Source organism: Lissotriton helveticus, chromosome 7 (assembly GCF_964261635.1).
Source record: "Lissotriton helveticus chromosome 7, aLisHel1.1, whole genome shotgun sequence".
In the NCBI taxonomy this organism is placed as follows: domain Eukaryota; kingdom Metazoa; phylum Chordata; class Amphibia; order Caudata; family Salamandridae; genus Lissotriton; species Lissotriton helveticus.
Window position 1 is genome coordinate 1424247017 of NC_136068.1, and position 72089 is coordinate 1424319105.

Here is a 72089-nt window from a genome sequence, read left to right on the forward strand (position 1 = left end):
AAAAAAACATTGAAATTCACTGAAAAACCATAGGTTATAGACCATATATAGTTAGGAATTAGCATTTACAAAACCTTGAAAATTCACTGAAAAAACCATAGGTTATAGACCATATATAGTTAGGAATTAGCATTTACAAAACCTTGAAAATTCACTGAAAAAACCATAGGTTATAGACCATATATCGTTAGGAATTAGCATTTAAAAAACCTTATTTTACTCACACAAAACCATTGAAATTCCATATATAGTTAGTTGCACTAACTATATATCGCGCACCCGCAATCCACTGCTGATGATGTCACATATTACATCATTCATGACATGGTCAGTGACATCACTGATGACATCACTGATGACATCTCAAATGATATCACTGATGACATCACTGATGACATCTCATTTGACATCAATGACCACATCACTGATGATATCATTCATGTGACAATACAATGCATCTCCTCACATTTTAATATAACCTCTGTTTCACCCAGTGTTAAATACAGAGTATAATTTTTGAAACCATTGACACACCAATACTAGTTACTACATACACACTCACTGATTCGTACGTCTACACACACATTCACTCATTCACCCATACACTCATTCATACATACAATCACTCATCTTTACAACACTATCATATGCACTCATACACCTATGCAGACACTCACACTCTGCCACTCATCCATGGAGTTACTCACACACCTAGTCAGTCCTGTAAAGAATCAATCACACTTCCATTTTCTAATCTATACAGTTAAACATAGAGCACCTTACGTTTTCAACCATATACTAACACATACTTACTCTCTTATACAATCATTGATAGAAGTACACATTGATCTGCACAGAATCACACACCTCCCAGCCAGCCACACACACACTCAGTCTCCCATGCAAATACTTGGGCAATCAATCAATAACCCATATAGTTACTCATATAGCTACTGATCAACACATGCAGCAGTTTACAGAACAACAGACATAATGATGCACAAATTAAGACAGTTTAGTCACTAACCCATGCACTCAGTGAGACACATTTAATCACTCACTCATACATTCAGTCATGCACCTACTAAATCCTTCGTTCAGACACTTATACATCCACTCATTCTTCAATGTGTAAGACATATTTTAACTTTACAGAAACATACAGTCACTGGATGTTGTCATCAGTGATGTCATCAGTGATGTCATTTGAGATGTCATCAGTGATGTCATCAGTGATGTCACTGACCATGTCATGAATGATGTAATATGTGACATCATCAGCAGTGGATTGCGGGTGCGCGATATATAGTTAGTGCAACTAACTATATATGGAATTTCAATGGTTTTGTGTGAGTAAAATAAGGTTTTTTAAATGCTAATTCCTAACGATATATGGTCTATAACCTATGGTTTTTTCAGTGAATTTTCAAGGTTTTGTAAATGCTAATTCCTAACTATATATGGTCTATAACCTATGGTTTTTTCAGTGAATATATATATATATATATATATATATATATATATACATATATGAGCAAACACATATAACTGTTAAACACAAGTGATCCAATGCAAATTGATTTATTCCATAAATCAGCACAGGCGTTTTTCGGCAAAAGCCTTGATCACATGGGGGAATTCTTTGTGTGGGATTGAATATGAATATTTACTAGTAGCAATTTTTCTAGTAGTAAAGTTACTAGTAGTAACTTACCTTTGTGAAAACCGAAAAATAGTAAAGATAGACTTTTGGTATGAGTTAGACTTTTGGTCTAACTTTACCTTTCTGAATTAGGTTCAACGTTGGCAGATTCGCTTTGAGGTGCTTTTTCCTCCTATATGAATGCAATTTAAAGCAAAGCTGAATTCGAAAGAAACTATACTCCTCATGTTTTGATAAAACTAGCAAGCAAAATACCGAAGCAGATACAAGTCTCCACCCTCCTCATGTGAACCGTGCTCTTATATTTCATAAAGCAGCCCCATATAACCCTGACTTCATAAGGCTTTGGCCTTTTGCTAAGGTATCATGTGGAGGAGGTATTTTTTCTTCACGTTGTGTATGGCCTGAACCCACTTGAGGTTAGGTGCTAGATTATGTTACATCATCAACTTGTTTGCACAATATCAAAGAGTGTGTAAAAATAATATCTGTAAGAATAACTGCTATGTTAAAATAGAATTCGGTTTGAACATAATTCTAATGTATTTCTTAGACTCTTGTGCATTATGTGTAGCTGGCTGCATCCCTTTCTCATATACTAAAGTTGTGTTCTTGTCTAGGAGCACTGTGGAAGAGCCCGGTGTAAGTTGTCACTTCGTGGAGAATAGGAACCAAAGGAATCCACCCCAGCACATAACATGCATGTGTCAGCCAATTATTTCTCACCAAGGCTGGAAAATTATAGCCAATAGAATTTGACATTTGACATTCAGAGTCGCATTAAATGATTACCCTAATATGGCCGCCGACCACGCTGTGTTGGCGTATCCCTGACTATAAAAGCGACCCAGGTCCACCGTTGTCCTTAATCAGTCACTGGCTTACAGACCAGAGGTAAGTGAGGACATGGCGTTGAGACGTACGAGAGATGCGTCCCCTACAATTGCTGTTACATAGAAAGCCTGGCCCGACCCTACACCTATTCCGCTTTTACCCGATGTCATCTATGCATACGGAAATTATTTGTTTCGCTCTCCGTTATGTGGAGAGCTTGTCCAAAGTAAGCAGACACCAGCTGTGCCCTCTGGTGCTGTAAGCGATCCCGGAGGCGCGCTCAGCAGGCCATTCAGACCAGCCGAGCGATGGATGCCAGGATGTTCTGTTTGTTTCCCTTTTATTGCGCACAATGCCGGGGTTTCTTAGCGTCGTGGCGCGCGCACCGAACGCTAACCACGAGCAGCCGGGCCTACAAACACCTCTCTTGTCTTTCAGCCTTCGGGGTGCCCGGTTCTTTCTTCTATTGTTTTTTACATCTGGGAGGCGGCATAGGTAAGTGGTATTTTCAAAATACAGCCTGGTTTGGTGTCTGAATGGGGGCAAATATTGATAATGGGCAAGTGCAATTGTCTCGCTCTCTGTCGAATTAGAATGCAAACGCAAGAGAAAGGGATTACAAGTTGTATAATGGTTTATCCAGGACAACAAAAAGAAAAGAGTATATGATAATAGTTCATTCTGGCATAACCAGCCAGATAACACAGGAGAAGAAAGTAAGCCAGCTAGCCAGCTGTTTGACGCTGCACTAGTTATGGGCTTTGTGTTCATCGCAGAAACCCTTAATATCGGAGTACATACAGGTCTGCTTGGGATTCGAAAACAGGAACACAATAGAAAAACCCAGAATCAGTTTGATAGGTTGGAACTTCTGTGAACTTTGAAATGCTTTCTAAAGGCTTGACAAGGTAGTCTTCCATCCACGGTACAAAAAAGGACATTTATAATTTATAAAATGTGATGTACAGAAGAACCTCGGGGATAAAAATGTTGAAAAGAAGTGCTCGTAATAAACACAATGCTTACTTTTTTAAAGTTTTTAGAAAGTCAATTAAAATGAAGCAGCATTCAGTTTAGGATTTCACCGACACACCGTGGTGGTATGACTAACAACCGTAGGGCGTGATTCGAGCACTCTACCTCCAAGCACAGGTGCTAGGATTAATCGATAATATATTGATCTCTGGCAGCAGGCGAAGGAGTAGCAGAAATGACCTGAAAATAATCTGACTCCCTGTGGTTCATGCACCACTAACTATTGTTACTAGTCCCAAGGTCCTCATATTCGGTTACAGTAACTCTTAGAAGATGCTTCTCACATTGCACGGGTTCCTCAGTGCGCAGTCCCACCTGCATGCATGGCGGGATCACCGAACTAGTAACTTAACTAGTAACTTCATTGGTTGTTCAGTGTGAGAGATTATTTTTAAAGCTCATGGTCCTGGGCAGGAATAGGTTTGAGGGAGAAATATTTGAGAGATCTTCTGGGAAAGACTTTGTTAATATCATCCCATTTCTAATTGTCATTGTGAGATGTCAAGAAGTTGTCACAGTATGTAACCTGTCCGGACCTGAAGTGGTGGACTAAATTAAAGTCCTCTGTTGGCCAGCAGCGTTTGGCAGATCTCTTCAGTTATTTCATGCCTATTACGTTGGCGATGGGTGGTTTATTGCTGTGAACTGATACACCACTGAACGTAAGATCTAACATGGCAGTTTTGTGTCATGAGAATGTGAAAGTGTTAAGCATCATAAGGCAATTGTTATTCCGACTGTATGAACTACTATCCAGTCCAGTGAGTTTTATGGCATTATTTGGGGCAGGGAGGGTTATATATGGTGTTTTATTGTAGTTGAATTTATATTGCACTTACTACCCCTGATGAGGCTTTGAAGAGGTTTACACTGGACAGCATGCTCCTCCGGAATCCAAGGTTATTAGTTAATCTAGTGGTTATTAGGATTAACATTGTGTTTTCAAAGAAAACCCTTCCATGGATTTACTACAGTTTGTTTGTAATCATTTAAATAAACAGGAGTTATGTATGATTATCAGTTGGGAAGAGTATGTGATGTCTTGCAATTGGATGATGGGATTAACGGATAGAAGGGATTTTATAATGTGAGGTTGCAGGCATAACTTTTAAAGTAAAAGAGGATGTGATTTTTGAAATTCTGGAATGAAATGATGGCAATTGACATAAATGTAGCAATATTAAGGCAAACATGCATTTTTTTTTATATTATCTAGTAATAATACTTCACATAATAATCCAAATGTCCCAAAAAAAAAAGTTCCATAAAGAATAATAACAAATATATACTGTCTGCGTCAATAATGGACGGGATCCCAATGTGTCCACCATGTTTTTTTTTGAGGGAAGAAAAAACAAAACCTTGAGAACTATTTCAAAAGTTACAGGGTGTAACGAAACACCTGTCCGCTGCCATCTTACCTAAAAAAAAACCATTGAGGACACATTGGGATTACGTCCACTATTGATGCAGACAATATATATTTGTTACTATGCTCTATGGAACTTGTTTTTTCGGACTTTGTGATTATTATGTGAAGTATTATTACTAGATAATAAAAAGAAAGAAAATTGAATGCTTTGATAAATGACCCTACAAATGACTTATTGATATCTTCAATGTATTGTGGGCAGTGTCAAAGAAAAAGTCTAGACTATTTTTGCTTACCAGCATAGACTGAATTATGGACATTAACCCCTTTGCTGCGGGGGTTATTCCCCCGTTGTTCTGGGGGCTGAGCTTGTCACAGGTGCATTGGCTCCCATGGAACACTCAGCACAGCGGGGGAATTCACCCCGCACCTGAGCGTTCCACGGGCCATGGCGAGCTGAGCTCGTCATGAGCACCGGAGCGCCGTGGCTCATGAAGAGCTCAGCTCGTCATGAGCGTCGAAGAGGTTAAGAGTGCCGAGACACATTGTTTGTTGTTCTATACATGTGACTTAAAGCATGCTGATCTCAAAAAGAGGTGACATGCAGATGATGGAACGTAAGGAGGGGCACTCATTAGAAAGAGAGAGGAGAGTTTTTCATGATGGGTTTTGGGAATACTGAGGAGGCTCTTTAAGACAGCATGCTATCTGATGACGCAGAACTGTAGAAAGAAACAATGTAAGTTCTAAGGACCATGGTACAAATTACATTTTGCACATGTCACAGACCATGAACTCCATGAAGCCTCCTTCCTATATGCAGATCTTGTCTTACCTTTCTTGCTGCACTTAGGAACTTGTGTATAGTATTCTTGCTAAATATTGTAAAGGTTTTGATAGGCATGTGACATGGAAAGGTGGCGGCTAAAAGTATTTGAAGGCAAACACATGCGCCTAACTGCCTAATCTGGTGCAATGAAGCACTCACATTGTTGACTCAGTCATCCCAAGACTGCTTGTGCAACTGTACCTCATACTGTCTTCTATACAGAATGAGGACGTAAAGTAAAGAGATACCGGAAGCGCTAGTGTGAGAGTGCCAAACCGAGCATAGCTATGCAGGGGATGGTCCATCACTGAACATTAACAGATGTTTAAACATTTGGAACCAACTAGGGAATTACTTACACCAAGCCTAAATTATGTGATTCCGACTCCGACTGCAAGACGACAGAAATGTCAGACAGCCAAGAATACCACATGGGAGTTGTCAATCAGTAAAATGAATTCAAATGTGCTCAGAGCTATTTTCAATATGCTAAAACTCCAAGCATTGATTGCTACGTGTGCAGCTACCTTAGGTGGCCCCTGCTTACCGTTCTCCCTCCTGCACTCTGTCTACAAAGTGTTCTAATCATGGAAAGAGTACTTGCAGAACACCAGACCTCACATGTGTAAAAACTTGCATTGTCACACCAGGGGGATCTTTCGGCGCCTGAGAAGAAGACACACACTGAGCAATATAATCTTAAAACAGCCAACTCTTAGGCATTTTCTTAAACTTCGAACCTACATTCCTAATTTCACCTCACTCCTTTAATACCGACAGGGATTCGTCCATTTGATCTGGACCTGGGAAATATCTGGATATCTTTACATGATTAATGAGCTCTGGTCTTATCCATTAACGTCTGATTGATAGATCTAAGGTTAGCTAATAAAATAACATTAAAAATGTATGGTACTGTTGTAACTTAATGCCTCCTCCCCAGCTTTCCGAGTTCCTGCTGCTGAGACAGTTTGTGAGGTCATGTTGAATGTTGGGAATGTTTTGAGTGGGATTGAGGGTCAGTTGAAGATATTGGCTGAGCGACAAGGATGCTGCGCTCCTGGTGGGGCTCAGCAATTTACTTACCTACTTCTAACTAAAATATAATAAATCTTATTCTTATAATCAATAAAAAAATATATATATGTATATATATATATATATATATATATATATATATATATATATATATATATATATATATATACACATATATTTATTTAGATAGACAGAGGAAAGCGTGTGCTTTACATATTTCTTTCTTTCTCTGTTTTCTGTTGTGCCAATATGCTACCTTACAGGTAAATGAAAGTGTTACACTATAACTACCCAGTGTCATATTGGTGGGCATAGATGGGCATGCTAATTTATATATAGCACGTGATGATTAAATCTCAACAGATGTTAATCAAATGTCTCACATAGCAGGTTGGCAACTAAAAGGTGGTCACTTCCCTGGTATAAATTCTCTTTTAGAAAATATGATAGGGTGCATTTCCTACACTTTGCTGACATAGAAAGCTAAAAAAGTAGGTAGAATGATGTATAGCTATATTGGCGTGTAGATAGGCTGATGTACAAAATAAAAGACAGAGAGACAGATGGATATACATTCAGATATGCATATTCTAAGTCACAAGGATAAATAGTTAAATGCATAATGATCTTTTATTGAAAACCATTTCACTTTGACAGGAACTCTGCAACCATGAGTTCAGATGCTGAGATGGCCATCTTTGGGGTGGCTGCCCAGTTTCTCAGGAAGACTGAGAAGGAAAGAATTGAGGACCAGAATCGTCCTTTTGATGCAAAAACATCATATTTTGTGATTGAGCCAAAGGAGATGTACCTGAAGGGTGTCATCCAAAGTAGAGAAAGTGGCAAAGTCACTGTGAAGACACAAAGTGGTCTAGTAAGTAACACTGGACACAGTTGCTGATCCACTAAAGGTATGATTCTCCGCACACAGTCTGGCAAACCTTTAACTGTTTCTTCTTACTCACAGACACTCACAGTGAAGGATGATGAAGTCTTCCCGATGAATCCCCCTAAGTATGATAAAATTGAGGACATGGCTATGATGACTCACCTGAATGAAGCAACCGTATTGTATAACCTCAAAGAGCGCTATGCAGCATGGATGATCTACGTAAGTCTAATGATACTTTGTAGTGTGAAACAAGCTATTCAGCTCCAGACATTTGATCTAAGTTTACTCTTCAATTTGCATTGTCCGTCACTGATCCATCTACAGACACTGATTCTATAGCCAGTGACTTAGATTGGATCCCATGACCTGTTCATTGTTGGAAGTGGTCAACCCATCTCCTTTACAACCGTCTAACAGCACTTAAAGTTTTAAGACACTTACACCAATTCCTTAGGCGATGCTCTGCACTTTTTCTACCGCCATCTGCCCCTACTCATTACCTCAGTAAATGTTTTTCTAACTGCCAGCCCCTCACTGATGTCAGGCCCTTAGTGATCCTTTTAATTTCTGCATTCATGGCTCACAGTAGAGATCACAGCGCAGAACAAACAGGTTTCATGCAATTATTTCTTTTCATTTTGTGGGCATGTTTCAGAGTCTCTACAAGGCTACCTGATTTAAGGGCATCATTCTTACAGCAAACAGACGTATTTATGTTTACACACAATCATACACAAACACACATACTAATTTCTCCTCAAACATGCTTCCAAAATGGTTTTGCCATATTTTGTGCACATGTACTGTCAAATTCTTCTTTAAGTGTCACTCACTACCTTGCCCCAACCAATGTACACCAATGCATTCTTCTCTGTTTTCCCTCAGACCTATTCAGGTCTATTCTGTGTAACTGTCAACCCCTACAAGTGGCTGCCGGTGTACAACCCAGAAGTGGTGAGTGGCTACAGAGGCAAGAAGCGTCAAGAGGCCCCGCCACACATCTTCTCCATCTCTGACAATGCCTATCAGTCCATGTTAACTGGTAGGTAATCTCCCAGACCATAGGCTGAATCTTTGCTTAGATACAGACACTTCCAGGAATTTCATGCAGCAACTAATGCATACAGGCATACAAGAGTATCAAGCATAAGTAAGCTGGGGTAAATACCTGAATAGAGAGTCAGATGACTGCTATGTCTATTTGTCTGCCAAAAAATAACTTTTCTATGAATTCTTCTTTAGAAGAAATATTTTCTGTTGCAAATCTTTGCCTTGTTCTGCATTTTAATTGACTATTCCTAATTGTTTCCAACCATAGACCGAGAAAACCAGTCAATCCTTATCACGTAAGTGTGCTTTCATTAATATAACTAAATAGGCTGCGTTATTGAATTGTATGTTTTTTTCATAGCCTTCTTTGTATTCCACAGCGGAGAATCTGGTGCAGGAAAGACTGTGAACACAAAACGTGTCATCCAGTACTTTGCATCAATTGCAGCCTCTTCTGACAAGAAGAAACAGGAGCCACAACCTGGAAAGATTCAGGTAAAGCAGAGGAACCTTGCTAAATGTCCTTTCATGAGGACATTGAACTAGAATAGTCGTGTCATTCTGCTAATAACTGATATAAAATATTGCATCATTACAACATTCAAGTGAGGTAGATAAATCCATCTTGCTCCTTCAGAAGAAAGTGTGGGCAGCAATAATACCCCATTCTTTGTCCTGCCCCTGGTGTGGCTACTTTGGAAATTTTCAATATGTTTGAGGGAATCACCATATGGGGAACACTTAACTACATCAGAGCTGTTGCAGCTGGGCCTTCTGCAACAGCAGGTTATGCGTGAAACTTTACGCTCACATTTCTGTTTCCTCTCAGGACCAATTTGTGCTCAATTAGTCTCTTTTCAGAGTTTAAAGCCTTTATGTTGGCACATTATAGTTAAAATTGGCTTGAGCATGCTAAGTGAACCAGGGCGGGAATAACTGTAAGCCAGAGGTTAGGTTTCAGTTGGTCATTGTGAGCTCTGTGAACACTCACCATACATAAGAGATATGTAAGGTATACACCTCTACCAATGTCTCCTTTGCTGACTACAGATACGTGAAGAGTTTGGTAGAAAAGTCATGAGCCTTCATAGTAATCTAGTTAAGCCCAGTCTCAGCAGATACCCCTAGGAATTACGTATTCTATTTTAATAAATATATCCCTCAACAATGTTTTTAATGATTAATATATTTAGAATTGATGTATTTAATCATACTCATATTGTCACTGTTATTTGTCCTTCTGCTTACTTGGCTCAACCCAAGTTTTAGTCCTCCTTCTGAGTCCCAAGGAAATCCTGATTTTTGTACAAAAGATAGTTTTGTCCAGAATCTGGATTCTAGGTAGTGTGGTAATTATTACTCACATGATCTATAGAATTTAGGTGGAGGAATCTATATGATCCCAAGTTTCCCACCGAAATATACAGCAGAAACATACAATGATACTGCTTTATTTCCCATTCTGATGTTCTTAACACAGTATAATGCTGTAATACCCACTGGGTAATGAAAATGGACATTATAAACTTGACTTAGTCCATGTTCTCTTCATGGGTCCGCACTCGTTACTGTGGAACTCACATGTTGCAGGGAGAGTCCATATTGAGTGAGTCAGACACAGGTATAGAAGAGACTAAGATCATATACTACAAGACTCAGCAGAGTCATTTTTAGAAATCCATGATCTACAAATGATGTTGAGTTTGCACTCCTTTACCTTCTATGGACCAATATGACAGCCCTTTGATCATTGTTAACATTTTTAGAAGATGAGGATCTAGGATCAGATTTTTACTTTATTGCAAATTACTTTCTACACTGGTCTTCAAAAAATATAGACATAATTACACAGTGGAATATTCAAAATGGCAATTCACAATTTGAAAATGTTTTTCTTGTAGGGCACCCTAGAAGATCAAATCATCTCAGCTAACCCACTGCTGGAAGCCTTCGGTAATGCTAAGACTGTGAGAAATGACAACTCATCACGTTTTGTAAGTTTATGACTGAGCTATTTTCTCTCCATAGCTTATTTCAGTCATTTTCAAGTAACATCAGCAAATGCTTTAGTTAACTCTTCTCTGAGAAAATCATTCAGAGGGATGGAACCCTCAGACTCTGAGTTAGAGAATAAATTATACATAGGAATGGCCCTCACAAAGTGATTTAGCTGTGGAAAGCCCCTCAATTCTTTGAGTCAGAGTATATATTTAAGACTATGGACGTTCATCACATCTTTTAGTTAAAGAAACAGGCCACTCACCTCTTTCTCACACTTAAATTATTTATCTTGTTCACTTTCTCTTCTCCTCCCGATAGCTCTTGAGCTCTCTTTCCCTGTCTATGCATATAATCCTTTTTTACTTTATCCTCTCTCTTCCTTGCCCCATCTACTTTCTCTTGCCTTTATTTTACCTTTACACTCACTTTTTCTCCTTTTCGCTCCATCTATCCCATGTCTATATTTCTAGGATCCACCTTGACTCTTACTGGTACTCCTACTGTTTTTAAGTTTCATTCATATTTAATGAAAGATTTGTCTAAAATGAGAAAGAGCAGTAAAAAGTTTGATAAAATCCTGTTTCACAATACCATTATCTGGCGAGGCGCATACAAACATATGCATATAGATATGTGTGCGCATATATATATATATCAGGAGTTAAATGTGTACCCCATCCTCTTAATCAGGTGTCACATACAATTGATATTTCATTGTCTACTGTTATGTGTATTCTTTAGGTCAAGCTGTTAAATGTAATTAGGAAAAGCAGATATCAAATTATTGCAAGACTGTGTTTTACACAATTGTAATCATCAAAAGGCCCATATCTTTATTTAATATTATGACCTAGATGGGAACTACTGTTCACACCTATATGGAGAATTACGCAAAACTGTGTGGGAAGAGTTAGGCTTACATCTCCCTGCCTTTAGACCATAAGTCTTGCCTGTAGTTCACTACAGCCCCCGAATCACACACATTTCCACATCACAGTGTATGTTGATGCACTGGATAAGGTGAGAAGAGGACATAGAAAGGGACATAGTGAAAAGACAGCATTTACATCAGAATCCCCACTTTAAAGTGGAGGACCCAATTATCTACCTCATGCTCCCTATCCATCAATTGCCCACCTTGAAATAGCTTGAGGGATTTAGGGAAAACCTCCCAACATTGATCGAAAACTACCAGGAATTCTACCCTACGCTGAGCATAGCAGGCATACATCTTCAAACAACACACAATGCTTCATATACAAGAGTGTATCTGGGAATAATCAATGATCTTTTGTAGTGGGGACCTTGGTTACTAGAGCGCAGGCAAAACAGCATGTTTTTTTTAGCAGTTTTGTATTCTAATAAGGGGAAAACCCTGTAAGCAGAAGAACCACACATTATGAATCAAGTATGCAGAGCATTTGCATGATATCGGCTTCACTTGCTGTCAGCACAGGCGTGAGCTGACATGTTTATATTTCATTTTGGCCAGGTTCTGTTGCTGTGCCTTTTGTGAAGGCTAGTGACAGGGGTCTATATTTTCTATTTTTCTTGTTGTGCATTACCTGTCATCACATGAGTCATTTTTTAATACCTTGCTTTGAAATATATTATTATGTGTCGTTCCAAAGCAGATGAAAAAGCACTTGATATCACTGTACCATAGTGGATGTTTCAATGCGACATGTATTTATCATTATTTCACAGGGTAAATTCATCAGGATTCACTTTGGGGCTACAGGAAAACTGGCCTCAGCCGATATTGAAACCTGTAAGCTATAACAAGGTAGTAGAGTGGCAAATTTACAGTTCAATGACAAGGATGAAAACAATAATGCCTTTAATATTTCTTAAATTTGGCAGATCTTCTGGAAAAATCCAGAGTTACATTCCAGCTAAAAGCAGAAAGAAGCTACCACATCTTTTACCAGGTCATGTGTAACAAGAAACCAGAGCTTATTGGTAAGTATGAGTCTGCATGGCTCCATCCATGAAATCTAAAATTAAAAACACTCCTTATTATCCACTTTGATTAATACTAAACATCACCACATCTCTTGTAGATATGCTACTGATTACAACCAATCCGTATGACTTTGGATATGTGAGCCAAGGGGAAATTTCTGTAGCCAGTATCGATGACCAGGAGGAATTAATGGCTACTGATGTAAGTGTTAACGTTGACATACCTTTTCTAAAATGTTTATGAGCCAATGCTTGACCTCTAAGTTCCAGAGGATAGTAAAATTAAATCAGGAGTATCAATGTACATATAACAAGTGACAGTAGAGTTGTTGTAAGTTTTTAGGCCTTTCTGAAAACTCGACTGGAATTCCCCATTCTATGGTTGTCTAAATGCAGACCTAACTAATTAATCCTGCTTTGCTTGGGAAAAACATTCTAAAAAAGGAGGCCAAACTGTGATTAGGTTTCCAAGTCCCAATGATGCAAAACACTGTAAGAGGAAATGTTGAAATTTCACACCAGGCGAGTCTCGCCAGGCCCGTTTCTCAGAAACCCTTTAACAAACCTTACCAGATTCACACTTGCTTATGCAGCATTAACACTGCCTGATCTAATCTTCATCTGTGGCCTTTTGAATTCCTGTGTAGTTCTTTAGTCTGGCATGTAAACATGCTTATTCTTCAATAACACTGCAAACAAACACACAGTTCAAAGTGGACGATCTCATTCATATAAGACAATCACATAATGTTGGGTAATAAACAGTACATGTGCACTGTAGACCCACATGTTTGAAAGAAGCAATCTACTGTAAAGCATTAAATTTAACATCCAAGTGTTCTCTTTCTAAGTTGTGCACTGCATCCTGACCCTCCCGGCATGTTGTTAATGGAACTGTGTTTTACGTACAGAGTGCCATTGACATCCTGGGCTTCAACACAGATGAGAAAGTGGGCATCTACAAACTGACTGGTGCAGTCATGCACCATGGCAACATGAAGTTCAAGCAGAAGCAAAGAGAGGAGCAGGCGGAGCCAGATGGCACTGAAGGTAAATGTTACACTGTTCTGACGTTTTCAGTTCACTTGGTATTGGATTTACACATGTGTTGTCGGAACTCTGGGCACAGAAATGTTAATTTTGCCAAATCAAAAGCTGGCATTAAAATAGAGCACCACACCTATGCAATCAAGATTTTCAATCGCATTCTGTGCTGTCTTCTGCTCAATGGTAACTACTCATAGCGGAATTGACAGGAAAATAGATAACAGAAAAATAGAGTGAATACACACATGTTCAGCTAGAGTACTTGCTTTTAAACAAACAAAAGAAAGATAAATGCCAAGGCTGGCTTTTCAGAAGAAATATGGATTTTATGAATGGTATGGAATGGGACTGTCGTGATAAAAAATATGCAAAACCTTTCATAGCTAAATCCCTATTTTCATCAAAAGGTTACAAGGATAAATGATGTCATACAACTTTTCTTCTTGACTTTCCATTGTCAGAAGAAAAAGCAAGTGGTAGCCCAAGTTTGGAATAAACTCATAAAGTTATGACTGTGAATACCAGAGGCAAGTCTGTTACGCCCTCCTTATTTTGCCGGAAATGTGTATGTAAAAGAGGTACATTGCAGGACACTCATACACCATATGTAAAAGAATCTCTCTCACAGTTCCAGGTTTGGTTTGTGGTTAGCATTATTTAGGGCTGGTAGCATGTTTACGTGTGTTTTTGAATATTATCGATAATTTGTGATAATTCTCGGGTATGTGCAATTATTTTGACTGTTCCAAATATCCTCAATAAGTGTATTTTTATGATTGCAGTCGCTGACAAGATTGCTTACCTGATGGGTCTAAATTCAGCAGATCTGCTTAAGGCTCTCTGCTACCCAAGGGTGAAGGTCGGGAATGAGTATGTGACCAAAGGCCAAACTGTTGCACAGGTACAGTAGTTTTGTCAGTGCTTGTCTGTTGAGCACTAGCAATGAAAAAATGTGAATACTCATTAAAATAATATTTCTGCTAAGGTTTACAACAATGTTGGCGCGTTGGCTAAGTCAGTCTATGAGAAGATGTTCTTGTGGATGGTTGTTCGCATCAACCAGCAGCTGGACACCAAACAATCAAGACAGCACTTCATTGGCGTCTTGGACATTGCTGGGTTTGAGATCTTTGATGTAAGTGGAATAGAAATATTGTGAGACAGATCTGTAATCTAAGGAATTTGAAGATGTGTACTTTTCTTATACTTCTACTCACAAACACGTGTTGCCTCTTGGTTGTTCAGTTCAACACACTGGAACAGCTGTGCATCAACTTCACCAATGAAAAATTGCAACAATTCTTCAACCACCACATGTTTGTCCTGGAACAGGAAGAGTACAAGAAAGAGGGGATTGAGTGGGAGTTCATTGACTTTGGGATGGACTTGGCTGCCTGCATTGAGCTTATTGAGAAGGTAAGGTGATGTTGTTACTCTGCTAGAGCTCTATTGTGTTCTTTGCTAGACATCTAAAGTGATGGATCCTTTAATGTTAATAAGAGACGCTGCCGCCCCTTGCATAGTTGATGCTATTAAGCTTGTACTACATTAACTCCATTGTGTAACAATATGACCATTAAACAAAGAAAAAATGATCAGGACTGTGACTGTTACACCTAACCCAAAATCTAGAAATAAACAAATCTAGAAATGAGTAAACCTTTCATTAATAAAATATACCACAGAAAGAAAATCAAAGTTGTACAATTGTCTATTGATACAATGACACAAACTACCTGTCAAGCATACTATCCAGCACACTCCAATGTTGCCTCATTCAGTCCTGTTTAGCACTTATATCTGTTCATTATAGATCAGTGGCCGTAGCTTCCCATATTGGCACTTACATTATACTGTTAACTCATTATACATGGTAATAAAGATTACTGTTGCCCTACAACTCCACACTCCCTCTTACAAATTACAGGAAGTTCACTTTACTAAGCTATTTTGTCATGCTATTTATTCAATTATATCTGATGCCTAACCACTACATTTATATTTTCTCATCCTTCAGCCCATGGGTATCTTCTCCATCCTGGAAGAGGAGTGCATGTTTCCCAAGGCATCAGACACTTCTTTCAAAAACAAGCTGTATGACCAGCATCTGGGCAAGTGCAACAACTTCCAGAAGCCCAAGCCTGTGAAAGGCAAAGCGGAAGCCCACTTTGCACTTGTGCACTATGCTGGCACAGTGGACTACAACATCACTGGCTGGCTTGAGAAGAACAAGGATCCACTGAACGACTCCGTCATTCAACTGTACCAGAAAGCATCAGTGAAGCTTTTGTCCTTCCTCTATACTTCTTATGGTGCTGAAGGTATAACATGAGATGAAATATCTGTCTGTCTGTCTATCTATCTATCTATCTATCTATCTATCTATCTATCTATCTATCTATCTATCTATCTATCTATCTATCTATCTATCTATCTATCTATCTATCTATCTATCTATCTCAGTTCTCCTTTGTGGATGAAAAGAAGGAATTATGCAGGTCTCACCTAGCAAGGTCTGAAGAACTTGCAGCATGTAATTGTTACAGTCAGAATATATTATGCTGCTAACCAGTGAAGGTCCTTGCTGCATCACCGAAGGGGCTAGATTGTATGTTAAATAGTTGCAGGTCATAGTGAACATCTCATATAATTATATATAATACAAGACTCCTGCCCAATGCAATATAACTAATTACAATTTCACAAAACCTAACAGGTGAAGTGTCATATCACGAATGCACTGCTATGAAGTGAACCATTTCTTTGAAGGATGCTTTGCAATTATTAAAAGAATGGACAACTTGGAATCCCATTTATTTTCAAGAGCAGGCGGTAATGGTTAACATTATATTCATTTATTCAGCGCACTGAACCAAAAAAGCCCACTTCGGACCAGTGTACTTGTAATGAGACCCTAAATGTGGGAAAGATCACCTTTCCCTCCCTCCCCCATACACATATGCCCAAATGACAATACTGCTTAAGGCAGTAAGGTGCAGAATTTGGTAGCTATCACTGATGTGTTCTCACACTTTATCAGACACATTGGTTGTCATTCTGAAGGCTGATATAAGAATGAGCTTGAATCACAATTAAAACTTGTGCACAAAGGTTACATTGACCATGGAGTTTTTCACCACACAGATTTTGCTCAATAAACTCCAACAATGCTGGCCACACAGATTTTGCAGAATAAACGGCAGCAATGCTGGAATGTGCATGGGTGAAAAACCAATATACTGAGTATGGCATCTCCAAAAGGGTGAAAACTTGTGGAATTACTGTGTGATCCCTCTTTCCGAACTACGGCACTGGGAATGGTTAGGTAATACTGCACAAGAGGAATATAGAATTCCATGGTATCTCCATTTTTGTGGGTGTTATTGCACACAATGATGCCACAATCAGTGAAGTCCTTAGAAATATATCAGCAAAGTTTCATAATAAAGAATGGAGCAAAAATAAAGAAACAGAAATTTTGACACTAAAAATGACCACTGTAACACTATGGTGTTGCTTTTTGCCTGCTTAATGGGACACAGTATGTCATACTTTTTATCTGTTTGCTCATGTTTACAGCCATAAATTATCATGTCAGTTCTTTTACCTTGTTCCTCTTTTCAATTAAGATACCGCTGGCAAAAAGGCCGGCAAGAAGAAGGGTGGTTCTTTCCAGACTGTGTCAGCTCTGTTCAGGGTAAGCCACATTCACAGATTTATTTATTTTTGTTTGAATATATAGCGAAATTAATGCAACCATTATTCAATGCTTAAACCACAGGAAAACTTGAACAAACTGATGTCCAACCTGAGAAGCACCCACCCCCACTTTGTGCGTTGTCTCATTCCCAATGAAACAAAGACGCCTGGTAAGAGAACATTGATTTGCCAATTGGTAGTGAAAAGACTTTGAGAGATTTTATGGAAGGCTATAAATCCTTCATTCATACAGTCAGTCTGTGTACAATTACATAGGAATACATTAACTTACAGTTGCTTAGTATCCTTTTGTGTATAGCATATGTAACTATTTTGCATCAAAGGGTATATATGAATAACACACGCTCATGGTCAAAATGGCTCTGTGAACTGGGCTCTACATCATGGGCTTAAGATTTATCAATATGACAGAATATTTTTAAAATAATGATTTATGTGTCTACAATGTAAATGGCGCTGATATGTACAATTTGGTACATGTTTAAATGTGCCCTTTTAGTTTTAAAGCTATTTTTTGTTTGGATTTCTGTAAGGCGCCATGGATCACCATTTGGTTATCCACCAGCTGAGGTGTAACGGAGTGTTGGAAGGTATTCGAATTTGCCGAAAAGGATTCCCAAGCAGAATTTTATATGCTGACTTTAAGCAACGGTATGTGTTACATAAATATCACCTTTGTTTATCATTGTATTTCTCAGCTATTTTCATATGTCACTTCTAATGTTCAATCTAGGTGGGGTTTATACTGACACCTATTTAATGCCAGCATCAATTGAATATGAAGACAGCAAAGAATTAAGTCACATTTATATTGTAAGGAGAAACTTCTGAGACAAAAGTGCAACTTCCCTCAGGTGTGATACCTACAAGAAAATATGTTAAAAGGAAAACCTTGACAACTTTTTGTTCAAGCATTAATCAAAAATCAAATACTAATAAAAAAAGTCTATATGAAAAGTCTATAGAAATCTCAAAAGGGTGTGTTCATCTATTGATCTATTAGCAAGCAAATCAACATTTTTGATAAATCAAAAATGGATTGAGAATTTGGAAAAGAATAATTTCATGATTACAATTAGAGCGTGTGTCTAACCTAAGTGGGAATATGTAATTAAAATGTGCAAACATGCCTGTATTCCTTGTTCCGGAGTACTAGGTAGGATCAGTGATGTAGGGCTGTGGAGATTATCATCTTGGCCAATGATGAGATGGTATCTATTGTTCCAGTTGAGTAGATAATATGTTCATTCTACACAGTGTTTTAATCACATTAATCAAAAGTGTGTTAGGTGGGTATTCATTGATGTTTATGGATTTAAAGATTGCACGGTGGCCAGGCTGGTCAAGGTTATGGTTATACCCTCTCCAAACATGAAGGGGGAAGCACAGGGTCTAGCAAGTCAAACATATTTATTCATCAGAATACAGATTAGTGCTGATATGATCTGGCTAATCCACTCCATCATTTATGAACAAAGCATTGTTCTCTCTTTTACTTTATTTCAGGTACAAGATTTTAAATGCAAGTGCAATTCCCGAAGGTCAGTTCATTGACAGTAAGAAAGCTTCAGAGAAGCTTCTTGGATCTATAGATATTGACCATACTCAGTACAAATTTGGGCATACAAAGGTAAATAGCTTTTATTAATGTTTTATCGCATATTCTGTGAATATATATAATTTATGCTACAATAAATACTAAATGTTATGATACTTTTGTTTTTTTATTTTGTTATATAATAATATATTACAAGCAGATACCCACATGTGCTTAAATTGAAAATATGTTGCTGCCACATATCTTAAATATGTGTTCATTTATTTATAAATCATGTAATTAGAAACACAGTCCTCAATCATCGATCTACATTGCTCAGGGTTTGAAATATCAGTGATGTACTTCTTCATATCATCTTGTTTTAGAAACTAGCTAGATTAGAAGTCAACCAAAGTTATCTGTAACATCAGATAATGTCACTAAATAACTATGAATGTGTTAAATATCTTCTTTAGTGGGCAATAGATTGCTGACATTTATGTCATTAGAATATGGCCCCATAGAGGTACAGATTTTGAAAAACATTCTCTGATTCTCTGGCCATTGGAGAACCATACCCTTCCAATCACCATGCAAGTGACTGCAATTCTTTTACTTGCTAGATGAATTTCAATTCTGTTTAGAATCTGTTTGCCTGATAATTATGGGCAGGAGAATGGTGCACCCAAAATGGTGAAAAACACGTTGGGTACTGATGCTATGGGATGATTGTGTCACAATAAAAAAACCAAAGGCACAACTTGTTTTCTTGTTGGTAACTTACATTACGTACACATCACTATTCTCTGTGCCTTTTGTGCCTGTATATCTGCTGCACACAATTATTGCATCACATTGTGTAAAATTACGTTTTTAAACAACTTACCAATATGTATATTAATTGGTGAAATTGATCCCTTGGCAAGTTTCAATTTCAAATGCCAATTATGTACATACTTACTATCGTTATGGTGTCTGCATTTTGTATATGCTGTTACCCAACCTTTCACTCTGCACAATAGGTTTTCTTTAAAGCTGGAATTTTGGGTACCCTTGAAGAGATGAGAGATGAACGCTTAGCCCAGTTGATAACTCGCACTCAGGCTATGTGCCGTGGCTTCCTCATGAGAGTAGAATTTCAAAAGATGATGCAAAGGAGGTGAGAACTGAGTGATATTGTGAAAACATTTCTCCTGCATGTAACCAAGCACTATGTCAAATCTAATGTATTGTAATGTGTTTTGCACCCACTAAATCAGGAGTCACTAATATTACAATGCCATCATCAATTCCATGTGATACTGACATGCAAAACACATACAGATTGCATGTTTAGGTAAAAGGAAATTAAATGTAATAAATGATACAATACTTAGGATCACTGATTCACTCTGCATCTTTGTAAGTGTTGTCCCTAATCTGGATAATTCCATAAGTGAGACACCTTTAAACAAAGATCAGTTTATCTCACAAAATCAGCCTTCAAAGAAAAGACATTAGCAATAACATTCCTATTTATTTTAGAGAGCCCCCCACATGTCGCAATGTTTAGGTTATACACACTATCATGGCTGCCATACTCCCTGAGCCCTCATCTCAAAACGCAACTACATTTATTAAATTGATATAGTAGAAAAACAGAGATTTAGTAAACACTTAATTTCCGATCATCAAAGGTCACTTCCAAAATCTTTCCTAACAATCTACAATCAATTTCAATGCTGTATAGAAAGTGTAAATTTTACTTGTTGGACAAATACGAGGACAGTTAATACAGGCAAATGGTTTAAGATACCTTTAGTTTCAATCTTAGGAATTGCATTCATTCTGCCCCAATCCATCACTTATGTGCTTTAAATGCTATAAATGGGAAATACAGGAGGCTGAATGAATGAATGAGGAGTTATGTGGCCTAATGCCTAGAGCCGTTGACCTTAAAGCTGGGGAACCGGGTTCGAGTCTTGGCATGGATGCTCAACCTCTTGTGGTTCTGGGCAAATCACTTAATATCCTTGTGCCTAACAAAAATGAATATGTCCATCTGTAAAACAATTGGTGCTAGAGTAAAGTGCTCTGATACCTTTGGGACAAGTTTGTGCTATATAAAACTTAAAAAAACAAATGACTGTATATTATTTCTAAGACACAATCTGGTAACCCTGAAATTAGCCGTTCTAAGATTTCAAACATGAAAAGCAAATATTAAAGTAAAATTTAGCTTTGAACTGTGTTAATTTGAGGTAAGTTAGATTCCTAGTTCATTCCAAAGTGTGGATCACAGTACAAGTCACTTTATGTATTTAACACTAAGAATGTACACTGGCATGAGAAGGTGGTGCTCTCATTGACTGAATTCTTGCTATGCACCATATGCAGATAAATTACAGTATTTCCCAACACTTCATACATTTCCATACATTTTCCTTCTATTCTGCACACTTTCTATCAGTGATTTTCTTGGGTTGTGTCTTTCCATCAGACATTAACCTGTTAGTCCTTAGGTAAAACAGTGTGAGAACATAACCTGTGTTCACCTTCTTCCCATGGGAAAAGGCAACAGTTTAAATGACTGGGAAGTCAGGAGTAACAAGAAAATTATATATGGACTGAGTACACTAGGTAAGGATGAAGTTTTCAGAAAAGCATTTTCCCATGTCGGTAACATAAAATAGAAGTCATGTGGATTGACTATTGAAGAATGTTTATTCTCTTGTTTCTCATATTACTGTGTTAGATTAGAACAGTGTGGTAATCTAGGGAAATCAGAAAAGGGAAACTAATATAAACAGTACTTTGAGAAGGTGACTTGTTGTGTAAATGTAACTTTACATACCTTTTAAGTGCATTATATTACTGTGAACATAAAGGTTTAACAATAATGTGCTAAGATATTTTCCTGTTGTTTTTTATCTGAATACCTACCAATTTATGTTATTAACTCTCAGGGAGTCCATCTTCACCATTCAGTACAACATCCGCTCATTCATGAATGTCAAACATTGGTCATGGATGAAGCTGTACTTCAAGATTAAGCCGCTCCTGAAGAGTGCAGAATCTGAGAAGGAGATGGCCAACATGAAGGAAGAATTTGAGAAAACCAAAGAAAATCTGGCTAAATCTGAGGCTAAAAGGAAAGAACTGGAAGAGAAAATGGTTGCAGTTATGCAGGAAAAGAATGATCTGCTTCTCCAAGCCCAGTCTGTAAGTAACTGTAAAAAGCTAATCTTGATGTGCCTCTAAATCTCAAATTAACCCAAGCCCACTGATATTCATTCGAGTACTTTTAAATGAAGGATATGTTTATAAATTAATTTAAATAGAAAAGACTCAACATATGCCTTTGACTGACAAATATTTTCAAAGATTATTTGACATCAATTGGCAAGGGCTTCAATCTTTGGAGCTTCTACTTTGCAACTTTAAATGCAGTCTTTAAAGTGATACTTTGCATATCAACCAAGTGATTAGCAACATGGCTTTTTAGTTGATAGTTGGAGACCCACAGTTCAGGCAGATCAATTAGACTTTTAGTCTAATTAGACTAATATGTCTTAGGAACAATGCACACATTAAGTTCAATTGGAGATGCGATCTCAATGCAGATTTGTAAACGATGATGTTCTCTTAGCAGCTCCATGTATATACTGACCTTTCAGTTTACTTCTCCAGTACTTTGTTATTCAGCACGTGTTTTGACTTGGTGCATTGGCCCTTCAGCTTTCGGTATGGTACCAAAATATCATGGACCAAATATATTCTGACAAAAATATTGTTTAGAAACATATCTCTCCACTTGATTAAATAATAGAAAATCTCCACCCAATTAGATTACATTTTTGCAAATAGTAATTAGGACACAGCATTTATGTTCAACAATATTGTTGAGAGTGATTTTGTCAATTCACCCCAGCTTTCTTCTGCAGTACTTATTCTGTGCCATTTCAATGCTTCTAATGCATTGCATTACAGAATTCCATTACAACTCTTAGTGAATTACCAAGTCAACATTTATGTAACAGTTAGCACTAGTTGGAAATTACTTGATATAATTGATTTTTCAAGTACTGAGCTGTTCAAAATGCATATTGAATCAGTTGAGTCAGAGTGTGAAAGTCTTATCTCCCTCAAGATTATTTTCATATGTATCTGTGATACGCATGTATGAAGATGGAGGGTGTTACATGAAAAATCTATATATCTGAGTAAAGAACAAAAGGTCATTCCATGCACATTAAGGTAATATGAGCTCCCATTTGCCCTCCTTTGCAGTTTTGTGGCATAAAAAAAATTCTTACAGTAAAATGCCCTAACTTGCTTGATGCTTCTGGCACGTGGCATTACATACATATAGGAAGATAATACAAGATGACACCTGAATATTCTTTCTCCTTTGAGAATGGAGCAGGCTCAGTGTCAACTGTGAGAGGTTATGTTGTGAATCGTAGGCAATAGTAGGGATGTTATCATAAAGTGCCAGCTAATTTAATCTTCAGGAAGGTAGAGTTAGGTAAATACCTGTGCCAGGTAAGGAGGGCCATGATTAGAAAAGATAGTATGGTTAAGGCAGAGGCTAATTTTAACAATTTTCACCACAACATGAGTACTTATATCTGTTGCTTCAGCATCCACCAAAAGGCATAAGCAACCACATAAAATGTTATGTTTGATACTTTAGATTTTTGGCAATACAGCATAACATTTTGAATCTGATGTTTTAAATTTCTGTTTTACATATATAAGGAATCGGAAAATCTGTCTGATGCTGAGGAGAGGTGTGATCAACTCATTAAAAGTAAGATTGGTCTTGAAGCTAAAATCAAGGAAGTGACTGAAAGGCTTGAGGATGAAGAAGAATCCAATGCTGAGCTAACAGCCAGGAAAAGGAAGCTTGAGGACGAGTGCTCTGAACTGAAGAAAGATATTGATGACCTTGAACTGACACTGGCCAAGGTGGAAAAGGAGAAACATGCCACGGAGAATAAGGTATGTCATACTGAGCAGATGCTTCATCAGAAGGTGTTCAACCTTTGAACACTGTGTGATACAGAAATGTGGACACATTGTTTTAAAGAGAAATGACACATGAAATTCTCCTTTGTCTTACTGCTGAAATGCAGAACGATCATCGATCATTCCTTGGGCCATGTTGATGCCACCTTTTCCTTTTTCTTCCACATACATATATTGGGGCCAGACAGGTTATTTATATCATCAGAAATTATCTGGCAGATTGGTGATATCTAGACGAGATTTGTATGCGGTTCACTATTTAATCATTAGGTTGGTGTCCTCAGTAAACAGATTCAATTAAGCATCAAGTTCCTTTGCCTATGCATTACGCCCATTGTGCCACCATGTGTCCCTCAGTTGATCATGAAACTAAATATGTCACCATAATTTACCTGTTCTCTGACTAACTGTAAGAGAGATTGGCATGTAATGCTGTCTTAAATTGGACATTTCAAAAATGTATGCTGGTAGCCTAAACTTATCTTGCCCTTTTAGTTAAAATAACACGCTGCTACTTTTAGCTTAATTGCTAAAGATAAAATACATTGTCTAAGCACAATTACAGGTACAATTGTTTTAAGGAGTTGTGGAAGGCAAGTGAATAAAAAGTAAATAAAAGGCATACATCACTTTTATTTTAAAATATGGATGCATATGCAAATCTTTCTATCATATTTAGGTTAAAAATCTTACTGAAGAAATGGCTGGCCTGGATGAAAGCATTGCCAAGCTCACCAAGGAGAAAAAGGCTCTTCAAGAAGCCCATCAGCAGACCCTGGATGATCTCCAAGCTGAGGAAGATAAAGTCAATACCCTAACAAAAGCGAAATCTAAACTGGAGCAGCAAGTGGATGATGTAAGACACCTACTGCACTAATGGTGGCAGTTGACAAAAATCCATATAATGTCGGCCAGAATAATGATAGTTTGTGTTTTTTCTGTTTCGTTAGCTTGAGGGGTCTCTGGAACAAGAGAAGAAGCTGCGCATGGACCTTGAAAGAGCAAAAAGGAAGCTTGAAGGTGACCTCAAACTTGCCCAGGAGTCGCTGATGGATATGGAAAATGACAAGCAGCAACTGGACGAAAAGAACAAAAAGTAAAAACATACAAAATATAATGTTGCTTCGACATTGACAACGGGAACGACATACGATAGCCATTGTCAATGCTCTCTGGTGGTGGTGATTGGGTGTTCTAGAATAAATGGCAAAGCCTAGAGTCTGACAGATGGTGACTAAATCATAGTCTACCTCTTTTAAAGGAATATGGGCCGGATGTAGGTAAATCTCATTTACCGATTCATAAATACCGAATTTTACCAATTCGGTATTTATGAATCGGTAAATAAGATGTAGGTAATAATTCGGTCTTTTTTACCGAATCGGTAAGATTCGGTATTTACCGATTCGGTAAATACCGAATCGGTATTTGCTATTGAATCCTATGGGCCTTGAAGCCCATAGGATTCAATAGCAAATACCGAATCGGTATTTACCGAATCGGTAAAAATACCGAATTGCAAAGGGGGACAGGGTGCCACTTTGACACCCTGTTGCACCCCTGTAACTGGCTTGTGCGCCATGTGGCACACAGACATGCCCTTAGGGCATGTCTGTGTGCCACATGGCACAGGTGTACATGCACAGATGTGCATGTACACAGGGATTCGGTATTTACCATGCAATTGTATTACATGGTAAATACAGAATCCTGAAAGGCCTGTCGCACTGTTCAAAGTGCTACCTACATCTGAAAATACAGATTCGTTAATTTTACCGATTGGTAAATTTACTGAATCGGTAACATTTACAGATTCAGCAAATGTACCGATTCTGTAATTTTACCGATTCGGTAAAATTACCGATTCGGGAAAATTACCGAATCTGTATGTTTTTTGAGCCCCTACATCTCCATAGCCCAATACCGGTCGGAAACGGCCGAAAATCGTTATTTTCGGCCGTTTCCGACTGGTATTGGCCTACCTACATCTGGCCCTATATCACTAGTTATGGTGGAAAATATTGGTGTGAAAATACCACCTGAGTCTCGGACCTTTTCAAGGGGAATAATGACTCATTTATGATCCGGAAGATACTCAGGGTTGTGATGGATTAACATCCCTTAGACAACATGTTTGCTTTGTAATAAACACACACAAACATTATGTTTATTTGTTTTCCAATAAAACAGGAAGGAGTTTGAGATTAGCCAGTTCCTAAGCCGGATTGAAGATGAACAGGTTCTAGGGGCTCAATCACAGAAGAAAATTAAGGAATTACAGGTAATTCTATGTATGCACGCTTACATACATTTATATTATTCAAGTGAGAGGGGCAATATTTACCCCAACCTTCAGACAAACATGGACAAATATGGCGAATTAATAAGCAGAATGAATATCAATATTTTGTGTCTGTGTGTATGTGTGTGTAAAATGGTGTATATATATGCGTCTGTGAAATTTTGAATAACCATTTTTACCTATTTTTGAGATTAAATTTTTAGGTTTTTAGAGATCTATCAAAAAGCTTTTTCAAGATTTATGGAGTATTTGTTAATTAAAAATGCCAGTTTGAAGCAGAGGCAGTTTATGGCTATACAGCTGTGGGTAATATTTAAAATGCTTATTCTAGGCTCGTATTGAAGAACTTGAAGAGGAGATAGAAGCAGAACGAGCGTCTCGAGCTAAAACAGAGAAGCAGAGATCAGATCTTTCCAGGGAACTTGAAGAGATCAGTGAGAGGCTGGAGGAAGCCGGCGGGGTCACCTCAGTTCAGATTGAGATGAACAAGAAGCGAGAGGCAGAGTTCCAGAAAATGCGCCGTGACCTGGAAGAGTCAACTCTGCAGCATGAAGCTACAGCAGCCGCTCTGCGCAAGAAGCATGCAGACAGTGCAGCAGAACTTGGGGAGCAAATCGACAATCTGCAGAGAGTCAAGCAGAAACTAGAGAAGGAGAAGAGTGAACTGAAGATGGAGATTGATGACCTCGCAAGTAACATGGAGTCTGTCTCTAAAACCAAGGTAATTATTTTGGTTCTGAATCCCATGGAGTATCATGAGTTGCCACTATAGTTTTGCAACATGTTTATCTAAACCCTTCTCATTTTGTTTCAAAACAAAGGCTAATCTGGAAAAAATGTGCAGAACTCTGGAAGACCAATTTGCTGAACTTAAGTCAAGAGATGAAGAACATCAGCGCCAAATTAATGATTTAAATACCCAGAAAGCTCGCCTGTCAACAGAGAATGGTAAGTAAACAAAGGGAATGTGTAGTGTTTATTTCTATACTACATGCACAATTAAACTGTTGGCTCATTTTCTACCAAATCTGGTTGTAGGTGAATTTGCTCGGCTTCTAGATGAGAAAGAGTCTTTAATATCTCAGTTAAGTAGAGGTAAGCAAGCCTTCACCCAGCAACTGGAAGAGCTGAAAAGACACTTGGAAGAAGAAGTAAAGGTAATTGATGTAAAACAGCATACATTGCTCTTATCTGTATTCTCATTCTACGCACCTTAACCTTATTTCATGTTGATACATATTTTTTGTACGTGTGAGCTGTTCCTTGTAATTCCATGTGTACCAGGGAGTGAGCTGCTCTTTGTCATTGACAACCTTCATGAAAACTCTGTTCTACTGCGCTTTCTTCTTCGAATTGGAATACGTTTAAGCAAAAGTAGGGTGAAAGAATGGGAAACACACATGAAAGACCCAGTAGCCAATTATTGATGAATGCTTGTTCAGCCATTCATTGCCATATTCTGTAAGCACCTCTTACATGTGACCCCACAATGACTCTGGGTCATTTAAACACAGCCACAAAGGAGAAGGTAAAGGCAGATCCAAGCATATATGCACTACAGTATCTCCGGCAAAAGCGTGAAGTATTTGAGATAGCAGGCAAGTGATGTTTTTGATCCTGATAACAAGGTGCACAGCCATAATGCTCATTAAGTGCACCCAATACGGGGTTTTGCACTCCATCATTAATAGGGCAGCCAAGCTCATTTTCTGCAGTCAGTGACTGATCTATTAAGGCGCTTCATGGCTAGCACAAAGTGGCAAAATGTTCAATATCATAAAATTGAATGAAGTAAATGTAATTGAGTATTTTTAACAGTTTGGCTTCTGATCTCCATGACTCTTACTGAGGGAAGAGAGCACCCTGTATGTCTACATTAGTAGAAACCTTAGTGCTAAAAAGCTTTTAGTGCCTTTAGCACCATTTTTCCACAATGCTCAGCATTAGCCAGGCTCCTTTGCCCACACTTATGAAAGAGGCAAGAGGCTTTTTCAAATGATTATACACTGCTTTTGAATGCATTTCTAGCGTTATATTCACTCATAAAATCTCATCACAATTGCATATGTAATTGGTGGAAAATGGCACCTAACCCTGTAATGCGTATGTTGATGTTTTAGTTGTTGAAAATGATACTTTTATCCATCTTATGATCCTGACTGTGGTAAGTAGAGGTTGGTGTCAGCTACTACATGGTGAACATGTTGACATTTCCAAGCCTTTAATTGCTGACTTGTACTACACAATTTTGTTGTTTTTTAAAAGAATCATGAAGGTGGCTCACTTAAACATTTTGATCCAAATAAATCTTTTATGTCACATATTTTAGGCCAAAAATGCACTTGCGCATGGTTTACAATCTGCGCGTCATGACTGCGACTTACTGCGTGAACAATATGAAGAGGAGCAGGAGGCCAAGGCTGAGCTGCAACGAGCCCTGTCCAAAGCCAATGGAGAAGTTGCTCAGTGGAGGACCAAGTATGAGACAGATGCCATCCAGCGCACCGAGGAACTGGAAGAGGCCAAGTAGGTTTCTGTGACATCTGCATCTGCTTGCATTCCTATTTCTATATGTAATTACATAAAATCAGTTGATTTAATGTTGATAAAAGCCACAACACTTTACATATTTACAAACAATTGCACTAGAGGAAATCTGGAGATGCATGAATGATCTTTGAGATCCAGTCAAACAAATGTTTGGTAATTCCATTATCATATAAGTATCCGAGTGATGCTCAAAGAATCGTCATGTTGGGTTCAGTGCAAAACTTTTTGCACTTTGGCACAGTTATGGATATACAGCTGATGCAAACCAGAGACGCCCAGGGAGTTTATTATTTGCTTCATAGAAAGTCTTTCGAACAAATATGTTTATGTATGTCTAGTAATGTCTTGTGTATCACTGGATTATGGCATGCAAGAGTTAAACATAAGTAAAATGTTCTTGACTTGAGCAAAGATGTGTGAACCTTTTAAAACTTATGACAGTTACTTACATTTATGATTCTGGATATAATAAATGGCTATTTCAGTCCTGGCTTTAACATTTCTTCTTGGGATGCTTTAAAACATTATATTTAAGATATCGTTCTCAATCATAAGAGCTATTTGTTCTGCAAAGGAACTTTGAGGTCTTGACAGCGCAGGTGTCACATCAGCCTTTTTAGACATTAAGTTGATTTATTTATAGATATTTATGTCGACAAACACATAAGAACCATGGAGGACAGGCACCATTTCTGACGGTTGAAAAACTTATTTTTGTAACCTGAAAATGTTTAAATGTATCACTAAAATGCAAAAATTTAAGAAATGAGCTTAATCCATGAAATACTCTCAGAAAATCTATAAAATAAACTCTGATATTAAAAACCCAACAACTCCCTATGTAGGTCTTATGCCTTTAATGATTTGATAGCTGTCAGTCTAGAACCCAATACTGCACATTTATTTTTAAAATGTGTGCCTGTCACTGTTTTGAAATAACTTGGTGATTCAGGAGATTTATGTATAAAAATCAAGAAACAAATGCACCAGGCTACAGTCCATATCTTCTTATCCACATTAGGAAGAAGCTTGCCCAGCGTCTACAGGATGCAGAAGAACTAATTGAAGCAGTTAATTCTAAATGTGCCTCATTGGAAAAGACAAAACAGAGACTTCAGGGTGAAGTTGAAGATCTTATGATTGACGTAGAGAGGTCAAACGCAGCATGTGCAGCTCTTGACAAGAAGCAGAAGAACTTTGATAAGGTAATTTGGGAAAACCTTTGTGGAATATCTTACAATTATACATTACTGAATTCCTCAAAAACTAGCACAGTGTAATTAGGAAAATCTATAAGGAAAAAGTTATTTTCTGTTAATACATTGTTTAAGGTGGGAAACATCTTTTTCTGTTTGTTAGTTAAAAACACAACGTTTCAAATTCTCATCTTTGCAATTAGGGAAGGTCCAATATTGAACTGTAATTTGGAAAAACACACCCCAGCTTATTTTCCTTTATGCAAACGAGAAACATTTAATTTACATTTTAGTTCACAAATCAGATCCTAATATGTCATTATCCTGAGTTTGCTATGCAATTGAAGAAGATGTTCAGGGCTTAATTGTAAATAAGCACCAACTTCTACCTCATCATGCAACATTACAAACAATAAGCTATTCTGGCATTACCTCCAAAAGGGACCAACAGACCCTTAATGTTCATTGTCCTAACTTTAGACTTCAAGATGGACATATTTAAGAATACCAGATAGTGAGAATACAGAATGCAGAACTTGGATTCTTGTAAAACAGTTAATACTTACACCACCAACAGAAAGCTAGAAGGGTAAAGAAGTTTCAGAGGAGAGGATCTGAAGTCTAGCTGTCAACAAAAGTGGACATCTAAAATCACCCCTCTTCTTCACAACTTATCTGAGACAAGGAACTATCCATGTGCTCTTACTGAGGGAAGAGAGTACCACATTTTATAAATGTTTCAAATAATGTGGTGCTTTACTAAATGCGTTAGAAATAAGTCTTAACACACACATTTCCGATCCCACCAGGATTTCAACAATGGCGCACCACATTTCTAGCGATATGTAGTCTAGAAACAGCTATATATAGAAGGAAAGGACGTGCTAAACGCAAAAAGGGCTTGAAAATATGGGACCCACTGGTCAAGTGGATGCTGGAACAAAATGGGAGTGGCTAGGCTTCTATCCAGTTTTGAACTAGTTATAGTACACACTATTAGAAAATTATTATTGGGGAAATATACATGAAGATATTCTATATTGTGTATGTTTGTTCTGGATGTACCTGAAATGTACCTTAAATGGTTTTGTCAAGATTCCCTGCACAATATGAAAATCTTGCTTTTTTGTATGTTCTGTCGCTCTCCTATAATGTGTGTGTACTGTTTGAGGAGGGTTGGGGTGGAGAGAGGGGGTGGTTTATTTAACTGGAAAATTCTTAATAAAAATGATTAAAAAAAAAAAAGAAATACAGTTTAACACACTCATTCTCATAAACTGAAAGGTAATTCTAGTGGACACCTTATTCTTCAACATTTAGGAATGCTAATTTAGGTAACCCTGTTGCACTCTTGGCACACTTGGCTATTTACCACTGTTTTCCAGAGTAAATATTCACTCCAGCACATGCAGTTTCGAAACAAAAATGCTGTATTCGCGCCTAATATGAGAGAAGGTATTTTACCAATAACAACTGGAAGGGTGACATCATGGGACAGGTCTATGACACAATAATAAAAACTCTTGAGTGAATATGAGGATTGTTGAGTTGTGGCTCCTTCTGACACCTAGACCTTGAAGACAGTCAACCCATACACCGGTTGTTCGCTGCAATGAAAAGACAAATCAGGCCCTCCTGCCCAATCCTAAAAAGATATCAGTGGAGGCAAAATATGGAAAGACACGTTGTAACCTGACATACAATGTTGTATGCACAATAGAAGGAAAAAGTTCAGGAGAGCTCAGGAGCACACAGATGGCATTTGGGTGATTTGGGTAAAAAATAGAATAATTATTTGACTTTTGGTCTGAGAGATAACAGATATTCTGAGAGAATCTCTGTTAAGATTCAATTGTAATGGAAGATTAACAAGTGTTCTATAACTTGTAAATGGTATGATTCCATAGGTCCTAGCAGAATGGAAACAAAAGCATGATGAAGCCCAGGCTGAACTTGAAGCCTCTCTGAAAGAGACGCGGTCCTTGAGCACAGAACTGTTCAAAATGAAGAATGCCTATGAGGAATCCTTGGACCAGCTTGAGACTCTCAAGAGAGAAAATAAAAACCTTCAGCGTAAGTACTGGATTCAGCCAGGGTGTCCTTGCCCTGTAGGCATAAATACATATTTTATAGATGTAATGTTTTTAAAGCTAATTGCCCAAATACATTTCAGTACTATTTCAGACTTTTCCTCATCCTATTTGGGTTGATTGGTATAATACAGATTGTCTACTCATATAGCGGTTACAAACATACTTGAAAGGAAAGTGTGGTATCCTCGGTTAGTACATGTGGGTTGTAGAATGCTTGCTTAGAATGTTACAGGGCTGTAGAATGTGGTCAGTAAGTTATCTGCTGACTGCCATTATGGATGGGACGTTTCTGATGCTATTCCCTACTTAATAAACTATGCTGTTAATACTTGTGCCTGCTGAATGTTGTACTTTTCCTCAGAATGGTTCATTCACAGTATATAACGCTGAATCTCTGACATACTAATGCAGATATTTGTCATGATTTGTGCTTTGTGTTGCAAAATATCCTTTTACTGATAGTGGTGTCACTGCTTTGCAGAGCTCTGTACCACTTTAAATGGTACCAAAGCATAAAGAGACCATATATGCTTGACACAGGTCTTTGTGGTTTGGTCTTGTCTTGTGACAGGGTTATTATGTCGGTAGTGTCAATGGGGTAAGGTGTTCTGACCTCATTGAGATCCTCATGCACATCATTACAATGGGCTGCTCTAGCCTCCTCATAATGACATCATCATGATGACTAGATGGTGGTGCCTCATGATAGAGCGCCTTTATAGTATAAAGATCGAATGATTCAGCCTCTGATAGAATGTGGATCTATATTGTAAAGTCAACTTGGTACATCCCCTGATAGGATAGCATAGAGTTTATGAATATTTGGTCTGATAGACTCAGACTGTGTTGTAAACCTATAAGACTGGTGCTCTATTTTTATGGTTATACAGTCTTATGTACATAATAACCATTGAAGTTTGAAGCATTAAAAGACAACTCCTACTTTGAGAGAGCTGAGTGCAGAAATACAGATGTAGTCTCTGGTGTAGAGTACTGCAAATGTTTTGTAATGGTAGTAGGAATCAGCATTAGAAGGAAGCCACTGTGGATTATGCATTTTTTGTATTGCAATTGGAAATATGGGTTCATATACGTCACAAAGGTGGTGTATTTATCTTTAAGTGGAATGCTGTGCACATTATGATTGTTACGCGTGGTAGTTTTAGAAGCAGTCTCCAGCACTTCAGTGAGGTGAATGGGGTTGAAAAACTGCACTGAGAAGAAGTTATAAGGTTGGGGTGCTGTATCATCATGATAAGAATAATTTTTTCAAAAAGTAAGTGTTCAGCTTATAAACGTTAATATCTTTATATTGTCATGATATTTCAAGGCGGCTGTAGAGAAGAAAGCATTTTTGTCTTCTATAGACTTTTCAAATAACTGGAATACTCGTAATTTTCTAGCATATATCGCTAACAAATCACAACTGTTGATCTTAATAATATATTGTGTAATTAGTTCTCCATACTATGTACCAAATGGCCAATTTTAATAATGACATGCCAGATACAACAACACATGGTTTTTCACATTTATAGAGGAGATATCTGACCTAACTGAACAAATTGCTGAAGGTAGCAAAAATATTCACGAACTGGAAAAAGCTAAGAAACAAACTGAACAAGAGAAATCCGAACTCCAATCTGCTTTGGAAGAAGCCGAGGCAAGTACATACAGTTAAAGCCATATTGGCCAAAACTATTTATGTTTTTATTTAGAGATTAATTTAAGTGCTGCAATACTTCTTAATGTTTTCAGGCATCCTTAGAACATGAAGAAGCTAAAATCCTGCGTGTCCAACTTGAGCTGAACCAGGTGAAATCTGAGATTGATAGAAAGATTGCAGAGAAAGACGAGGAAATCGATCAAATTAAGCGGAATAGCCAGAGGGCCATGGAATCCCTACAAAGCACCCTTGATTCTGAGATCAGGAGCAGGAATGATGCCCTCAGGCTAAAGAAGAAGATGGAAGGAGATCTCAATGAGATGGAAATCCAGTTGGGACATGCCAACCGCCAGGCAGCTGAAGCTCAGAAACAGCTCAGGAATGTGCAAGCGCAACTCAAGGTAAATGATCCAATTGGCTGTCTTTACTTTTTCCGAGCTGTACTACTAACTGTTAATAGATGGCAAATCACACTATGTTTCTTCCATTCCAAAAAGGATGCCCAAATTCACCTGGATGATGCTCTTCGAAGCAATGAAGATTTGAAAGAACAGGTGGCCATGGTTGAGCGAAGAAGCAACCTGATGGCTGCAGAAATTGAGGAGATGAGAGCTGCTCTGGAACAGACTGAGCGCGGCCGCAAAGTAGCTGAACAAGAACTTCTCGATGTCACTGAGCGGGTGCAGCTGCTGCACACTCAGGTATACTGAAAGTTTCTCGGTGCGGACATGTTTGCTCATACGCTTTGCTTTAATATTACCGCTTCAATTGACCATGACACCTTTAATTCCACAGAACACTAGTCTCATCAATACAAAGAAGAAGATGGAGACGGATATTTCTCAGCTACAGAGCGAAGTAGAAGAAAGCATCCAGGAGGCTAGAAATGCAGAAGAAAAGGCAAAGAAGGCAATTACAGATGTAAGTACTTGTTTTCTTTAGTAAAATTGTAATTCAATTGGAATATCAGGATTAATTTTTTTATCTTGGAAATGCATTGCCGTGGTATCTCCTAAAGTAAACTTAATTCAAGTAGGGCACCTGCCTTTGCCAGGTTATCAACTTTAAATGTGAAGAGAAGTTTATTTTCAGCAGAGCAGTGCTTGATTTAGCCTCGGGTTACAGGCGGAAAGGAAGAGAAAGATGGAAATCATGGACAAAGAAAGCAAGGATGAGAAAAGAGTCAAGAAGTGTGACAGATATGGGCAGAGAGTGTCTGTGGTGTTTGAAGGAGGCATGAGGTGGCTCAGGATTAGACAGCCTTGGCATGTGGCATCCTTGACATTTGATAAAGGAGGGTGCCGACTTCTGAACAAAACGTTTAGCATGGCAATTATTCTTTAACCCCTTCGACGCTCATGACGAGCTGGGCTCGTCATGCAGTAGCCTCCTGCTACGCTCATGACGAGCCCAGCTCGTCATGAATGTGCGAGGATCGCGAAATCCCAGCACAGCAGGGGAATTCCCATAGCATCCAAGAGGTTAACAAATTAGGCATCGTGGCAGAGCATCCAGGTGGAAACATTATACTGAAAGTGGCTTCTCGGGGTAATAATCCCAGTACATACCCAATGTACAGTTTGGAAAAACATGATGTCTTTCAGCGACAGTACTATAGCAGCATTAAGGGCCACACCAGTCTTTTCTACCAGTGAGTTCCTAGTCGCCATTGCAATATCAAGGCAGATGGGTTCATTGTACTTACACTGATTCATCTTCACTTTATTGATTACACTTTCCTAAGGTGCGTTTTAAGTGTAAAAGTTTGAAAAATCCCAAGTGTAGGCATAATTATAAAGATGACCAGAAGAGGTAGCAAAAGAAGAAACCCGTTATTTCTCTGAGCTCCTTTTTTGTCAGTTGCATCTGGCTTTCAGGGAAACCCTCAGTAAATAGAGCATTCCTGCAGGAAGGACTGAGGAGTAAGGCCTACTCCTCTTTCCTCTGAGCAATGGATGATGACTCTTGGCCACAGCGGTGTACTTTAGTCAACCCCTGCCAGGGCATTGCAGTGACATCACACTTTTTCGCAAAAGGCTATTGAAAGATAGTTGTAAGTTCATTGCTGTGTATAAGATGTGTTCAATATTATCCCCACTCAGGCAAAACATACTATGAATGGATTTTAATGCAGCCGAAACACACTCTCAGCTTCACTGTCTCAGAGCTAGTGCAGTAGATGTACTCATGGTCACTGCTGATATCCCAGCAGGTTTTGCTAAGATGTTTCCATCTAAAATATTCTTAAGGTACCAGAATATCGCAACTAAAATATAATTTGACAGAAATATTGTTTCTTATATATTGTGTATATAAATATTAGCCAATTGGAAATATTGGAAAATCCACAGACAATGGCTTGATACTTTTGTAGATGATATTCCTATCAGACAATTTGTTTGCTAATGATAGTCTAAATCATCTCAATAAAGATACTATCACGAACTCCATTTGCCAGTTGGGTAAACTCTTCACTCTTTCACTTCCATCTACTTCTCAATACTTAAAAGTTAAAACAAGTAGCTTAACATCAAATGTGCATAATGAAATTGTGTACTGCACACTTCATTTTTGAGTGAAACTTGTATCACAAAAGAGGGGGCACTTGCTTATTATGGCTTTTGCTTTCCATACACAGGCAGCCATGATGGCTGAGGAGCTGAAGAAGGAACAGGACACAAGTGCCCACCTCGAGAGGATGAAAAAGAACTTGGATCAGACAGTGAAGGACCTGCAGCACCGCCTGGATGAGGCTGAGCAGCTGGCGTTGAAGGGTGGCAAGAAGCAGCTTCAGAAACTGGAAGCCAGGGTATGGACCTCTGATGCAAATGCAATTAATAGCACAATACTTACTCAGTTTGGGGCACCACTCGATCCTTCCGTCTTTCCAATGTCTCCCCATCAAAATATTTATTCTATACACATACGAGTAATACTTACACAATCTCTTTACAACTTTATCAATATCTGTGCAATATTATCACAAACATATTTAAACTATCAATAGAAGTAGAAATGCTGGCTAAATCGAAATATAACCAAGGCAAAGTGAAAGTAAGTCTTCCCAATAATACTTTGAGGGGTTTGACTGTAAATTCATGGCTGTTTTTCACAGAATGTGCATTTGCACTCACAAATGAAACTACACACGCACATTAAATGGCATGAGTAAATGTCCTCACAGGAGCAGAGAGTGGGTGTTGATGGATTCAAAAGTGGGGAAAACATCACAGGCATTTGGTACATTGCCTGTCTAAATACGACTTACTATTATTCTTGTCAAGGACAAGGGTAAATCTGCAGTCAGTGTGTCAATTGATGAGATGTACACCCCGGGGTGGGCAAGAAATGGGTTTCTCACTGGAGAAAAAGTATTTTCTTAGGGTGAGTGGGTAACAAGGAAAATGTGAGCCGTAAATGGCGGGTACCTAAATATTTGTGTAAAAGTACATCTGCTACATTTACTCATTCTGATGCATGTAAGTAATCTTCAGTAGCTGTACCTATCACGTTTTCTTAAGATTGAAAATTTCAAAATATTTGAAAATTAGCACCAAATAATGGAGTAAACTCACAAATATAGACAAACGTTTTTATTAACTGTTCTCATAAGGTCTCTAGCTAGTGAATGCAAAGTGCCATGCATAGACATTGCCATACAGCTCAAGAAGATAGGTTTAGTCATGTAAAACTTGTCAAAGATATGATTAAACAGATAACCAGTCCCGACAAGTTTGTCAAATGTTAACAAGAAAGAAGATTAGAATAAAATGTTGAAAATATGTCAAAGCAAAATAACTGTTCAAGGGCACTAAATGAAATAGTAATTTCACAAAAAATTTCATCTTGCAGGTGCATGAACTGGAGAATGAACTTGAGGCAGAACAGAAGCGTGGAGTAGAAGCCATTAAGGGAATGCGCAAGTATGAGAGGCGCCTCAAGGAGGTCACCTACCAGGTTACTACGGTGGACTGGGTTTTGGGAGCTTTGTTGGGCAATAATAACAAAATGTTGTCATTTTCCCACTTGGAATGATGAACTGTGCTTTTACTTACAGTCTGAAGAGGATAAAAAGAATGTCCTTAGGCTCCAGGACTTGGTGGACAAGTTGCAGTTGAAGGTGAAAGCATACAAGAGACAAGTAGAGGATGTTGTAAGTAATTTATACAAATTCCAACTCACTATATAACATAGAATTGTATCGTCCTAAACAAGCTCTTTGTAAGACCACAATTCTTCTTTTCAGCTGAGAGATTATTGCAATCATTTCAAACAAATATTTTGAAAATATATTTTTTCAAAGTGAGTAAGAGACAGCAGTTACGTATTTCAGTTATACCACCTACTGCCCATAACAGTGTTAGTATTAAGAGTAGTCATCTGATAATACACTGGGAAACCTTTTCTAGAGCATTGGGGTAGAAAAGACTATCTTAGATAATTGTAGGAAGAAATAATGGTGAAACTCACTTGGCCTCAGTTGGCCTAACGGCTAGGGTGGTTGACCTCAAATCTGGGGAACCGGGTTTGAGTCTCGGCAATGACTCTAAACATCCTGTGAAGAACTTATATGAATGATGTTCTAGGGAAATCATTTAATCTCCCCAAGCCTAACAAAATGAATGTGTCTTCATGTAACACAATGAATGTGTTAGCCAGGAGGCAAATTTGTATAAAATGGACAGAATTTCCCACCTTTGCAGATTCGCAGTCATCAGTTTTATCTGTCTCCAAATTAGATCTAGCCAGACAGGGTAGTAGCAAGAAGAAGGCTTTTTGGAGTCCTCTGCAACTTAGATGGGACTCTTAGATGGCGAGGTAAAATCATGTTTGGTTTTTTTCCTAAGTCTTATGATTATGATTTTAATACTCTTCGAGCTAAGCCGTGTGCTGCCAGGTATTGCAGCGGTTTATCGGCGAAATTCATCTTACTCTTGAGCTTGGCAGAAGGGGTATCTCAGTGGATTCTTCATTGATACCCAGGGAGTGTCTAGTACCAGTAGGCGGGGCTCCATTTTAATAGCCTACATTCCTCAGTGTCATGAGAGTGAGTACAGACGCCCAGGGTGGATTTTGAAGTGAGATTGACGGCGAACGAGGACAAAAAAAAAACAGTGTTAGTATTCGGAGGAGTCATCTGATAATACACTGCGAAACCTTTTCTAGAGCACTGGGGTAGAAAAGACTATCTTAGATAGTTGTAGGAAGAAATAATGGTGAACCTCAATTGGCCTCAGTTGGCCTAACGGCTAGGGTGGTTGACCTCGAATCTGGGGTACCGGATTCAAGTCTAAGCAATGACGCTGAACATCCTGTGATTCTGGGGAAATCACTTAATCTCCCCATGCCTAACATGAAATGAATGTGTCTTCATGTAATGCAATGAATGTGTTCACATTTAACGCAACTAGTCCTATGTCAAGCATTCTGATACCCGATACCGGGTCAAGTTTGCGCTATATAAAAACTCAGTTAAAAAAAAAGCCTATTAACATATGCCTAACACGCTGGTGTTTCCATCCTGGATCAAGACTAAAAAGGAAGGACAATAGCAGAGACTGGAACATTCTGGAATTGACTTTCTTAGAGGAGACCGTACGTCCTTTCAGTTTGACCATACTCATTTATAAAATTGATGGTAAATGTGATTTAGAGGCATACAGTAGAATTGAAACTGTGAAACTGACCATTTATAAAGATGTGCAGAGGACCAGTTTCAAGGCAAACGTTATCGCCCTAGTAAGTGGGTGGGGTCTGATCAGCTAAGATGCAGGAAACTTGTGTAAGTGTATGTACTCATATGGGTTGATGTGTTACTACATATGTTAATCTATGATCAGTTATGTAGTTGCATTCACAGCTTCTGAGGTGCTCGGGCATTTTCTTTGTTACACACAATATTGTTTAGATGTGAATGATGGAACAAGTGAGTAAACGGGAAGTCATACACTGAAACATTCTAAGCTGATAATGAGCTGTGCTTACTCACACTGCATTAACAGAACACTGTGTTATGCCGGTTTCAGGAGGAACAGGCGAACACCCACCTGTCTAGATTCAGAAAGACTCAGCATGAGCTGGAGGAGGCTTCAGAGCGCGCAGACATTGCAGAGTCTCAGGTCAACAAGATGAGAGTGAAGAGCCGTGACATTGGCATGGGCAAGGTAAGAGCTGGGCTTTGGGTATTCTGTTGAATTAGAGAATTAAGTAAGTGTGGCCTGGAGGACTTGCACATGAACAGCGGCTTTGTCTTCAACTGGTTTGCATGCACTAATAAATCCATAGACAATGCTTTAGGAAGCATGCATACACTGGTAATGCCAGCACCAAGGGCCACAAGGGTTGTTTCACAGGGAGCATGGAATCCAGAATATCACACTTTAACTGTCTAATCTTAGTATAAACTAGTATTTGATTCCATATCTGCATATGCTGCTGCCATAATAAATAGAAATCATACATTCCACTTGTCACAGAGCTTGGGGTGTAAGGGGGCAGAATGACATAGATTATGGCTGAGTTATCATTTTAAACATCCTTTACTACCCTCTGATCACAAGAGGGAAGAACTGCCATCTGAAAAGGGTTCTTGCTTATTAATTGAATTATTTATCACTTAGCATTATTATTCTTTGTTGAAATGGTTGCTTACCATCCTTAACTATTGTATTGTTATTTGCATTCCAGAAAGCTGAAGAATGAGAACGCCTGACCGTTAGAAGCAGAAGAAGTGCATAGAATATGAACTTCTTTGTGTTTATACTGTAAATCTTGTCATGTACACACAAGTGTAAAGGGTAATAAATGTGAAGCCAACTTCATAATTCATTGTTTTTTGCTGTTATTTTTTTGGATGTGGCTTGAGATAACCAAATGTTCATATAATTTGTTTACGATAAATTGGCAGGTCTTTCAGTGGGTGGTAAAGGGAATTGTACAGTGACATGTGAGTAAATCTGGCAGTTTAAGTTTTGCGTAGCCCACTGCATCTATGGTATTATCAGCTATACATGAAACACCATTATAAGGTCATTAAGCCAAGAAGGGGTGAAATAAGGACACAGAATACATACAAACTAATACTAAGGGTAAAACCACTCACTTACTTATATATTTGCACTACTGTCAAAGTACTGCAATAAAATCGATTTTACAACTTTGAAGAGAACACAGTTCTAAACGATTAGCATATTTTTTATTTAAAAGATTAACGCTATCACATTTCTTCATGTTTTGCATTAGGTTTTATATCTAAGAGGCTACATGGCAATTCTGTAGTTTCAGAATCTGCTGAAGCTTTGATTTTTGGGTATATAGCACTTAAAACATACATAAATATATAGTGTATCAATGTTACCTTCCCTCGCTGTCACCCTAGATGTTTCAGGAGGATATTATTTTTATTGGTGTTGTGGCTGTGCACTGTGTCATAGTGTATGTGCTCTGGTACTGTACATGAGTTTTGCCCAGTTGAGGTATTTAACTTTCAGTTACTCCATTGTTAGTTGGCACAGAAATTGCACCATGAGCCTGGAACCTACATGTAATAAGTGGACTGTAGTGCATTTATACGCCACAAACATACGTCACAAAAATATATATATGACTCCAGAAAACACCATTGGTCTCTGGCTAGCCTGCCCTACTGCTACAAAAGACAAGAAAAAGTCTTATCATGTGGGGTCGTGTACAAAAACAATATTTTAATGTATTGGTAATTGACCCTAAAGCATACCTTAAAACCCAAAGGGCTAGGTGCTTAATGTAAAAAAATGTCGCATGTGCCTTCACACTGAGTAAATAGTCAAATCCTGTTTTCACTGTGTAGGGAAAGATACATTCTCTATGAAGGGGCCTTGGTATAAATAAAACACTTTGTCCACCTGGGAATGTTCTAGAAAAAATATTCATAGTTATACTTCACTAATTCTGAAATGGTGAACATAGATTTCATGAGGAAAATAGTATTTTGCTGTGTTTAGTGTACAAGTAACAAAAATGTACTTTGTGATGCCTATAAAAAACTGACTTATAATACTTTTTTTACTTATCTCAGCTTGCTGAAGTTACTCACCTCATTCGTTAGAGGAAAATAGCATTGGTTTTGGTTTCAAAAATGCCTGAGTGTTTTCTAAAACTGCCCACTTCACAGGAATAAACCACCAACAAATGAGACAGGAATAGTATGACTTGCAGATGCCAAATGGGGATAGCAGGATCTGCTTCCATTCAATCCCTGGGTCCTCCCAAACTCTTAGATTAGCTCCAGTCCCAGCAAGGGGAAAATAGTTTTTGACCCTTACAAAGGGAGGACACCTACTCTTAAAAGTGTGAGAGTTGGGTATGGAGATCCAGAAACTCTTTTGATGTAGGAAGGGATTAGTCATTTTAGATATATGGATTATGAGAATGTGTACAGTAAAGCAAAGTGGAGGTGCTGCAACAGTAGGTAGGCCCAAAGAAAGACGTAGACATGGATAAGTAGAAAAATATTTCCTTCACTGAATAGTGCTCTGGATGCTCTAGATAGGCAACATCTGAAGAAATAAGACCTTGCTGGAAGGAAAGAAATTGAAATTCCCTGCCTCCTACTTGCACCCAGGGACTGAAACTTCTCTCCAAGGTTCAGGTTGCTGATCTCTTGTTTACCTGCTTCAGAGACAGAAAAAGCAGAAGGATTCCGGTATTCAAAAGGGCACCGCTCAACAGAGAGGACTTGACCCTGCAATATCCTTGGCTGCTGAGAGATCTGGTGCCTGGAAGCCAGCCTGAGAACCTGATGTTTGCAAGCCCAGAAAAACAATTCCCGGAGTGGCATTCCTTCATTTTTTGAAACAGGAATGAGGTGTAAAATCAGCAGTGAAATGACACGAGCAGCTCCGAAATTGAGCATTGCTCTGCCAAAACCAATGAGTTCACCAAGAGAATGCCATGACATATCTGGCTGCGAGGGACCCTCTCCTGTATCAGTTTTGGACCTTGCTCCCATGGAAAATTTGGACTTCCAAAAAGTATTCTGTTCCAGAAAGTACAAATTGTGACTGAGATGACCCACTTGTTTTATGTGATCGACTGCCACTCGCGGCTGTCCTAATATTTTTAGAGTGCCTGCATGGCTAAGAGTTTAGCAGGTCAGACTCTCTCCCTTCATCTCGGAGCCCATGCCAACAACCTGCAGAGTCCCCCAAGGATCCTCCATCAGCCCCACCCTGTTCAACATCTACATGGCCCCCTCGATTCCATCGCAGACGACACACAACTCATCCTCTCACTATCCAACAAATTCCACATCTCGAAACTCAACTTTCAAGAAGGAATGGAAGCAGGCGCCAGGTGGATGAAGAACAGCTGCCTACAACTAAACACAGACAAAACCGAAGTACTTATATTAGGCCCTCATTGTGATGCGTGGAACGACACAGTGGCACCCTGCCCTCAGGAAGCCACCCCCACCCACGGAAAAAGCAAGCACCCACAGAATCATCCTGGACTCCGAACTCAAAATGAACTACCAGATCAACGCCGTCACCTCTTCCTGTTTTGACAACCTCTGTCTCCTACATAAAACTCACAACTGGATACCCCTCGAACACATGAAAACTGTCACCCAAGCCCTCATCAGCAGCAGACTGGACTACGGCAATGCACTTTATGTCAGGAACAACAAAAAACTCACCACAAACTCCAGAACATCCAAAATGCCGCAGCCAGACTAGTCCTCAACCTACCGCACCATTGCCAAATCACCTAACACCTGCGGACACTACACTGGCTCCCTGTCGCTTCTCACCCATGCTCACAAAGCCCTCTACAACACCGGCCCCGCCTACTTGAACCACCGCCTCTCTTTCCACGCACCCCAAAGATCCCTCCGCTCAGCCCAGCTCTCCCTTGCCACGGTGCCTAGCATCAAGAAAACCAGAACAGGAGGTCGCTGCTTCTCCTTCCTCACGGCCAAGGCATGGAACACCCTCCCACTCCACCTCCACCAGACACCAACTCTCTACAACTGTGGAGGGATGCTCAAGTCATAAACTACTATTAGACAGTAAAGCTGCTGGGGATAGAGAGTACAATTGGGATTTGCAGATATACGCTGGCATTCTAGAAAGATTGTGGGACAGTGTTGTGGGCCATGACTAGATATAGGATTATGGTTTTTTTCACCTCAGGTTCCAATGTCAAATAACTTAGCCCAGTAATGCGGAAAGGCAGCTGACCTCAGAAGGGCATCAGAAATAGACATTTCCTCCCTGCAGGTACATCTCTCTCACAATGTCTGATTAACGACAGCTGTGTCAAATGAGGCGGTGGGAGACATCGCAGCAAAAACACAGTGTTATACAGGTGTAGTCATTGGGCAAGTTTGTACTCCACTGCATCCTCAATAACCATTGCTTACCACTACACCCTAGCCCAATTTGTATAACAGTGCATATACAGGCACATGCATCAAGCGATTAAGAAATCGCAAATCTTGCGAATCGCAAAAAAATTGAATTTGCGATCGCAAATTACTGTGTTTCAATGCATCAACGTTATTTTTGCGAGAACCTGTATTTTTTCGCAAAAATAAGAAATCGCAAAATTATTCTGAGAAGACATTTGCGATTCTTTATTTGCGATTCTCAAATAGAGAATCGCAAATAAAGAATCGCAAATGAAATGCATAAAAAATCACTAATAGCGATTTTCCTAGGAACACAACCAGGTGGTAATCATGAGTGCAAAACTCACACAGCTGCAAATCAACTGAAACTGATTTAAACACACCCAAAATGAGCTCCTACAAGTCACAATGGCAGGGCTGTACCTGATGGCAAGAAGGAAGAGGCTGCAGGTTGCTCGACAGAGAGGGAAGCGAATCAATGAGCGCATCTTCAGAGTCCGCATAACTTTGCTAGGACAGCAGGAGGACGAGATATACGATAACTATAGGCTGAATGCAGCAATGATACATGAACTCATCAATGAATTGGACCCCATCCTGCAACGACAAACTCGTAGGACCAATGCCATCCCAACGCATGTACAGGTTTTATGTTGCCTACATCTACTGGCGTCAGGCAGTTTTCAGGGTGTAATTGCAGTAGCAGGAGGTGTGTCGCAAAGTGCATTGTCAGGAATATTCAAAGCATTCCTTGATGCCATGATGGTCCGGATAGGCTCTCATATAACTTTCCCTACCACAGCCCATGACATTGCTAAGACTAAGCAGGAGTTTTACCAGATTGCAGGCTTCCCGCAAGTTCTGGGTTGTATTGATTGCACCCATGTGGCAATATGTCCCCCTGCAGCACAGGAATATTTGTATAGGAATAGGAAATGTTATCATTCCCTCAATATTCAGGCTGTGTGTAATGCCAAAAACATCATAACGGACATTGTGGCGCAATTTCCCGGCAGTGCACATGATTCTTATATATACAGGCAAAGTGGCATTCACACCCGTCTTGCAAGGGGAGAATTTGGAGAGGGACATCTGCTAGGTAAATATGTGCAATACAGTAACACATTCATTGTACGTATGTCAATGTCAAACAACCACTGACACCCTTTGCTTCCTCACATGTAAGTGACAGCACATACGCCTTGCGGAATTTTCTCATGACACCTTACCTCAATCCTACAACTGCTGCCCAAAAGAGATACAATGCAGCACACATATCAACAAGGAACATCATAGAGCGCACATTTGGGCTGCTGAAGAGCCGATTCAGACGCCTTCATAAGACCGGTGGAGCACTGAAATACAACCCTGAACAATGTTGCAAGATAGTGGCAGTATGTGCCATGCTGCACAAGATTGCGACAAAGGGAGGTTTGGAAATGGAGCTGTCTGACAGCCACTCGGAGGATGGGAACCAGCAAGTGCAACACCACCATGCCCTACAACAATCAGGCGCAGCAGAAGGGCGCAGGAGAAGATTGGAGATCATACAAAATTACTTCTAAGGTGAGTAATGAGGACACAAAAACAGTATTTTTCAAGACAAGTAAGCTTTATGTAAGGAAATAATGAGCAGGGTGTTGAGGCACACTTTCAAAGTGACTAGTGGCACAAGAGTCGTGTTAATAAACATGTATAGATGAAAAGGAACAAATACTTGAAAGTCAGTAATAAGGTCACATTGTAACAATGGTTACGTCACCATCTTTGAAAAACATTGTACATGGGAGCCTAGCGCTTTCTCCCACGTACACCCAGACGCCTGTCAGTGGCAGCATCTTCATGTCTCATGTTGGGAGTGGAGGGGGTGCCGCTGCGTGTATTGCGACTCACTGCAATGGCAACTGACATTATTGTACTGCCCATGCTTGAGGCACACTCACTACTCTCTTCCTGCGCAGACATGTTGCCTCCACTAGTGGATGCATTCATCATCTCAACAGCATTGGCTACCTGGTATAGTGCTTTGGCTACATCTCTGCTTCAATGACACATTTGGGTTTGCATGGTCACGGACCTACGTGCCAGCAGTGCAGTTGTAGTGGCCAGCCTATTGTTTGACTTTACATACAGTTTGAGGTTCTGCATAAGTTGCCGATGCTGTCTGTGGTGCTAGTACTTTGGCGAAGGCTGCCCTCAGGTGCTGCATTGTCCTCATCATCTGACGTCATGGGAACCAGTGTTGGGACAGGTGCCCAACGTGAATTTGGAACACGTGACTGTGTAATTGGCAGATCTGGTGTGTCCTCATGGTCAGATGCGCTGGTGTGCTGCATTTCCAGGACCTCACTATCCCCGGCCTCAACACGTTCTGTGAGGTTAAACATTGCAAAAAAGCATTCATTCATGCTTGTGAGGTCATGTCACAGTTGACAATTATTAAATGTTCAATTCATTTGAACATCTGCTACACTATTTGTATTCGTTTTTTCCATATGTGTGTGTTTGTCATTGTAACTGCTTGCCCTGCCTACATCTCCTATGATGCACTTCTCTTTTTGATAACAAATGTACTAAATGCTTTACAGTGTGCACTTACGCTGTGCTGAGCTCACCAAGTCCTCCAGGGGAGTGTTTCCAGTGTCTGTTGGTGTTCCCCCTCCGGTTTTATGTGCCTCCTTCAACCGGTCTGCAATGCGCACCTTAGCCCGACTGCGCAGATCGTACCATCGATTTTTTAGCTCTTCATTGGTGCTGTGTGTCACCCCAATTGCATTTACTCTGTTCTGGATCCGGATCCATATTTTCCTTTTCTCCTGCTCTAGTACTTTCAATGAATCTTTCCCAAACAGCTTATCATGGCTGTGCACTACTCCCTCAATCAGTGTTTCAATTTCTTTTTCAGAAAATTTCACTTTTCTTTTTCTGCCTGTTTGGCTGTCCTCTGCTGTTTGTGCAGCTTCCATTTTCAGTTGGTTGCCAGGTGTTTGAAATCTCTCTCTCCAACTCCTCTTCTGCTCCCAGAGCCAGCACCCTCCTCTCCCTGCGCCTCTGTACTGAAAATGAGGCTTGGAGTGCAGACTTCCTGGTTCTGATGTGATTTTTACCGATTCTTTATTTATTCGCTAATTTTATGATGCATCGCGATTTGCGATTCCTTATTTGCGATTCCTTAAAAATCGCTGATACGGAATCGCAAATTCATAGATTGATGCACGTGCCTGATAATCTTTCTCCTTAGAGTCTTGCCCTAATAACTTCATTCGAGACATATAAAAAAGGGAATCTAACCACTTCAAATGTTGTGCTGCTGTACCACCCACCCCATTTTGGGCGATTTCTCTTCTCGACAAATTAAATATTGTAAAGCAGGAAATCTCTAGCAATTCGTGGAACTCCTTCCATTACTCCAAAAATGTTGTGTGAAAGGCTTACCTTAATTTTTAGCCCCAAAATACCTAAAACTGTCTTTCCAACTTCATCCCGAAACCTCCTGATTTCCGGGCATTGGTGAAACATATGAAAACCCATTGCCTTTTCTAGACCACATTTTGCTCATACAGTAGGTTTTCCTTTCCCCATATAAACTTGTAAACTTGTAAAACTGTGTGAGAAAATGCAATTTTTCTTGCACTTGTATGCCCCCACTTTTTTCGGAACTGCTGATGTACTTTGACTGAGTGTGCCCTGGTACCCAGGGCCTGTGTTCCTTCCCTAAAAGCTGTGTTGAAACTAAAACCCAATTGGCATCTCTGGCCACCTGTCAGCCCCTAGTAAATGGTACCCTAGGTACCCAGGGCATGGTGACCAGAGAAGACCCCTGAGGACTGCAGCACTTATTGTGCCACCCTCAGGGGCCCTGTACCCTGACACCCACACACTGCCTTTGCAGGCTGAGTGTGTAAGTACAGACCTAAAAACAAAGAGTCGACATGGCACACATCCCTGTGTGCCATGCCCACAGAAGCCACTGCCCTGGCATACTTCAGTCACCCCTCTAGCTGGGTGCCCTATGCCAGAGGTGTGGGCACAGGTGCATGAGCCCTGTGCCTCTACAGTACCCAGGGCCATTCCTGGGCACTGTAAGTGCAGTGATGCCATTAAGAGTATATGGTGCTGGGAGGTTGTCATTATGAACTCTACAGAACCATAATGGCTACACTGAAGACTGACAAGTTTGGTACCAAACTTCTCAGCACATTAAACCCGCACAGATGCCAGTGTGGGATTTAATGTAAAATGCACCAAAGGGCATCTTAGGGATGCCCCCTGAAAACCTAACCTACAATCCACATCTGGGCTGAGTGGCTGCAGAAGCTGCCACACAGCAGACATGTTGCTGGACCCCTGGGTGGAGAGCCCCCCGCTCCCCTGGGTCTGCAATAATGCACATCCTGGACAAGGGGCTAGGTCTCCTCCCCAGGATGGGCAGGGGAAGCTTCATAAGCATGCAGCCTCTGTGAGCTTCTCCAGACAATTTGATGTACCCAGCAACTGGCCCCCACCAGTTCTGACCCCCACTCTGGCGGGAAGACTGGCGGGAAAAACGACGTCAGGAAGGGGGGGGTGCCGCCTGTGACAACCCAACCCCTCAGGTGGGGGAGACGAGGTGAAGCACGACCCCGGGCTCCGGCAATCTTGAAGATGGAGAGCCCTGCCTAATCCCAGCTAGGCTCCTGCCCCCCTCCCACAGGAGAGGAGCAGGCTAGCAGGTGTAACCACCCCAGGACAGGGACCTATTGTTCCCTGCCCTTGCTCTACCTGTAACGCCCCGAAATTCAGTATTTAGGGGCTCCCTGAACCTTCCTTCCTCAGATCCCGATACGAAAAGTAGAAAGAAGCTCAAGAAGAAGAAGCCCCGCGGCGCAGCTGCTAACAACAGGACGACAACAGCTGACTTGGCCCCAGCCCTACCGGCCTGTCGGTCCTGGAACTTGCTCCTGCCTAAATCCCGGCAACTCCTGCGGACAGCAACCTTGGGACACCCCGAGGACCTGCCTGCCTTGACTCTCTTAAAGCCTGGGACTCCCATCAGCAGAGGTTCTGCTGTAACAACCCCCCTGGTGCCAGCCAGGAAGCTCCGGACCAGCCTACTCTGCACCTGCCGAGCCCGGCCCAGGCCAGAGTGATCCCAGACCACGAAGAGGTCCCCCCGGCAACTGGGACCCAAAGTCCAGTGTCCAAAGACCCTCCTCGAAGAACCAGACGATGCCTGCGGACTCAGAACCAGGGCCCCCCCAACCGCGACCAGCTGAGGGTAAGCTTTTCCGACACCCAAAGACACCCCTGCACCCGGCGCCCTACAGCCCCCTGTGGTAAACAACCTTTACAACGCAACTTTTACAACGCACTACCATTACAACAAAACTTTTACAACGCAAAAACCATTACAACGCATGTATTTACAACGCATGTTTTTACAACGTAGGTACCTTCACAACGCATACCATTACAACATAAGTATTGGTAAGTATATAATTATATTTAAAATGTTATATGTTTGGTTTTTTTTAAGGGGTATTTGTAGGGTTCAGGGTCCGTTTTGGGTTTTTGGGTAAAGGGGTACTTTTAGGGTTCAGGGTCAGTTTTGGGTTTTTGGGTAAAGGGGTATTTTTAGGGTTCAGGGTCAGTTTTGGGTTTTTGGGTAAAGGGGTATTTTTAGGGTTCAGGGTCAGTTTTGGGTTTTTGGGTAAAGGGGTATTTTTAGGGTTCAGGGTCAGTTTTGGGTTTTTGGGTAAAGGGGTATTTTTAGGGTTCAGGGTCAGTTTTGGGTTTTTGGGTAAAGGGGTATTTTTAGGGTTCAGGGTCAGTTTTAGGTTTTTGGGTAAAGGGGTATTTTTAGGGTTCAGGGTCAGTTTTGGGTTTTTGGGTAAAAGGGTATTTTTAGGGTTCAGGGTCAGTTTTGGGTTTTTGGGTAAAGGGGTATTTTAAGGGTTCAGGGTCAGTTTTGGGTTTTTGGGTAAAGGGGTATTTTTAGGGTTCAGGGTCAGTTTTGGGTTTTTGGGTAAAAGGGTATTTTTAGGGTTCAGGGTCAGTTTTGGGTTTTTGGGGTACAGGGTAAAAATAAAGTAAAATTAAATTTAAATTAAATTAATTAAATGAAATTAAATGAAAATAAATTAAATTAAATTAAATTATATTAATTTCAATTAAATTACATTAAAAAAATTAATATATACTTACCAATACTTACGTTGTAATGGTATGCGTTGTAAAGGTACCAGCATTGTAAAAACATGCGTTGTAAATACATGCGTTGTAATGGTTTTTGCGTTGTAAAAATTTCGTTGTAAAGGTATGCGTTGTAAAAGTATGCGTTGTAATGTCATACATCCCCCCCTGTGCCTCCCTTTGGGGTACCTACCTGTGCTCCAAGATCCCAACTTACCTCTTGAGGTGCTGGTCACCCCTGGAGAGTCTCCGCCTCGAGCCTGCAGCCTAACTATTGCTGAGGGTTGCTGATGTATTAGTTGAATTGCTCTATGAAATTAATCCCCGAGCTTGTATCATTTCAAAACAGTAAACAGACAAGACCACTTTACCCTATCAAAGGCTTTAGAAGCCTCTAGAGTTATTGCTGCTAAGGGGGTTGAAAGGGTAGTTGCAAGGTTGATAGCCCCTATGAGCCCGTGTATTAACTCATGCAGATATCTTCCTTTAATGAACAGCTTCTGATCCTTGTGTATCACATCTCCGTCTATTTTACTTAATCTCCCGGTAAGGATTTTTGTGAAATTATTATTATCAGTATTCAGGAGTGATATCGGTCTATACGATTCAGAGCTTGTGGGATCCTTACCTGGATTCAAAATAAGTATAATTTTGCCTCATCCCAGGATTTTGGTAGCTGTGCCCCTTGGTCTAAAATCTCCCTGATCATTATTGTCTTATATGAGAGTAACACCTCCCCTAGAATTTTATATAGCTCTGCTGGTATGCCATCGGGTCCTGCGGCTTTGCCCCCCTTACTTGACTGTACGGCCATTCTGACCTCCTCCTCTGTGATGTCCTGGTTTCGAAACTGTTGCTGTGTTGAGTCCAGGGGTTTAATAGAGCCTGCTAATCAACCATTAACCTCTTCTTCTAGTACTATACCCTCTTCCAAATATAGATCCCAGTAGTAGTCCTTAAATCCTCTTCTATCTCCATCTCACTGGTCAGCATAGCACCTGTCTGTTCCTCCTTGATTTCCTTAATCCAATTTCTATTTTGGTCTGCCTTAATCTTCCAAGCTAATAGTTTCCTGCTCCTTCCCCATACTTAAAATCGGCTAACTTACTAGCATCCCTTCTTTTTTCAATCCGAGTTTGGAGGATTTCTTCCATTTGGTTTTTCAGTAAATGCAGGTTTGTCTCTGCCAAAATCCTACTATCATCTGCTAGATTTATTTTTATATCAGTCTCTTACTTTTCCATTTCATCCTCTAACCGAGATACCTCACTCCTGTGTTGTTTAATTCCGTATCAAACTGCCCTTGTGATCTTACCTCTAATAAAGGCTTTGAGTGTGTTCATTATTATCCCAATGGGAGGCGAGCCACTATTGATCATAAGGAATTCTCCTACTTCTATTTTCAGAGCTTCCATTACTTCTGTATTCACTAGTCTGGTATGTTCTAGTGTCCACATCCTTTCCGAAAACCTGCTAGTACCCCTGATTGTTAATTATACTGCAGAATGCTCTGACAGATGGCCTGTTTTATACCTAATATCTAGGATATCCTCTCTCAGACTCCAATCTACTAAAAAGTAGTCTATCTTCGATCTATGTCCATATTTCTTATTATGAAATTAGGCACTCTACAAGCAGCCGACCATCTCTCTTCACAAGTCGCAAAGAGCATGTTGCTTCATCATAGATTTTAAAAATGCACGTGATTTGGGTGTAGGTATAGCGCTGCTTTTATTTGATTTATCTAAATTCCGATCCATTATTACGTTAAAGTCTCCTGCCACAATTACGGGTTCTGGAAAATCGAACAAGTTGGTGAACACAGTTTTTAGAGGCTCACAGTCATTGTAGTTTGGACCATAATATCCTACTAATGTTAGTAATCTATCACCTATTTTTATTTTTGCTATGATCCACCTGCCAACCTTATCCACCCTCGTATCAATTATCAATATTTTGACCTGTTTTTTTCACCACTATTGCTACCCCTTTTATATTTGTGCTCTAATCCATACATACCATCTGTTGTACCCATCTTTGTTTTCGAAATAGCTCAACACATTTCTTTTTCACCAGATGTGACTCCTGTAGGATCAAAATCTGTGCAGGAGAAACTATAAGATATTTGTAGTATCTTGTCCCTCCTCCCTTTCGTACGTAACCCATTGAACCATGAATCTGGATCAGCTTGCCCCTCTTAAAGTCATTAAGAAAAGAGGAAATCCCTCAGCACCCTGGTACACAGAGAGATTGAGGAGTCTCAAGCTCTCATGTAAATTGGCTGAATGACAGTGGAGGAGGGACTACTCAGAAAAAGATAGAATAAGCTGGAGGTGCACCATAATAAAATATAAACAAGAAATAACTATAGCCAAGGCAGAGTACTATGCATCCACTATACTAAAAAGTTCCAACAAATCCAGGGGTATACTTAGAATAGTGAAAGGTATGACCAACCCTGAGTGTACTTGTACTAGTAGTAAAATTAAACCCTCCCAGGAGCTGTGTGATGGACCAGCACTCTTTTTTCAGGAAAAAATAAATAAAATTGTGGAAAGCATGAAGGATCTCTCTCAACCTACTTTGCCAGATAAAATTGAAGGGGCGAGAGGTGGATCACTGACATAATATCGATGACCAAAATATAGACTTACCTAAATATCGATGAAAAAATATAGAATGTAAAAATATCGAATTCCTATCTACAAACAGGTAAGTACAATAATATCGAATCAAAAATATCGTTGTAAAAAATATAGTTAGTCAAAATATCGAATTTTTTAAAAATAATAAATATAATTAACTTAAACATACTTAAAATACTTAAATAACCTTAAAATTAATAAGTAATTAATGTAAGTTAAAAAAAAAACAATTTTGTGTTTTAATACATATATATATATTAATATAATATTAATAAAAAATATACAACATGTTTACCATACAATAGCGGGAGAGTAAAATTTACTATTACAACTCTAGTGAGTGCAACAGTAGGGAAAGAGTTGGATAGCGTAGGGGTAAAAATAACTATTCCCACTCCAATGAGTGCAACAGTAGGGAAAGCGTTGGATAGCGTAGGGGTAAAAATTACTATTCCCACTCCAGAGAGTGCAACAGTAAAGAAAACGTTAGATAGCGTAGGGGTAAAAATTACTATTCCCACTCCAGAGAGTGCAACAGTAGGGAAAGCGTTGGATAATGTAGGGGTAAAAAATACTATTCCCACTCCAGAGAGTGCAACTGTAGGGAAAGCATTGGATAGCGGGAGGGTAAAAATTACTATTACCACTCCAGTGAGTGCAACAGTAGGGAAAGCGTTGGATAGGGGAAGGGTAAGAATTACTATTCCCACTCCAAAGAGTGCAACAGTAGAGACAACGTTGGATAGCGTAGAGGTAAAAATTACTATTCCCACTCCAGAGAGTGCAACAGTAGGGAAAGCATTGGATAGCGGGAGGGTAAAAATTACTATTTCCACTCCACAGTCCACAGAGTGCAACAGTAGGGAAAGCGTTGGATAGCATAGGGGTAAAAATTACTATTCCCACTCCAATGAGTGCAACAGTAGGGAAAGCGTTGGATAGTGGGAGGGTAAATATGACTATTCCCACTCCAGTGAGTGCAACAGTAGGGAAAGCGTTGGATAGGGGGAGGGTAAAACTTACTATTCCCACTCCAATGATTGCAACAGTAGGGAAAGCGTTGGATAGTGTAGGGGTAAAATGTACTATTCCCACTTCAGTGAGTGCAACAGTAGGGAAAGCATTGGATAGCGGGAGGGTAAAAATTACTATTCCCACTCCAGAGAGTGCAACAGTAGGGAAATCATTGGATAGCGTAGGTGTAAAAATTACTATTCCCAATCCAGTGAGTGCAACAGTAGGGAAAGCGTTGGATAGCGTAGGGGTAAAATGTACTATTCCCACTCCAGTGAGTGCAACAGTAGGGAAAGCGTTGGATAGCGGGAGGGTAAAAATTACTATTCCCACTCCAGAGAGTGCAACAGTAGGGAAAGTGTTGGATAGCGTAGGGGTAAAAATTACTATTCCCACTCCAGTGAGTGCAACAGTAGGGAAAACGTTGGAAAGCGTAGGGGTAAAAGTTACTATTCCCACGCCAGTGAGTTAAACAGTAGGGAAAGTAATGATTTAATATATTATTCAAAATAAATTAAATACCAATACCAATAACACATTAATTAAAATGAATTACAAATGTAATATTATGTAATAATTAATTAGAAATACAAATAAATATTAGTTATTAAAAATCAATTACCTGTTCATAATTAATTAACAGCTAATTAATTTTCAATAAGAAAAACCATTTATTAATACAAATTGATACCAATTAATAATTAATTAACAGTAAATTATTTATCAATACACAAAAAGTATTTTTAATATGCAATTAATTACAATTAAATTACTTCCCACCCTATTCCCCTATAAACCTACAACCCGCTACGGAAAACAAAGTAATACAATTAACATAATTATCAATTAATCAATTAATAAAAAGTAATTACCAGTTAATAAAAAATAATTACCAATTAAAAAAGGTATTAACAATAAATTCAAAATAAATACCAATAAATAAATACAAATATTTAATTAATTGCAATTAAATTACTTCCCACCCTATTCTCCTATAAACCCACAACCCGCTACAGAACTAAAAAGCCAAATTAAATTAAAAATAATTACTAATTGTTAAAAATGTATAATTTATATTTAAATTAAAATAATATACTTTTCACACATATACTAACATACAAAACACTAGAGCATACGTCTAAAAGTTAAGGAGAATCTTCCATTGCTTAACCCTTTTTTGATTTTTTCTGAAGAGATCTCTATATACTCTTTGAGGATATTTTGCAATATCCACCTCACTCTCATTAATCTGAACCTTTCCCTTTCTAAGCGAAGCCACAAAAGCTTTTAGTTTGTCACCTTCCTTTCCATCTGGGGCATTCAATATCCTCTAGTTAGTTTAAAAAATTTGATATTATTAAAAATTTGATATATTTTAATGTCTATATTATCTACTTCGATATTTTAAACTTCGATATTTTAACAATCGATATTACTTACCTTCAATTCGATATTTTTTACAACTATATTATGTCCATTCGATATTTTGTCCATTCTATATTTTTACTTCGATATTATGTCCATTCTATATTTTTACTTCGATATTATGTCTTGTTACTGCAAGAGGTATATATGAAAAGGGAGCTGGTAAGCTGGCTGTACCTGGGCCCTCACTGGATAATTTTCCGATTCCATCGGAGGAGGAGTTCACCAGAGTGGCCTTAGGAGACTCCCACGGCTCCCCTTTGGATCCCCTGCCCCATAAGCTGATAAAGGAATTTGGGTCAGAGATCTTTCCCATTTTGTGGCAGCTTTGCTGCCAGTCCCTAAATACAGGTACTGTGCCTGTTAGTTGGAAGCAGGCTGTTATAACGCCACTCTTGAAAAAAACCTACCCGTGACCTGTGTTGTTATAAGAACTACCAACCAATCTCCCTCCTGCCCTACTCGAACAATATTGTGGAATGGCTGGTCAGTAGGACCCTGTCCCTTTTTTTTTAGAGATGAATACCATACTGGAAGAGGAACAGTTTGGTTTTCGACCGGGTCATGGGACAGAGTCAGCTTTGGTGGTGGTGTTGGATGACCTTCGGATGCGGGCGGACAGGGGTCAATCGGCAATTCTAATTCTGTTGAACCTGTCCGCCGCATTTGATACAGTGAACCATGACATTTTGCTCTCAAACCTGGAGATTTTCAGGGTGAAAGGAGTAGCACTCAGGTGGCTGCGATCTTATCTGTCTGATAGATGGCAGGAGGTGGCACTCCCCCCGTACCAATCTGAGCCGGTGAAGGTCCTACATGGGGTTCCACAGGGCTCGTCAATCAGTCCCATTTTGTTTAATGCCTGTATGCAACCTCTGCTGGGAATCATTAAAGCGCATAATATCAGTGTGATTAATTATGCGGATGATATACAGCTTTTGATATCCCTGGATGGGGATCAGGCAGAATCATTGAAGTTTTTTCATGACTGTAATCATGAAATGACAAAATGGCTGAAGGAAACTTCACTCCAGTTTAACAGTGGGAAAACTGAGATTTTGCAGTGTAAGGTGGGGAGAGGGGGTCATGCGAAGCCTGCCATCAGACTTCTGGCCTTTAACATCAGATGGTATACTGACTCCCGTGAATACGGTGCGCAATCTGGGGGTCAGTTTTAATGAGAATCTCAATTTGGAGACCCATGTTAATGAACTGGTGGGAAGCTGCTTTTCCTTGCTTCGAGGCCTCCGGAAGATGCTGCCACTGCTACCTGCTCAGGCAAGAACAATGGTAGTTAGTAGTATTATCCTCAGCCGCCTGGACTATTGCAATGCTCTGCTGTTGGAATCCCCGGGATATCTGATTAACAGATTGCAGAGTGTCCAGGCGGCAGCAACTAAGTTAGCACTCTCTCGACCATGCTGGTCGTCAACTACACAAGCACTGGTGGATCTGCATTGGCTCCCAGTAGCCCAAAGGATCCGGTTTAAATCGCTGTGCATTGTATTTAGAGCCCTCCATGGACAAGGCCCTAAGCCACCAAAGGGCAAGTTTCAGTGGTACAAGCCTACCCGGAATCTCCGCTCCTCTACCGCCAACTGTGCTAGAATCCCCAATATAAGGAGGGTGACCCTGGGAGCGTGGCAACAGCTCGTCTTTGGAACTCCCTCCCTTTAGAAATTAGGAGGACACAAAGTTTGCTGCTGTTCCGCAAAAAAATTAAGACTTGGCTCTTCCCTAGGGTATAATGTGTGGTATCAGGGGCGCAGTTGTTCTCATTGGATGGTGGGCCCTTTTTTCTTGTGTAGCTGACAGATCTTGTGCTGACTGTTCTCTCAGCGCCAGGCTGGCCGTAGAGTTACAGTGCGCTCTATAAATGCTAAATAATAATAATAATAATAGTAATAATATTCCATGTTAGTACCTGAATCGACATGTTCCTTTCTTTTTCTCCCTACCCTCCATTTGGGCACATATATCTCTTCTGAATGCCTTATATCCAGCTGAGGTTTTAAACTACATTTTTATAGTTTTTTCCCACATGCTCCCCATTGAGTGCAACCCTCCCTTATTCCCCCACCCTTCCTTGGAGAACCCACCAATAGATCCTTCTGGACGAGATGTTAGGCCAAATGTATTTCCCAGCAGCACAGGCACCCACCACCAGAACATAAACAAACAATGGCCCCCTTTACCCCACTTTACTTTCTTAGGAAAAACAGGGCACACCCTGTCCTACAGCTCCACTTATACAAATATCATCTCCTAGTTTCCCGCTCCTCCCGGCTTGATGGCCTCTAATAGGTCATCTGCTGCTTTTTGACTTCTTAACATATGCATTTTATTGTTGTGCATAACTCTTAGGGATACAGGGAATTTAAGCTGTGCTGTGGCCCCTCCTTTTTTTAATTCTTCTAAATGCTTTCCCAATTCCAATTGTCTACGTAAGGTGACCCGTGATAGATCTGATCTAATCTCAAATGAGAAGTCTTTCCCCCTTAATGTCTTCAATTTCAGTACACATGAAATATTTTTCCCCTTTAGAGCATACGTCTGAAAGTTAAGGAGAATCTTCCATTGCTTAACCCTTTTTTGATTTTTTCTGAAGAGATCTCTATATACTCTTTGAGGATATTTTGCAATATCCACCTCACTCTCATTAATCTGAACCTTTCCCTTTCTAAGCGAAGCCACAAAAGCTTTTAGTTTGTCACCTTCCTTTCCCTCTGGGGCATTCAATATCCTCTAGTTAGTTCTTCATGAGTTATTTTTCAGCTGCTCCAGTTTCTCCTGCAAATCTTGCTCATCCCGCCGTAGCACCCTAGTTCCATTTTACTATTGCTTAGATCTTCTTTCATCTCCCCCACCGTGGTGCTTACAAACAGAATATCAATCTTTTTCTCAAGGGATTCACAGAAACTGCGTATTTCACCCTGATTCCCTTCAGATACAGCGAAAGCCTTTCTAATATCAACAGTAAGAAAAGAAAACATAGTCTCTAAGGAGCTAGCTGGAGCCTCTACATTAGTTTTTTTCTTTCCCTAGTATTTTTACGGCCATGTCTGGTAAACGTTTCTCCTTATCCTTATCTTGTGTAGGATCATCCACATGGGGCCCACCTTTCTCTAAACTAGAGCCATTTAAAGCTGTTTCTTGATTAGGCCACTCTGGGTTAGATGTACTCCTCTCCGCTGCCATCATTGATAGAACAGGATTGTCCCCCCACCCTCTCTACAGGACCTGTTTCTTGCTCTCTGAGAGTCACCACGGTGGTTAAGACTTAAAAAAGGACCTCAACGAGTGAGTAATCTTTACGGTCCAAAATGTAATTTCTTCTTTGCGCTCTCCCTGTCCTTTACGCCTCCTTCCTAGACTTCTCCTTGGATCTACACACCTGGGTTCGGGGGTAAGTTTCTTCCACACTGTGTTCAGAAGTCAAACAAACTGGAGGACTATTTAAGAGCTGCTCTGGGAGTTGTTTTTTACCGCCCTCCGTTCGATTAGCAACCTTTTCCTTTTGCAAAGTCAAGTGTTTAACTTGCCAACATTTTGTTTTCCCCTACCTGAACTGACCCCCCACCTCTCACTTGTGTGGCTGCCTTCCATGTGGGCTGTTTCTCCGGGCTTTCTTTCTTCCTTCCATCAACCAATATCTTTTTCTTGTGGCATTCAGTACTCTTCCCCAGCAGCCAGAGAATCCTTCAGCACTCCAGGGACAGTGGGTGCAGCGTGTGTGCTGACACTGCTCTTACTGACCCGGAGGAGACCTCGCGCTGCCGCCCTCTGGCTCTTCCTGAGCTCCAGGGCGGCCCTAAACGAGTGTGAGCCTCTGACATTCCTGTCCCTGCTCAACAGCCGCTCTGCAGCCTCCCTGATTCCTAAGCCAACACGGTGAGGCACATTAATTCGACATAGGGTTGGTGCTTTCAATTACACCCTGTTGTGTGCGCTCAAAGGCACTCTAGCGATCTGCCCACACCATGGCCGCCATGTTCTCCTCTCAACTCAGGATTATGTTGAGAAGATGGTACTGTGAAAATATGCAGGTGTCTGGAAATATGCTGAGGCTGCAAGGAGATGCTGAAACTGTAATTAGTTACTATGCTTCTGTTGAAAGCTGGAATTTTGCTAAAACAAAAAGATTGATCAGATGCTTTTTGGAGAGATGAGGCTGCAGTGGATAGAAAATGGGGTTGGGATACATTAGTGGGAGATAAGCAGTTGTGAGTAATTAATAGGCTGGCAGTAAACTGCATTTCTGGGTAGAAACAGGGTAATAAATACATGTCAGGCTGCTGTTGAAATGAAGGGCAGTGAAAAGATGCACAGGATGCTGGTATGAATCAGTTAAGAAATGCAAAGACTGTGGTAAGATGTGACAAAAACAAGGACAGGAGATGTCCAAAAATGAATAGGGAGTATAGAGAGATGCTGGGGCTATGGAGAGATAGGTCAGTTATATAATGTAGAGACCATTGCAGAGATGGGGCAGAGAAGAGAAGCATAAGGTTGTGGACAGATGGGGCAGTGCAAAGGTGCAGCATTTGTACAGAAATGTGAAACTGAAGAGACTCTTAGGCTGGGTAGAGATGAGATAGTAAAGTAGAGATATGGGTCAGTGAGCATTTAAAGGGGCTCTGGAAAAAGGATACAATGATGAGATACAGGTGCTGTGGGGTGAGGAGGCAATGAAGAGTTGCTGGTGCTGTAGAGAGCTTTGGCAGAGAAGAGCTGCAGGAGCTATGATGAAAGCAGGCAATTAAGTGACGCAGGGCATGTAGAACAATGTGAAAGTGAAAATAAATGTACAGGTGCTTTGGGGAGATGGGACAGTGAAGTGATACAGAGGCTGCTCTCAAGAGATGCGGCAGTGAAGAGAAGTGGGTAATGTAAGGAGATTGGACACTCAAGTGCTGCAGAACTTGCACAGAAATAAGACAGTGAAGAGATGCAAATGATGTAGAGAGATAGAACACTGAAGAGATGTACATGCTATGCAGAGATGAGCAAATGAAGGGTGGCCAGGTTTGTAGACAGAAAAGGCAGTGGAGAGATGTCATGGGGAAGAGAAGAGATTCAGTGGCTGGGGAGTGGGGAGTGTAAAAAAATACAAATAATACACTTTTTTGACAGAACAGCGATGATACAACAGTCCTTCTCCTGCCCTTCAAACACCTTTTATTATCTGGCACCAGACCATCAGTAATCCAGCAGGGCAGTCCTTCTAATCTTCACAGGCCCAGGAGTGGAAAGGTCTATGTGGTCGACTGTTATGCCCAGCGCTGCATTTCAGTTAAAATCACCCTTATCTGCTGAGAATTAGACCGAGTTTCCTTCTCCTGAAAATGCTTTTAGGGGTTGGATTACCTGCTTCCTCCCTCCTGAGCCCACCTGAAGTCAACAATCACATTGGATGTAAGTTCGATGATGACTCGTGTCACATGAATAGTGTGTGGGTCAAGGCTCATGAAAAACAAAGGCTGTTCTCAGACCTGATGTTTTAGTGGGCAGAGGAACACAATATTCGAATGCATTGTGGATCTAACCTCTAACAATGGTCTTTTAGTTTTCAGGGGAAGCCAAGGTTTGCACCCCTATAACGTTTCTTTTTCTCTCCATGGTTATAGTTATTTATGGACATAGCAACATTTCTCCTATTCAGCTTCATGTGAACATTTTTTAGGCACACTTAACTCAATGAAGGTCTTTCTCATTGAGTTCTCACAATCGTTCTGGGTGCAGTAATCCCACAGTGTGTGTGCATTTCTATAGGTTGTTGTGGAACAAATAGGATTGTTCTATTGCAAATTGAGTATACAACGAAAAGGTGTATTATGTTTTTTAGAATGTATTTCTCTACTGTGAAGTTGATGGATGCACTTTGGACCATTCTTTCGCAACCTGGTCTATTAAAGGTGTTAAAACATATTATACGATTATTCAGTGGGATGAGTGGCAGGCTGAACTGAGGTACTGGGTTTTTAAGAACCGGCACAGAACCGGTAACCCAGCGGTGCCAGGGGATCAACACACCAGAGACCTCGGGTTCTCCTGAGTCAGACCTACAGAAACTTCAGAGTCTTCCAGGTGAAGTCAAAGTTTAGTTTATTGGCTGCAACCAAGGTGACAGGGTCCTAGAAGTACAATACCAGTATATTCAGGAGACTGCACACTTTCACAAAGTTAGGCTTCTCTTCTTATACACAATATTCACCCTTTGGCAAAACATTCCTTGGGTGCGTGGTATTTCATTTATGGTTACTGTTTTACAAAAGAAAGCAGAGTCATGATGACATGTACATATTTCACGTCGTGCTGCCCATAACAAATCATCCGGCAAGGCCCAACATTTCATCAGATATCGATGGACCCCTAATAAAAATGGTCACCTCCCCACCATAAAACAAGTGAGAAAAAGGAGTGCAGAAAGATGTGAGCGAGATATGGCAGGTGTGCGCGCTGAAATGGTTTTATGGCTGGTTGGGCCTAGATGCTATCTTGCTCGGCCACTGGGAGGGAACTGACCTAACGAGTTCGGCCTGGGGCAATGGTTCTAACTTGTATTGGGGTCAGGAAGAAGTCGATTAAGGAGTATGTGTCCTTGTGGAATCAAATTCGACTGGATTAAGGCCTATGTAGAGGGCAACATGCAGCTAAGGGTTTAGAAGGTAAATGACGATTTCGAGGTGAAATCGTCACTCGAATATGCCGAAAATACATGTACTTGACGTACTCGTCATTCTCGGTCTTTTGATACCAAATTCGTCCTATTTCGACGAAGTTTTTATTCTCGAGTCCAATACTATAATATGAATCCAGATTTTTCAGAACCACAGACCCTCCTTTTGCCCTTACATAGGCAATTAATCTATCCTCATGTTAATCTGAGTCCAGATCTATATTCCTAAAGTCATTGAGATGTTGCTGCAACATCATTCTAGTGCTGAGCTCATGTCTTGACACAGGCTTCCTTACACATGATGTAACACAGAGGCCACATATTGCAGGAGCACACTGTATGCATAGACAGAACAGGAAAAGAATGGCTAAGACCATCCCAATGACCATCAGAATTTTCCGCAAGTATTATATCCAAAGCGACCCGGTTCTGAAGGGTCATCAGTCGATCCGACTGGAGCTCAGCAGTCAGGTTACTAAGGGCACCAGCAGTTTCGATCACGGTGGATTCAACTACCCTTGTCAATTGCCTTATGTTTCTGCTGTTAACCATGGCTCCCCAGAACGGCAGAACACCCATTGCAAAGTCACCAAATTCTTGACCCGCAGTGTCTTCTTTACTCAAAACACCTCGAACTATCCTTGTCCGATGGTAATCCGCCGCTGCTGTGTAGGTGGGAGGTAACAGGAATGAAACAAAACATGAGCCCGAGAAGTCAGGGGGCAACCATGTATAGGCTCTATCATGGCAGATAAAATAAGTACCCTTTGCGGCTAAAAAGGCAGGGGAAGTCTGAGATCCAAAAACATACGTTTCTGTACAGACACTCTTCCCTAGCTGAGCTCTGGGATTCCTACCAATACCTTGCAGACACAGGTGACCTTGATGGGGTACGATCCAGATAGGGGACGATCTCTTGGCTTGCTGTTTCTCACTTAATGTAGTGCCATATCCGGTCACATTCCAACCCACATATGCAAGTATCTCATCATCCGGGGTATCTTCGTAAGAAGTTACTACCTTGATCATGTCAACTATACCCTTGACTAGGGCGCTAGTCTTGAGGTTGTCTTTTACAGAACGTAGGGGTTGGATTTCTCGTGCATATATGAACATTGTCCTATATGCCCATACTGACCCATTGCGACTAAATGGCAGAACCAAATAGGGGATACCTCTATCCGTGGTGTGGGGCATGAGGCCACACACCCAACAGTTGGTTGTGTTCATCACAAGTTGGTGTTGGTGTAATAGCTGAACGAAGGAGTTATTAATGAACTCTAATCTCCTACTTGATTCGTGGTCAGGCAACGAGTGGAAAGAATGAGAGGAAACAGTAGGGGGAGGTATGGGTGATGTAGTGGGCGTAAATGTCACACGAAAAGAGAATAAAACATAGCTTATAAAAAAGACCATCACGCTAAATAGCATAAAATACACATTATTATAAAAATTTTCTTCCTCATTGTTTTCAAAAGTCTCTGCTTAAAGTTCATTTGTTTGGCAGTTCTCTCCACATCAGGAAACTCCATCCTCTCTAAGTTGCTGCCCGCGGCGGTAGGTTGTTTCTGCTAAAGGATGCTTCCGTCAGTCTAGGGTGGCTCCCTTCGACCAACTGGAACCAGCAACCTATTGTTGTCAGCTGCACCCAAAAGTCTTTAATCAACCGCGACCCTAGCAGCGGAACCCGGATGGCGGTTCGAAAAAAACAAAAAAATAAGCAAGTTACCTAGATGGGAGAATCTGCACTTTCAAAAATAGGATTTGGGGGGAAAAGAATATTTTTTATTAGTCCACAGGTTTTTTCTCTCGGATCATAAAAATAAATCACTTTTACTTTAGTCTGTGTTTCTCGGTCGTAAATGGTAGCGTCTTTTCCCGGGTACTGTCTGGTCCAGGAATAGTAGTTCAGGTTCCACAGAGTTCAATTGTTCTGATGGCGGCGTAGTTTCTTGAAAAATGTTCTTACTGTCACGATCACGTTTAGCTTCTTTTACACGTTCATCAGTTGTGCGCTCTGAGTCAGTGCCTTCTGTCCGGACCCATTGGTCATGTGGCAGAGGGAAGGGTATCTTCTTACAATGGATCCCGTGGACCCAATTGGCCTTCCCCTCCACTTTAACGGTCGACCTTGTAGACAGGAGGACGAGGTGAGGTCCGGTCCATCTGGGCTGGTCGTTTCTTGTCCTCTGGAAATTCTTGACCAACACCCAGGAGCCAGGGTCAATGGAGTGACCTGGTGTCTCAGAGATCGGAGGCAAGGTGTTGTGGACCTGTTGATATAAAACACGCAATTTAGCCGTCAATTCATACAGATAGTCAAGCAAAATGGGGTGTTGCAGCTCGCTAAACTTCGTGGGCCTAGGCACTCCCCATATGTTGGCTGGCCGACCAAAGACTATTTCATAGGGGCTGAGTTTCATTCGCGAATGCACAGTCATTCTGGTGGATAGGAGTGCTAAGGGTAGAGCGTCGGGCCATTTAAGACCCGTGCTCGCTTGGATTTTGGCCAATTTAAGTTTAAGCGTGCCATTGTAACATTCCACTAATCCAGCTGATTGGGGGTGATTTGCAGCGTGGAACTTCTGCCTAATGCCTAGCCCTTCACACACTCGTTTCATCACACAACCCACAAATTCACTTCCGTTGTCCGACCAGACCATTCTAGGCATTCCGAACCTGGGGAAGAACTCTTTCACAAGGGCTTTCGCTGTGGACAAGGCAGTATTGTCCCTTAGGGGATAGGCTTCTACCCACCTTGAGAAGGCGCAAACAACCACGAGCACATATTTTAAGTTGTTGCACCTCTCCATGTGTATGAAATCTAGCTGCAAAACCTCGAACGGATACGTAGGAGGTGCAAAATGACCAGCTGGAGTTGGAGTTCCCCTACCAGGATTGTGCTTCAGACATACCATGCAATTCTTGACAACATTCTCTGCGCACTTGGGAATCCCTGAATTCTTCCACACTGGGGCCAACAACTCGCAAATCCCTTTCGCGCTGATATGGGCCATCCCATGAGCCATTGTAACCACTGCAGGCACATATGCATCGGGTAACAACCATCTCTGTTGCTCTGTCGATTCAATCCAACAACCATTTGCATCCATTCTCCCTGTACTTTCTTTCCACATACTTAACTCTTTCTCCGTGGCCTCAGCTTGGATGGACTTCACACTTTCTATCGTGCCTTCACATATTCCAACATCACCAGTCCATCTTTCTGGGCTCGCAACATACATTCGGCTCATCACATTCTTTGCCGTGTCCTTAGCGATTCGATTCGATTAGTCTTTATTTCGAATGATAAAAATTCATAAAAGACAATACACAATCATATACACTATAAAATTCACTAGCAATCCCTTGTACTAAAAAAGCACAAGCATGACAGTATACATAAAATACATCAAAATGGAACGATCAATGCAAGGGTGCGTTCAGTTTCTTAATTCGAATCAGCCAAGACCATCCCAGGAATCTTGCAACACAAATCACCACTATTTCAGATCTTATTACTTGCATTTTCCTAAGTGCATCACGAGAACCACTACAATTCAGGGATGCACAGATGGGTTTTAGCCACTTATTCCTAGGATCACGATAAACAGGGCAACCAAAGAAGAGATGACCAATGCTTTCTTCCTGGTCCAAACACCAAGGACATTTGCTTCCTGACTTCGAATCCCATTTAGCAGTAAAGGAGTTGACTGGCAAGGTGCCAGTACGAAACTGATGATAAAGCTTACGATCTAACACCTTGGGTATCAAATCCCAATACTGCTCTAGTGCAGGGGTGACCTTGTGCGACAGAAATATTCCTGTTAAATTAGTGTCCAGGGATTGGGATACCAAAATAGATTTTTTCCATGCCCAAAAAAGCGCTTTAAACTCAGATTTGGATGGAAATGAGGACCCACCTGGATTTGACCAGAGCTCTGAAAGGCCCATCATATGTAGGGTGATTCTAACTTCCCTAAACCAGTGTAGTTTTTGCGCGCCCCATAGTGATTTAACCTCGTCCAGTTCCCGGGCAAAGAGACTAAGCTCGGGAGTGGACCAAAGGCGACGCCAGAGTGACACTATACGATACTGGGCCAGATCATTAATTGGTCTACAACCTAGGTCTAGTAGCAAAGGTTTTATAGGTGCAGACTGTGGAAGACCAACCAGGTTCCGTAGGAACCTATTTTGTGCCACAGCCAAACCTGATAGATCTTTATGACCCCAGACTTCGGCTCCATATAGGGTTGCGGAAAGGACTTTTGCCTCATAGATCTTAAGGGCGGGGGTGATACGTTTTGTAAACGAGTTCTTTTGCTCAAGAACCAAACAACCGGCCAGCCTATTAAATTTTAATTTAGATGTCTCCAGTTGGGAGTTCCAATCAAGATGCTGATCAAGAGTCACACCAAGATAAGTCATAACTTTGACCTGCTCAAGTTGGACCCCGTTTAGAGACACCGTACAGGTTGGGGGGGTTTTCTTACAAAAGACCATAAATTTGGTCTTTTCAACATTTATTTGTAGGTCGTTTGCATTACAAAACTCCGAAAATCTATTCAGGGCAACCTGGAGCCCTCCTCTTGTTTTAGAAAGAAGGAGGGTGTCGTCAGCAAATATAAGCATAGGATATTTGCGACCACCCAACATTGGTGCATCGGACTGGATATTGTTAAAATAATCGATGACCTGATTAATAAACAAGAGGAACAGGGTGGGTGCCAAGACACAACCTTGTCGCACCCCACGTTGTACAGGGAAACACTCTGTTACCTGGCCCTGGCTGCCCCATCTTACCTGGGCGAAATTATCCTCGTGTAAGCGCTGAACGAAACTCAAAAGCTCTAAGGGAAGACCCATTGATCTAAGAGCTTCCCATAGCTTCTTCCTTGGAACTAAGTCAAAAGCCGACTTAAGGTCGACAAACGCGGCGTAAATTACGCCGCCACCCAGCAAGACCACTTTCCAGAAAAGAAGTGAGAACCGCAGAACCTGGTCAATAGTACTGATGCCAAACCTGAATCCTGCCTGCATAGGAGAAAGTATGTTATTGGTGTCGATCCATTCCTGGATTCTTACTAAAATCATCCTAGACACAATCTTCTGAAGTGCATCGATCAGACTGATTGGCCGATAATTATTTGGGATGGAGCGATCACCCTTCTTATATACTGGCAGGATTTCCGCACCTTTCCAGGATTTTGGGATCTCTGCGCCTGCGGCTATGTAATTAGCCAATTGCGTGATATAAGGGACCCATAAACCAGGATTTAGCTTAAAAAGATCAGCGGGAATGACATCAAGGCCGGGGGCTTTTCCCGACTGAACTGACTCCAAGGCTTGTGAGGCATCAGTTTCCAGAAAGATAAGTCTATCTCCTGGTAAATATAGAGGACTCTGTGGGATGGTTGCTATTGTGTGATCTAGGGCTATATTTGGGTCATTAAATTGTGCTGCAAAGAATTTAACCCAAGATTGCGCTGACACGTGATTATTGGGTGTTTGGGCGACTGAAGCCCTTCCCCTCCTCACAATCAGCCAAAATTCAGTTGGATTGGAGGACTCACAGGCCCTAAGAAGAGCGAGCCAGTAAGAGTCATCCCAATCCCTCTTGGCCACCCAAAGAGTTTGTTTATAACGCTGCCTAGCAACCCTAATATCTGCGGTGTTCCTAGCCTTGACAGCCTCTATTAGGCTGCTATGAGCTACTCTGCAGCTCTTGTCATACCATTTTTTGTGCGCCTTAATGGGGGCGGCTTTAGAGGACTTAGTAAGGAGGTTTTTTAAACTCGTAAAACACTCCTCATGGAGATTGATAAAGGCTGGGTCAACTGCACCAAAAGAGGATAGTGATAGCATCTTACTCCTCGTGCTCCTGACCTTCTCCTCTAACTCGGCAATAAGCGCTGGATCATCCAACACTCTGGTCCACTTTACGCGTCGTCTATTGTCACACAAGACCACGTCAGATGTCAGGCAATTAGTTCCACAGGCTTGCTCACCCAGGCCGGTGACCAAAATCTCGAGTGAGAGAGGATTGTGGTCACTCTCTGGACGGGGCTCTACCACCATATCGCGCACAATCGACCAATATTCAATATTGATCAAAATGTAGTCGATACGGCTGGAGCTTAAGCCATTGTCAAAAGTATGTGTCCCTAATCTATCAGAGCGCGTGCGCCCATTAACAGCCCGAAGGCCCCGTTCCAAACAGAGGCCCAGCCAATGAAGTGCTGCCTCAGTACCCCTAACTCCCTTAGAGATAGTTAACGGAGGAATATTCCAAGCTGTGTCCTCCTCAGCGCCCACGTCCTCAGCCAAAGTAAGTATAGGCTCAAAGGAGGAATTCAAATCGCCCGCTACCATAACGATCTTATCGGCAGTGAGGTTCTTCAGTGCCAGGTCAAGGTGGGATGTCACAGTTTGTTTCCTCCCACCCTGGCAGCCACGAGCATAAACATTAACCAAAAAGAGATTGATGGCATTAGCCTTACTCAAGGTGATACACAGAAGGTCCAGGCTCTCTACCAAAGTTTCCTTGCCATAAAAGCCCAGATTATTTTTAATCCAGATGGTTAATCCACCTGAGGCCCTACCCTTAATACTCGGAGTGGCGGGTTTTGAGAAATTAAGGTAACCCACCCTATATAAGGGGACTGTTGACCAAGTTTCCTGGAAGATAATGATATCATACAGGTCGATAAAGTTGGTCCAATCGTCATTATCCAGGCGTCCCCTTAGCCCTGCAATGTTCCAAGATACCACTCTCAATGGGTTATCCATACCGTTTACTTGGTGGATGGAAGCCAGTCCCTGCGCGTCAACCCCAGACATAGCCGGAACAACGCTAGGGTCTGGCGGTGAATACAGGTTTCCAGACATAATGGGTCCACAACTTAACGAGGTTAGAATGGTGGGTTGAGCTACCTCCCTAGTATAGGGAGAATTCGTCAAATTTCTGGAAGAAGTTGGACTTACACCAGATTTTACGGGGGTGGTAAATGAGCCTGTCACCTGAGTAAGCGGGAGGTTATTTAATGGCGATATGTCGACAGACCCCTCATGTCAGTCGACATCCTCCAGACAACCAAACCTATTTGATATCGGTACCCCCTGCCACCAATTGTGCTGGGTATACCCATCAGCCATATGAGCTGGCTGTCTAGGGTGCTGAACATTAGACCATAGAGTGTTCTTCATAGGTTGATGTCTAGGAGGGTAGAAAAAAGTAAGGGGCCTCACGACAATGGTGGAATTAGCTCCATGGGAAGGCCATGTACAGAGATGCTGGGCTGTGTGAGGGTCGGCAAAGGATACCACAACACAGTCACCCGCTATAGACTTATGCGTGGGGCCTATCCAAGGCACTCTCCGTACCATTAGGACACTACTTCTATGCTGACCAGGGAGCTGGGTATTAGTATTAAGCCAGTGAATGACCTTGTTTTTTAGAGAAAGATCATTCTCCTGAGAATGAGGGTCCAATTCAGGAACACCAGCTAGAATGATGACATAGGACCCTGCTTCAGGGGGAAGGTCTATAAACCCTCCACGAAAGTTAGAGCGGGTAACCTGTCGAGGTAGATATTTCGTACGTTCTGGCCTTGAATGTTGGTGGGCTACTACTCTTGGGACAAGATTCTGTCTAATGGCTGATTTTTGCAAAGGAGGAGATAAAGGGACAACTAAACTAGGGGTAGGTACTGCAGGATTGGGAATAATGGTGCGGGGCTTAGGTGTTGGTTTTGATACTAACTCGGTCACAGGATTACTTACAGGTACATGTGGGAGAGATGGTATGGTTACAGGTGCCTTAGGTTGGAGAACAGGGTCAGTTACACATGGAAGCTTAGCTTCCATGCTTTTTAGGCTTAAACTAGCCAGGGTGACTATTGTCCTGTCCATTTCCAACAAATTGTTCTCTATGCGGGAGAGTCTTAATTCCAAAGGGGATAGTAATTGCTTAAGCGTACCCCAAACTAACTTGAGGAATTCTTCATCCCCCTCCCTTCCTTTCACGGGACAGCTCTCCCGACACTCTGGATTAACCACACTTTTTAACTCTGGGGAGATGACAAGGATGGTATCTTCCACCAGGCTAGGAGAACTGGGAACGTGTTCCCCCCCCATACCGCTAGGAGCTATATTCTGGCTATCAACTTTCGCCCCAAGAGAGCCCATGGTACGTCTGTGATTAAAAAACTGTGATCTTGCCATTTTGGCTTTCTTTCGTGCATAGATGGACCTCGCTAAACATTTCTTTTTAAGGGTTGCTGCTTTCTTGGCACTACCCGATTTGGTAACTAGGTTAGTTTTAGAAAAGAAAGAAGAAATAGTGCCTATGCCTTTAGTTAGTGGGGCAAGGGCTTTGCTTTGCTGCACTGAATGTGGAGTGGGGATGGGGGGGGAATTTATTAGGGTTGATGGCGGTGCGGGATGAATAGCTGCCGTTGTTACTATTAAGGGCCGAGGAGCTATGGAACGATCAGGAGTACGGGCAGATGCGATATTTCCCAAGGATGATTTTTTTGTGTTGGCAATATGTTCTGACAGCCTTCTTGCAGCATCAAGTTCTAGGGAGACCTTGTGCTGCATTTTGCTAATTTCTACGTCAATGGCCAAATTGGTTTTGACCAAGAAATCATCCAAGGTTCGATTACAATTGCTAGCAGCCATAAGGGTTTTGCTCCGACTACCCCGTGAGCACATATTACAGAATACAAGTGGATAAATAACAATACAAACAACAATAAAACTGTAAAGTGTACCAACAAGGGGGGGTGGCCCAGCCCAGTCCTCTTAGTCCTCGAACGGCCTCAAACGGCCCGCTCTTTGCCCGGTCTTCGCCCCGGGCTGCGTCCCGCGCTGCGGGAGTGAAGGGACAATAAGTAAGTGGACAGGTAAGACAAGGGGGCGTGGCAGCAGGGAGAGCGGACCGGATGTCAATCAAAGGTCTCGCAGGGGCTCCTGGGCAATGGAGTCCCCTGCACGCTCGCAGCCCCGCTGACCGCACTCACCCGGTGGCCGGTGTCCAAGACAGCGAAGCGGCACCCGCGGAGCGGGTGCGGCGAGTCGTCCTGCTGTGTCCTGAAGGGTACAAGGAATACCACAGGGTCAGCGTCCAAGAAATCCTCCAAAGTGCCTCTGTGCAGATAAATGCGTCCCGCAGGTGAAGAGAGAAAGAGGGTTTTTAAAACAGCCAGGGGCGGGGGGCGGCAGCAGGGAGAGCGGACCGGATGTCAATCAAAGGTCTCGCAGGGGCTCCTGGGCAATGGAGTCCCCTGCACGCTCGCAGCCCCGCTGACCGCACTCACCCGGTGGCCGGTGTCCAAGACAGCGAAGCGGCACCCGCGGAGCGGGTGCGGCGAGTCGTCCTGCTGTGTCCTGAAGGGTACAAGGAATACCACAGGGTCAGCGTCCAAGAAATCCTCCAAAGTGCCTCTGTGCAGATAAATGCGTCCCGCAGGTGAAGAGAGAAAGAGGGTTTTTAAAACAGCCAGGGGCGGGGGCGGCAGCAGGGAGAGCGGACCGGATGTCAATCAAAGGTCTCGCAGGGGCTCCTGGGCAATGGAGTCCCCTGCACGCTCGCAGCCCCGCTGACCGCACTCACCCGGTGGCCGGTGTCCAAGACAGCGAAGCGGCACCCGCGGAGCGGGTGCGGCGAGTCGTCCTGCTGTGTCCTGAAGGGTACAAGGAATACCACAGGGTCAGCGTCCAAGAAATCCTCCAAAGTGCCTCTGTGCAGATAAATGCGTCCTTAGCAGTTTCATCAGCAAATGCATTTCCACGACCAACATCATCAATCACTTTCTTGTGTGCACTACATTTTACGATCGCTATTTTCAGGGGCAACGTCAGTGATTCAAGAAGCTCATTTACCAACTGACCATGCTGAATCTTAGCTCCATGCGAAGTCAGGAACCCACGTTCTCTCCACAGTCGTCCAAAACTGTGAGCCA

The 72089-nt window shown here is 41.0% G+C and overlaps 1 protein-coding gene across 1 annotated transcript; it reads left to right on the forward strand.

The window, feature by feature from the left end:
* Window positions 1–2818: 2818 nt before the first annotated feature.
* Window positions 2819–40624, forward strand: LOC144770328 (myosin heavy chain, skeletal muscle, adult-like). Its single transcript, XM_078654760.1, has 40 exons — window positions 2819–2992; window positions 7429–7645; window positions 7739–7882; window positions 8549–8705; window positions 8982–9009; window positions 9094–9208; window positions 10615–10707; window positions 12422–12485; window positions 12578–12676; window positions 12778–12881; window positions 13591–13729; window positions 14509–14627; window positions 14712–14861; window positions 14972–15142; window positions 15744–16047; window positions 17356–17423; window positions 17508–17595; window positions 17980–18097; window positions 18953–19076; window positions 20006–20142; window positions 21929–22184; window positions 23724–23966; window positions 24673–24849; window positions 24944–25089; window positions 26184–26274; window positions 26627–27016; window positions 27117–27243; window positions 27334–27452; window positions 28625–28821; window positions 29867–30050; window positions 31949–32114; window positions 33673–33797; window positions 33893–34201; window positions 34298–34501; window positions 34596–34721; window positions 36439–36609; window positions 37653–37757; window positions 37858–37953; window positions 39827–39964; window positions 40488–40624. The coding sequence occupies exons 1-40, from the start codon at window positions 2850–2852 to the stop codon at window positions 40500–40502; spliced, it is 5967 nt and encodes a 1988-aa protein (XP_078510886.1). The 5' UTR covers window positions 2819–2849; the 3' UTR covers window positions 40503–40624.
* Window positions 40625–72089: the final 31465 nt, after the last annotated feature.

What these genes read in the sequence shown, in the direction of transcription:
- LOC144770328 (XM_078654760.1), top strand. Translation starts at nt 2,850, where the DNA reads ATGCCGGGGTTTCTTAGCGTCGTGGCGCGCGCACCGAACGCTAACCAC. An exon ending in CTGGGTTTGAGATCTTTGAT is followed by an intron (nt 14,862 to 14,971) that starts GTAAGTGGAATA and finishes TTGGTTGTTCAG; the next exon opens with TTCAACACACTGGAACAGCT. An exon ending in AGTCTGTCTCTAAAACCAAG is followed by an intron (nt 27,017 to 27,116) that starts GTAATTATTTTG and finishes TTCAAAACAAAG; the next exon opens with GCTAATCTGGAAAAAATGTG.